General features: G+C 40.8%; 4 protein-coding genes and 1 pseudogene across 4 annotated transcripts; all 5 read right to left on the bottom strand.

The window, feature by feature from the left end:
• Positions 1-19,743: 19,743 nt before the first annotated feature.
• Positions 19,744-21,146, bottom strand: LOC131026007 (3-oxoacyl-[acyl-carrier-protein] synthase I, chloroplastic-like; annotated as a pseudogene).
• Positions 21,147-21,560: 414 nt separating this feature from the next.
• LOC131026006 (uncharacterized) lies at positions 21,561-24,329 on the bottom strand. Its single transcript, XM_057955786.1, has 10 exons — positions 24,276-24,329; positions 23,629-24,042; positions 23,315-23,548; positions 22,995-23,233; positions 22,714-22,914; positions 22,513-22,620; positions 22,360-22,429; positions 22,189-22,296; positions 22,011-22,103; positions 21,561-21,765 (listed from the first exon to the last, which is right to left on the bottom strand). The coding sequence occupies exons 1-9, from the start codon at positions 24,327-24,329 to the stop codon at positions 22,014-22,016; spliced, it is 1,518 nt and encodes a 505-aa protein (XP_057811769.1). The 3' UTR covers positions 21,561-21,765; positions 22,011-22,013.
• LOC131024559 (uncharacterized) lies at positions 24,274-28,375 on the bottom strand. The gene is made up of 6 exons (XM_057954074.1): positions 28,267-28,375; positions 27,532-28,176; positions 27,025-27,418; positions 26,728-26,940; positions 24,415-24,507; positions 24,274-24,323 (listed from the first exon to the last, which is right to left on the bottom strand). Exons 2-4 carry the CDS (start codon positions 27,663-27,665, stop codon positions 26,746-26,748), a joined length of 723 nt encoding a protein of 240 aa, XP_057810057.1. The 5' UTR covers positions 27,666-28,176; positions 28,267-28,375; the 3' UTR covers positions 24,274-24,323; positions 24,415-24,507; positions 26,728-26,745.
• An 18,354-nt stretch (positions 28,376-46,729) lies between these two features.
• On the bottom strand, positions 46,730-47,432 carry LOC131026004 (3-oxoacyl-[acyl-carrier-protein] synthase I, chloroplastic-like). Its single transcript, XM_057955785.1, has 2 exons — positions 47,083-47,432; positions 46,730-46,999 (listed from the first exon to the last, which is right to left on the bottom strand). Exons 1-2 carry the CDS (start codon positions 47,410-47,412, stop codon positions 46,730-46,732), a joined length of 600 nt encoding a protein of 199 aa, XP_057811768.1. The 5' UTR covers positions 47,413-47,432.
• A 20,336-nt stretch (positions 47,433-67,768) lies between these two features.
• LOC131024551 (3-oxoacyl-[acyl-carrier-protein] synthase I, chloroplastic-like) lies at positions 67,769-70,229 on the bottom strand. Its single transcript, XM_057954067.1, has 8 exons — positions 69,993-70,229; positions 69,538-69,887; positions 69,020-69,451; positions 68,771-68,944; positions 68,386-68,499; positions 68,207-68,308; positions 68,056-68,122; positions 67,769-67,971 (listed from the first exon to the last, which is right to left on the bottom strand). Exons 1-8 carry the CDS (start codon positions 70,111-70,113, stop codon positions 67,904-67,906), a joined length of 1,428 nt encoding a protein of 475 aa, XP_057810050.1. The 5' UTR covers positions 70,114-70,229; the 3' UTR covers positions 67,769-67,903.
• Positions 70,230-71,896: the final 1,667 nt, after the last annotated feature.

Below are 71,896 nucleotides of genomic sequence, written 5' to 3'. Positions count from 1 at the left end.
TCTTTTGATTTTGGGTTATTAGCTCTTCAATATATCATAAAGAGTGCAAAATACCCCCATGCTCTAAACGGATATTTAACACCGTTAAGTATTTTTCATTTTTTAAAAAAATTTCTTACTAATATTTCTTACTATAATCATATAAATTACTTTTGAATTTAAATTTAAATGTTTGTAATATTTTTTAAGTAAAATCATTTTTGAATACGCACACACACTTTCACTGCGTTCTTAATTAATACTCGTCCGTCCACCAAATATATGCCACAATTTCTTTTTTTGTCCATCCACAAAAAATATGTCACATCCATTTTTAGTAGTAGAGTTCACACTATTCCACTCACATTTAAAGTGGGACCCTTACTCCACTACCAACTTTACTCACGTACATTTTATTAAAATCCGTGTCGAAAGTAACGTGGCATATTTTTGGTGGACGGAGGGAGTACAAGGTTATCTTTGTCTATCGAATTATTTCTACTTCCATATATCGTGTATGCTTTTGTGTTTTTAATTAATACAAGGTTATCTTTGTTATGTTTTATTTTTTATATACTATATATTAATTGGTACGATTTTTTTTTTTTGTTGATAATATATATGTATATTAAATCTCATCTAACTTTAATTGTTACAAGAACGCAGTGAGAGTGTGTGTGTGTATTCCAAAATGATTTTATTTAAAAATATATTACAAACATTTAAATTTAAATTCAAAAAAATTATATGCTTAAAGTATGAAATATTAGTAAGAAATTTTAAAAAATTGAAAAATACTTAACGGTGTTAAGTGTCCGTTAATAGCAGGGAGCATTTTGCACTCTTTATGATATGTTGAGGGGCTAAGAGCGCAAAATCAAAAGATAGAGAAGTAAACATGTTAGGGGGTTGTATGATAAGAGGCTATTTGCTACTTCTCCTTTTACTAAATACTTTTAATTATATAAATTTATCTAAACATAAAGGTGCTAATCCGTGCGAAGCACGGGGACAACACTAGTAATACTCCTAAAGGAATTTGTGCCCAAGTGAATGAGTAGTTATGGTAAAAACTTTTTCCTGGTAGAACTATGAACCATGCGTTTATATATACTTCATCCGTTCATAAAAAAATAATTTATTTTTGTCATTTTTGGACGTTCACAAAAATTAATCCTATTAATTCTTAATTTTTTTTATCACATGATAGGCCTCTTTCTTCACTCACTATACAATTAAATATCATTATTAATACTACTTTTTAAGTGAAACTCATTTTTCACTCATAATATATTCGACTATTTTTATTAAAACTCGTGTTATTCCTTTCTAAGGCTATTTTTATGATTATGTTTTTATATTATATTTGTAGATCATGTTAATTTTAATAGTCTAAAGAGTTTACGCGGAAGAAAACTTTTTATTATTAATTTGATCCCCGAATATTTTATGAAAATATGAATAATCATGCACATAAGTTATAACTAAATTTGATTAAATAAGTCAGAGATTCGAGTCACCGCATGAAAAATTAGAATCCATTGATTATCTTTAAAAAAAAATTATAACCAAATTTGAGTGAAATAATATGATTTTCCATGTGAGTTGAGCTTATCTAGATAGTACGATTGCATCATGCTTGGCTCAGAAGGTTTCAACTGCATGAATCGCACTAATCGCAGCGCAAACATGGCTTGCAAGATTGATATCAAGAAAGCGTTTGACACCATGAGCTGGGATTTCATTCTCTAAGTTTTTCGAGTTTTGGGGTTCCATGAGAGATTTATCCAGTGGATCTCCATCATTTTCAGCTCTGCTAGAATTTCCATCTTATACAATGGGCATCTCAGTGGCTATTTTGCTTGCACTAGAGGGGTCAGACAAGGAGATCCTCTTTCACCTATTATTTTTGGCATCGCCGAAGATCTGCTTAGCCATTTGATCTTGAACTGTGTAGCTGCGCGTCGCCTCACTCTGATGAGTTTCAGTAGATCGATGTTGTTCCCAACTCATTTACTCTATGCAGATGATATTCTCATTTTTTGCAGAGCTTCCATTCGTAATGCTAAAACGATAAAACACATTCTTGAGTACTATGGGGAGTTGTCTGGGCAAGTCTGCAGCTTGGAGAAATCACGCATATATTTTGCGAAAGGGGTCTCTTCTTCCATGAAGCGTGGAGTAAACCAAGTTTTGAGTTTCACTCAGGGGAGCGATCGTATTACTTACCTGGGAGCGCCGTTGTTTGTGGGGAAGCCGAGGGCTTCTCATCTCATGAGCATCAAAGATAGAATTGTTCAAAAGTTTTCCAGATGGGCTGGCTTGCATCTTTCTATGGCTGGACGTATTTGCCTAGTGAACTCGGTCATTCAGAGTTCTTTAACTCACATCATGATGGTTTACAGCTGGCCAAAGTCTCTTCTCTACGAGCTGGATCGAAAATGCAGAAACTTTATCTGGACGGGGAATACTGAGCAAAAACCTTCTTGTTCGGTCAAATGGAGCAGATGTTGTGCTATTAAAGAGGAGGGTGGACTGGGGATACGTTCGTTTACTTTAATGAACAAGAGTTATCTCATGAAGCTGGCGTGGAACATGATCAAAAGTAATTCCTTTGCTCACAAAATTCTTCGTTCTCGCTATCTTAATCCTCATGGCTATGCCAAAGAGAATGTGGCGAACTCCTCGATTTGGATCGGTGTGAAACATGAGATTAATGTGCTGGTGGATGATTCTTATGCCATGGTGGGGAATGGGCGGTCCACTCTCTTTTGGCTTGATGATTGGTTGGGGTACATGATTCGTGATAAACATGGCATCCCGACTTTTTTATGGGGTTTTTTGCAGCAGCCAATATCAGATTACTTCTTTGATGGCAGTTGGCATTTCTCTGAAAACTTTGTTGAAAATTTTCCAGAAATTGTGTGCGATATTTTACTTATTCCTTTGGGTAATGCGCCTGACGAGCATTTCTGGAAACCTTCGTTGCACGGGGATGTTACTTCTTCTTTGGCTTTCGCTAATATCTCACATAGATACCCCAAAGTTGTTTGGGGGAAGTGGCTCTGGGATTCGGCGGTGCCTATACGCCGATCCCTTGTCTGCTGGCGTCTCATTCATGGAAGGCTTCCAACGACCGATTGCTTGATTAGGCAGGGACTTATTGCCCCCAATGCTTGCTTTATTTGCCTCCTTGCTGAGGAGTCTATCAATCATACTTTTTGGGGATGCACTAGGGTGATTCCGATTTGGGAAACTTTTCTTGGTTGGTTCCGGCAGCTTCATCTGTTAGATTGCCCTGACGTTCATAGTTTCTTGGTCATGGCGTAGAATACGGCCTTTAGCTCTTTTCTGGGAAGATTGTGGAAGATTGGAATTCTCAGCGCTATTTGGATGATATGGACCAGCAGGAATGCATGCATCTTTGAAAACCAGGTTTTTAATGTCACAAAGGTTCTTAGCTTTATCAAGACTGCTTTCAAGGAAGCCGAGGCGTCGCCTTTGAAGCTTGGGTACATGGCCAATGAGTGGAATGATTACCTCACCTTAAGATCCCTTGGGGTCTCTTCTCGGCCAGCACCTCCACCGGAATACCTCTCTGTGCATTGGTGGCCGCCGGATATTGGTTGGATTAAAGTGAATACGGACGGTTCTGCGTCCGGTTCCCCGGGCTTAATTGCCGGTGGTGGAGTGTTCAGAGATCACGCTACCATGGTCCAAGGGTGCTTTCATACGAAGGGAGGATCGGGCTTCGCTTTTGAAGCCGAGTTGCTTGCGGCGATTACTGCCATTGTTATTGCATATAACCGTGGATGGCGCAAGCTCTGGCTTGAGGCAGATTCGTTATATGTGGTTGGTCTTCTTCAGCAGCGATCGATGGAGGTCCCTTGGCGTTTCATCAATTATTGGAAGGAGACGTTAGCTCGTCTACAGGAGATCACCTTTCGGGTTTCGCATATTTATCGGGAAGGGAACGTCGTGGCGGACATTATGGCAAACCTTGCTAGACAAGAGGGCTGTTGGAGCAATGGAATTGAGGTCATTGAGGAAGTGGTCATCCGTGACATCGCTAGTCCTAGTCATCTTCGCCGCACCTAATTCCCGTCAGGGGTGCCGATGTTCTTTGCTGGTTTCGTGCCTTTATTGGCCAGCACCGTGGCTGCCTTGGCGGTTCTCTGGGTTGTTTTCTCTTTTCTTGTTTGAGCCGGAATTACTTGGGAACGATGGTCAGGCCGGAGTTCCTGAAGCAATTCCTCCTGCTCGTTTGCTTCTTCTGTACTGCTTCTGTCGAGTACTCTTTTTCCTTTTTACGACTGCTTTCTCGTAGAAAAGTTTTAACGAGGTTTGGCCCATAGTTGGCGTCTCTGTGCCTTCATGGGTTTGTTCTTCCTTTTTCTTCTTTATAAAATGCCACCTTTTAATTAATCTAGATAGTACATTTTTATTGTCATTATTTTTATATCCAAGTACCAAGTGCCAATGGTGCACAAGCTATATCTCTCACTGTACATATTTTTGACATATATGTACCATCCTCCTAGTAGCACACAAACCATGTCTATGCATAAATCTCACGTTGCTAGTAATTAGCATGCAATTGCCTAACCACTTTGCACAACTTCTTCCAATTGCTAACTAAATAAAGGAAGATGTTTTTATCAATATATACTAATTAATTAATTATTTTTGAAGTACCTTTTCATAATATTTTATCCTATTTATATGTTTTAGGTGATTTGATTGGATTTGGAATTACAGGCAAGGATGGTCAGTTTCCAAATATGTAGTAGCAGGTTTATTACATAAAAATATAAATTTATGCAATACATATACAGTAAAAATAGTGGCCGTGAATTTCTAAAAAAACACCTAAAAAGGAGGACGACTAGTAATAAAACTGCTAGAAGGAAGTTATGACAGTGGCCAATGGTCATAAATAAGGTTTACCTATTAGAATAGTGGCTAGCGTGGCCTCTCATGTTTTACTAGTATTATTGCTGCTGTGATGTACGGAAAATATTATAGTTACATAAATTATAAAAATAATTAAAATTAAATTAAATATTATATATAATTAATTAATTATAAACAGTTCATTTCCATTTTTTTAGTAGTTAAACCTTTCATTTATAATATATGAAAAATGAAGACAAATAATAAAAATACGAAAAGAAGAAGAGAAAAAATAATAAGTTAGAGAGAAATTAACTTGCGTCCCAGAAGATGAAAAATAAAAATACGAAAAGAATGACAGAGAGAGAAAAGAATAAGATAAAAGACAAACTAATTTGCATCGATGAAAAAAAAAATTAGAGAGAAACTAATTTCCACTTTGTAGTTTGCACAGGTAACACCCTTTAATTTTTTATTTTTATAGAATAATTGCAAATTAGTTTGTGTAGGCTAATATATAGTAAGATAAATAGGTATCAAGATGAAATTAACAAAAGAAAATTGTCAAATACGTCAACTACAGTACTAAAGAAAATTAACTAAAGAACAAAAAACACATAAAATTATATACTAGTAAACACGAATCAAACTTGCATACAAATTTTTTATATTGGCTCTTAAATACATCAATTTTAGGGGTAGTTTAATTTTGTACATGAACTTTGAAAGGTGTAAAAAAATACATAAACTTTTAATGTTGTTGCAATTTTATCACAAATTCAAATATTAGATATTCAAACTCTATAAAAATCTTACAATTACGGATTTACAGGTGTCTTATACGATATCTTTTAGAGATGTCTTATACGATGTCATTTTTTAAAACGTCCGATGAAAACACGTCGATATTTGAGAAAAAAATTGAATTTGTGACATCGTATAAGACATTTCTAAAAGATATCATATAAGACATCTCTAAACTCGTAAATCGTAAGATTTTTATAGAGTTCAAATATCTAATATTTGAATTTGTGATAAAATTGCTACAACATTAAAGTTCATTATTTTTTTACACATTTTAAAGTTCATGTGCAAAACCAATCTAGCCCCAAAGTTGGTGTATTTAGGCACTAATAACCCTTTGTAATATATGTTGACAAAATTATATTTGTAATTATGTTTATGTTTGGCTAAGTTCTTTATCTGATTCTAGGGTTTATAAATAGTTAATTGAATTCATGTGATTAATTTATTAATACTTTTTTGCCTTCCAGTTTATGATTCATAATTCCTGGTGCTTGAATTCTTATGAATTATCTGATCAATAGTTTGCATGTGCAGCTATTCGATTTGAGACCTGACGGAGATAATTGTTTAGTGGATTCAGAAATGTATGATATAATTTTAACCTTGAGACCTGACGGAGATAGGTGAATCATAGAGAACTATTCTTAGGAGCCATTGGGAGTTAGTAGATTGTCTTGAGACCTGACGGTGATAGATAATTTATTAATCTACGATCTTTGCTGCTCTGACGAGAGTAATTGATTAAATTTGTGATCTCTCATCATAACTGGATTAAATTAGTAAATATGATTAATAGATTGATTGTGTGAATTTGGTTAATGACTTTACTTCCCTAGGATCAGTCGTTTTATCATTAGATTTTATATCTGAATTTTATTTGCTGTTATTTGAGTTTAGTTTTATTTAAATCTCTTATCTATATGCTTTGCCTGAATATTGCTAGAGTTTTCTTTAGGATTATTTAGAGTAATTCGTTATTTCAGTCCATGTGGATACGATACTTTGGTTACTATTTTTGTGCTACAATTACACTGTTTAGTTGCAGTTATTGTCGCTAATAAAATAGTGATGTACGAATTACTCGTCATCATTAAGTTAAAATTGCAAATATATTAATATATAATTATATTGATGTGGAGACTATAAGTTTCAGTGTTTTTCAAAAAGAGAATTATATGTTACACAATTTGAAAATAAGGATTATATGTTACTAAATTTGAAAATGAGGACTGACTTCCATTTTTTTACATTTACACTCCTATTTTGGACTGTGATGGAAGCTATAGTACCTCATTTTGATGTGTTAAATAGAAGTGTAAATGTCTAAAATGAAAGCTATAGTTCTCATTTTCAAATTCTATAATATATAGTTCTCTTTTTGAAAAAATACTGAAAGTTACAGTCCTATTTTAACAGTTAGCTCTGTTTATGCGTAACGTTTATATATTTATCCAAACAAAAATTTTATATGATTTGTTGTAATATGGTGTAGTATTTCCACGTGTGCATGAAGGACTTATGAGCAAAACACATTTTGTTTGGGGAGCAGTTTGCAAAGTGAAGATAGAGCCGTTATAACAGACTCAAATTCGTTCACCATTACTGCAGCTCATTTTTCCCTTTCCTTTACTTACTCTGTATAAATATGTTTAGGGAGTTTTGTATAAGGTTTTGATGTAATTTTCGATTTAGGATAATACACTGGAGAGAAGAGTTCATTTTGTGAGAGGAAAGATCTGGAGAGGATTGTTTTCACTTTTGTTCATCTTCGCTGAGTATTCTTGTAAACTTTTTCGAGTGATTCAATCTAATAGAAAGTGACTCTGCCGTGGACGTAGACAATTGTCGAACCACGTAAACTCTTGGGTTCATAGATTGATAGGTATTGAATTTCTTGTTTGTGCATCATTGCTGAAGCCAAGATTGACATCTGTTCTTAACAGATTGGCGCCGTCTGTGGGAATCGAACTCACGACGACGATGAGTTCACTGAAATTCGATGCGGAGAAATTTAATGGGAAAAACGACTTCGCCCTATGGAAAATCAAAATGCGGGCGATGCTAGTTCAACAGGGATTAGCTGGAGCGCTCGAAGGAGAAGAAGGTTTTCCGGAAGATATCAAGAAAGCTGAGAGGGATGACAAGATGCAGAAAGCGCATAGCGCTATAATCCTCTGCCTTGCTGACAAAGTTCTTCGAGAAATCGCGAGGGAGCAGACTGCCGCTGCGGTTTGGAAGAAGTTGGATTCGTTGTATATTGTAAAATCTTTGGCCAATCGCTTATATATGAAGCAAAGATTATATTCATATAAGTTTCTTGAAGATAAATGAATTGAAGATCAGTTAGATGAATTCAATAAATCGATTGATGATTTGGAGAACATTGATGTTAAAATCGATGATGAAGATAAAGCGATCCTGTTGCTAAATGCATTGCCTAAAAGTTTTGAACACCTCAAGGATGCTATGTTATTTGGGAGAGAAAACTCTATCACTTTGGAGGAGGTTCAAAATGCTCTGAGGGCTAAAGAATTGCAGAAGGCAAATGAGGGAAAGCACGAATCTGGAAGTGAAGCTCTAAACATCAAGAAGTTCAAGAAAGGCAAGGAAAAGAAGGATCTGCAGATTGGAAGAAAAAGGGAAAAGAGAAGGATAAAGAGACTGAGAAGGAGACTCGCAAATGCCATTTCTGCAAGAAGGTCGGGCATTTGAAGAAGGATTGCTATTCATTCAAGAAGAAACAACAGAATGAAAAGAATCCCAGCACTAATGCCACTAGCTCAGCTGAAGAATATGATACAGCAGAAGCCCTCAATATTGTTGAAAAGAAGATTGATCAACATTGGATATTGGATTCGGGTTGCAGTTTCCATATGTGCCCAATTAAGGAATGGTTTTCAGAATTGAAGCTCCAAAATGCAGGTTCAGTTATGCTTGGAAACAATGAAGTATGTCCTGTGAAGGGAGTTGGAGTTATAAAGCTCAGATTGCACGATGGTTCTGTGAAGCTGCTATCAAATGTGAGGTATATTCCTAAGCTTAAAAGGAATTTAATATCTCTGGGAACTTTAGAATCGAAGGGTTTTAGCTGGAAATTAGAAAATGGAGAGCTATATGTTATGAAGGATATGGCGGTCATATTGAAAGGCATTAGAAAATCCAGCCTCTACTACCTTGAAGCAGAAACACTCATTGGTGAATGTGAAGCTGTGGTGAAAGAAGAATATATCACATGGCACAAGAGATTAGGCCATGCTGGAGAAAGGGCCTTAAATGAGTTAGCTAAGCAACAAATTATAGGATGCACTGGCAGATTGAAAAAGGGTGCCTGTGAGCATTGCATTCTGGGAAAAAGCAAAAGGCAACCGTTTGGAACAGGGCAACATCTGTCAAAGGCACCATTGGACTATGCTTATGCTGATTTATGGGGACCAGCCAGAGTTGATAGCTTAGGAGGGGGCAGGTACTTCCTATCTATAATATATGGATGATAGATCAAGAAAGGTGTGGGTATACATCATCAAAAACAAAAGTGATGCACTATCAAACTTCAAAGAATGGTGTAAGATGGTGGAAGTTCAAAAGGGTACCACACTTAAGTGTTTGCGCACTGACAATGGACTAGAATTCCTTTCAAAGGAATTCAATGACTTTTGCAAAGAGAGGGGCATTGAGAGGCATAAAACAGTGCCAGGGACACCTCAGCAAAATGGTGTAATAGAGCGCATGAATAGAACTCTATTGGAACGAGTCAGATGCATGTTATTGAGTTCAGGAGCCCCTAAGAAGTTTTGGGGTGAGGCTGTTACAACAGCAGCAAAACTGATAAACAGATGTCCCAGCTCAGCTATTGATTTTAAAATTCCAGAGCAGGTGTGGAGTGGACACTGCCCTAGTTACTCAAAGTTAAAGGTTTTTGGGTGCTTAGCCTATATGCACTACAAACAAGACAAACTGGAGGCTAGAGCATTAAAATGCATCTTAATGGGCTATGAGGAAGGAACAAAGGGATATAGGCTGTGGTGTAATGAAGAAGGCATGCGAAAGATCCTAATAAGTAGAGATGTAACTTTTAAAGAGGATGTTATGCCATTCATAGCAGCTGGTAAAGAAACTCAGAGGAAGAATCAAATGCAAAGCCATGAGAATATTGAATTTGAGGTGGAGCATACCAACATGAGGAAGCCAGATAATCAGGAAGATCTTCAGTATTTTAATGAAAGTGGAGCATCATCTGAAGAAGATGATCAGAGAGATGATCTAAGGCACTACATGTTGGCAAGAGACAGGACTAGAAGGGAGATACACCCTCCTGCAAGGTATAGTCAAGCTGATCTCTTGGCATATGCTCTGTCAGTTGCAGAAGATACTGAATATCATGAGCCAAATAGCTATAAAGAAGCTATTGAAAGTGATGATAGGGAACATTGGATACAGGCCATGATTGAGGAATTGGAATCATTACAGAGAAATGAAACATGGATTCTGGTGGACAAACCCAAGAATCAAAAACTTGTTAGTTGTAAATGGATCTTTAAGAGGAAGGTGGAAATGGTTGGAGAACAGGAACAAGTTAGGTTTAAAGCAAGATTGGTTGCAAGGGGCTTTACTCAAAAGGAGGGAGTGGATTTCAATGAAATTTTTTCACCTGTTGTAAAGCATTGCTCCATAAGAATCTTGCTGTCACTGGTGGTTCAAAATGATATGATTCTGGAGCAGTTGGATGTTAAAACGGCTTTTCTACATGGAAACCTAGATGAGACCATTTACATGTCACAGCCGGAGGGTTTCATAGCTCATGGAGATTCTGACAAAGTCTGTCTTTTAAAGAAATCTCTATATAGATTAAGACAGAGTTCCAGACAATGGTATAAAAGGTTCGATGCAGAGATGTTGGAGATAGGATATGAAAAATCTCTACATGATAACTGTGTGTATATTAAAAGGAATAAGGATGCTGTTATCTCATACTTACTTTTATATGTGGATGACATGTTGATTGCTAGCAATTCACAGGAGGAAATCAATCTGATAAAGAAGGAACTTCAATCTAGATTTGAGATGAAAATGATGGGGAATGCTAGAAGAATACTTGGTATGGACATAATTAGAAACAGGAAGAAGGGAGAATTGTGGTTATTGCAAAGGGATTACTTGATGAAAGTTCTCAAGAAGTTCAGAATGTATGAATCAAAGGCAGTCTCCATACCAATTGGTCAACATTTGAAGTTGAAAAAGGATCAGATGCCACAAAGTGAACAGGAAATGAGAGAAATGCATAAAGTTCCTTATGCTAATGCTGTGGGTAGTATGATGTATGCTATGGTTTGCACAAGACCAGATTTGTCTCATGGCATGAGTGTCATAAGCAGATATATGGCAAATCCGGGCAAATATCACTGGGAGGCTGTGAAGTGGATGTTTAGATATCTCAAGGGAGCAGCAGATTGTGGTATTTTGTTCAAGAAAAAGGATCAGTGTGAAGAGAAGCCATTGAAGGGATATGTGAACTCTGATTTTGCAGCTAATTTGGATACAAGGAAGTCTCAAACCGGATACATATTTCCTCTCTATGGATCTGCTATTTGTTGGAGATCATTGTTGCAACCAGTGGTAGCTTTATCTACCACTGAAGCTGAATACATGGCCTTGACAGAAGCTGTCAAGGAAGCTCTGTGGTTGAAGGGAATGTTGTCTGAATTGGGAGTTGAGCAAGCTGTTGTAGAAGTTAACTGTGATAGTCAGAGCGCTATTCACCTTGTGAAGCACCAGGTTTTTCACGAAAGATCAAAGCACATAGATGTTAGATATCATTTCGTGAAGGATATTGTAAACAAAGGTGAAGTTAAAGTTGTCAAGGTTTCCACAGCTGAGAATGCAGCAGATATGTTAACCAAATCACTGCCTAGCTCTAAGTTTGAGTATTGCTTAGAGTTAGTAAGTGTGAGGTTTTTCAACTGAAGTCTGTTATGAAGCCCTGTAATGGGGCAAGTTTGCAGAGGAACTTGAACTGTTAGATTGATTCTGATGTTGGAAATTTACACCAAGGTGGAGATTGTTGTAATAATGGTGTAGTATTTCCACGTGTGCATGAAGGACTTATGAGCAAAACACATTTTGTTTGGGGAGCAGTTTGCAAAGTGAAGATAGAGCCGTTATAACATACTCAAATTCGTTCACCATTACTGCAGCTCATTTTTCCCTTTCCTTTACTTACTCTGTATAAATATGTTTAGGGAGTTTTGTGTAATAGATAAGCCAAGAATTGTAATTGTTATGAGATTTTGATAGTAAACTTTCTGTAAAAAAGAGATCTTGATGAGTAGAGAGAGATAAGAAGAAGAAGAAGAATTAAGAAGAGAGGGAGGCGAGATCAGATGAGAGATAATTCATAATGCTTAGGGTTTCAACTTCATGCAGGTACAATATATACCATGGCCAAACAAAGTGGGGACCAAGGTAAAATCAACATAATTACATAACAAAAACAAATACTAAAATTAAATAAAGATAGATAGGCCACGTTGGATCTCCCACCACTTTCACGTGTCCTGTAGGTTTCAACTTCTTCAGTTGACTTAGCCACTAGCTTGGTTCTCATCCTCCTCCAAACTCACAATACTCGCTGCGAGCTCCTCTGTTCCAGCCAAACCATCCCCAAAACCTTCGGTCATGACCAGAATCTCCATTTCATCTTCCTTGTTCGTGACATTACCCCCCTGATTTCCAGATCCTTGACCGCAAGGATCAGGAATTGCGAATTTCCGACGCAAAAGTTTAAGATCTACCCACTCAGCCGCGTCGGCGCTCGTTTCAGTCCATTGGACAAGGGCTTGCTGAACAGACTTCCCGTTCCTAGAGACGGTGCGGTACTCCAGAACAGAAAAAGGAACCACCTTGAAATGCCCATCTACGTCGACATCAGGGAGTTCCCTCGAAGGTACAACGTCCTTCCCCACACACTTTTTGAGCAGGGAGACATGGAATACAGGATGTATTTTAGAAAATTTAGGAAGATGTAATTTATAAGCGACCTCACCAATTTTTTCTTCAATTTGATAGGGGCCATAATACTTCGCAGCCAGTTTCAAATTCCTCCGCAGAATGACAGAATTTTGCCGGTAGGGTTGCAATTTGAGGTACACAAAATCCCCTTTTTCAAAGCTTCTTTCAGTCCGTTTCTTGTTAGCATAAAAACCCATGCGTTCCTGACCCAAGACCAGATTTTTCTTTAATACACTGACCATGGCCTGTCTCTGAGAGAGCCACTCCTTTACCTCCTGATTAGGAGAACTCAAGTAGGCGCCTAGTCCGGTATGGGGTGGTGGTAACCCATAGAGAGCCTGATAAGGAGAACATTTTAAGCTGCTATGGTAATTGGTATTGTACCAATATTCTGCAAGAGATAGCCACTTTACCCAGTGTTTAGGGGTAGCACCAGCCATACACCTTAGATATCCCTCTAAACATTGGTTTACCCTTTCAGTCTGTCCATCGGATTGAGGGTGATATGCCGTTGTCATCTCCAGTTTAGTACCCATGGCTTTAAACAACTCCCTCCAGAATTGGCTAGTGAAAACCTTATCCCGATCAGAAACAATGCTAATTGGGGGCCCGTGCAGTTTGTAGACATTATCCATAAACAACTTAGCTACACCTTGAGCTGTAAAGGGGTGAGATAAGGCCATGAAATGAGCATACTTGCTTAACCTGTCCACCACCACCATAATTACATCCTTTCCAAAAGATTTAGGCAACCCCTCTATGAAATCCATGGTGATATGGGTCCAAAACTTATCCAGAATAGGTAAAGGTTGGAGTAAACCAGGGTATTGCACATGTTCAGCCTTGTTCCTTTGGCATATGTCACATTGTTGTACCATTGCCTCCACATCTCTTTTCATATTGGGCCAATAGAAAAAAGATTTGAGCCTTGAGTAAGTACCCCCAGAGTGCCCTCCAAAAGGTGTGCTGTGCACCTCATTTAAGATAATCTGCCGAAGGTCAGTGGCAGATCCTACCACCACTCTTCCCTTATACTGAATAATTCCAGCAACCACAGTATAATCAGCATAAGTGGATGGGTCAACAGGCTTAGAAACTAGAACCTGAGAGTAATATGTATCCCCCTCATAGCTTAGCTTAACCTTTTGCATCCATATAGGAGTGACAGTAGTGATTGAGCAGCAACTTTCTTCATCTCTAGGATATCTAGAAAGGGTATCAGCTGCTTTGTTTTCAACTCCTTTCCTATACTGGATCTCATAGTTCAACCCCAAAAGTTTGGTGATCCACTTCTGTTGTATAGGGTTCATTATCTTTTGATCCAACAAGTGCCTCAATGCCTGTTGATCAGTTCTAATGTAGAACTTATGGCCCTGAAGATATGACTTCCATCTCTGAACAGCCATGATGACAGCTAGGAATTCCCTTTCATAAACTGATAGCAATTGATTTTTAGGACTTAGGGCTTTACTCATAAAAGCAATTGGCTTCTGATTTTGCATTAAAACAGCTCCCACTCCAACCCCACTAGCATCAGTTTCCAATGTGAAGGGTTGAGTAAAATCAGGTAGTGCTAATACTGGCGCTGAAACCATAGCTTGTTTTATGTCTTCAAAGGCCTTAGTAGCTTCAGGAGACCACTTAAAATTGTCCTTCTTCAGAAGTTCAGTAAGGGGCCTGCTCATCACCCCATAATGCCTAATGAATTTCCTGTAATACCCAGTCAGCCCTAGAAAACCTCTGAGTTGTTTTAATGTCTTAGGCATAGGCCAGTTAAGCATACTATCTACCTTTTGTGGATCAGTAGCTACCCCATCCTGTGAAATAATATGGCCCAAGTATTCAATACTTTGCACACCAAACTGACACTTACTCATTTTAGCATATAAAATATTTGACCTGAGTACCTCCAACACAGCCTTGAGGTGTAATAGATGCTCATCATAATTTCGACTGTAAACCAAGATGTCATCAAAGAAAACCAATACATACTTCCTCAAATACGGTTGAAACACTTGATTCATTAGAGACTGAAATGTTGCAGGAGCATTACAAAGGCCAAAAGGCATGACCAAAAATTCAAAATGCCCATGGTGAGTGCTGAAAGCTGTCAAATATCTGTCTTCTTCCTTCATTAAAATCTGGAAGTACCCTGATCTCAAGTCTAGCTTAGAGAAGTAGCTAGCCCCGCACAACTCATCGAGTAGTTCATCAATGATAGGAATAGGGTAATCATGCTTAACAGTGAGTGAGTTTAGATATCTATAATCAATACACATTCTCCAAGAACCATCCTTCTTCTTAACCAATATTGCTGGAGAAGCAAAAGGGCTCCTGCTGTTTTGAACTATACCAGTCTCCAATAACTCCTTCACTATCCTCTCAATCTCATCCTTATTACTGTGTGTTGTTCTGTAAGGAAACTGGTGTTTAGGTACACTACCAGGTTTGAGTACAATCTGGTGTTCAACCCCCCTTTTTGGTGGTAGTCCTTGTGGTTCATCAAAGACATCCTTGTAATCCTCCAAAAGGGTAGAAATAGATGTAGAAACTGGATACTGAGCAACACTTTCCTGATGTAGAAGCAGGTACATTTCTTCAATTTCATCACTGTGGTAATGTACTAACTGATATAACCTATTTGTGGTCACCATCTGAAATTGAGCAGTGTCAGTAACAGCCCGCAGTTTAACCTTTTTACCTCCAGTAAACACTGTGAAGGTCATGTTGTCATAATCTAGACCAATAGGGGTCGAAAACTTCAACCAATCACTGCCAAGAATTAAATCATACCCTTCATTACCTAAGATTCTAGGTGAGAAGGTGAACTGATGGCCTTGGATAGTCCACGTAAAATCTTGAGCCCTCTGTCTACTTATCAACTTATGCCCAGTAGCTGACTTAACAACGATAGGCATATCCTTTTCAAGGAACAATTTCAATTCCTTAGCCATGCCTTCTCTTAGAAAACTAAGAGTACTCCCTGTATCCACAAGTATCTTTAACTGCTTAGTACCAACTTCACCTACAACTCTCATAGTAGTAGAGTTTGGACTGTTCATTAGAGATTCCATGGTCATATAAACCTCATCAACTGGCTGGTCATCCCCAAACACTACTTCTATTTCCTCATCTTCATGTTGCAAGTGAGCTAACTCTTGCTCTTCATCCATTGTCATGTAAAACATCTTGTGCTTACATTTATGTCCAAATATGTATTTCTCATCACAATTATAGCATAACCCCTTCTCCCTTCGTGCAGCCATCTCTGCACTAGTGAGCAGCTTGATTGATGATTTGGTGTTGTTAGGGGTGTTTGGTTTATGTACAACTGTCGCCTCAGGCCTCTTATAGTTACTTCCCTGCATCTGAAACGGTTTCTGAGATGGCTTGACTCTTCTTGATAAGGCTTCCAAGGTAAACAACTGTTGCTTACCAATCTCAATAGCTTCCATTAGAGTTTTTGGTTTGAATAGAAGCAGGAAGCCTTGCATTTCATCAGATAAACCACTGATAAAATTAGCTACAAAGTATTCTTCGGCATAACTCATGCTGTTGCTCAATAACAAACATGCCCTGAGTTCCTCAAACTTCTCCACATAACTGTCATAGCTCCCTGTTTGTTTAAGATTTTTGAACTCCATTACTATCTTCCCCTCATTCAAGTCATCAAACTTAATAGCTACCACCTCCAGAAACTGCTCCCAATTAATAGCAAACAATTGATCACACCCGAAATTCTGTAACCATTGGAGGGCTTTACCCTCAAAATTGTGAACAGCCAGTTGGACCATGTTTTCATCGGACATAGCCGCCGATAGCTTAAAATATGTGTTACACTTGATTATCCAGGCTCTAGGATTAGTACCATCAAACTTAGGAAAATCAACTCTATGAAAAGAATTTCCTGAACTCGAACCAGATTGAGTAGAGTAATCTGACTTAAATCCCGAAGAGAAATTACTGGATTTAGAAGGATTACCTCCATTCTTTGCTGTAAATGGCGTTGGACCCAGAATAGATGGACTCTCAGTTTCTTTCCCTTTGTTCAAACTCATGAGATGTTGTTTGATTTCTTCCAAGGATTTAGCCATCTGATCATACTTGCTGTCTATCTTCAGATCAAGGCCTTTGATCTGCTCCTTCAACTGATGTTCACTAACATTTCTTTTTAATGTTTCTGCTTGCAGCTGCTGATCCAATTTTTTATGCGCATCTTGCAGCTCTTTAACACGCGTACCGTCTGCCATGCCCAGCTCCGATCTTTGCTAAAGAGAAGCAAAAACCAAGCTCTGATATACCAATGTAATAGATAAGCCAAGAATTGTAATTGTTATGAGATTTTGATAGTAAACTTTCTGTAAAAAAGAGATCTTGATGAGTAGAGAGAGATAAGAAGAAGAAGAAGAATTAAGAAGAGAGGGAGGCGAGATCAGATGAGAGATAATTCATAATGCTTAGGGTTTCAACTTCATGCAGGTACAATATATACCATGGCCAAACAAAGTGGGGACCAAGGTAAAATCAACATAATTACATAACAAAAACAAATACTAAAATTAAATAAAGATAGATAGGCCACGTTGGATCTCCCACCACTTTCACGTGTCCTGTAGGTTTCAACTTCTTCAGTTGACTTAGCCACTAGCTTGGTTCTCATCCTCCTCCAAACTCACAATACTCGCTGCGAGCTCCTCTGTTCCAGCCAAACCATCCCCAAAACCTTCGGTCATGACCAGAATCTCCATTCCATCTTCCTTGTTCGTGACATTTTGTATAAGGTTTTGATGTAATTTTCGATTTAGGAGAATACACTGGAGAGAAGAGTTCATTTTGTGAGAGGAAAGATCTGGAGAGGATTGTTTTCACTTTTGTTCATCATCGCTGAGTATTCTTGTAAACTTTTTCGAGTGATTCAATCTAATAGAAAGTGACTCTGCCGTGGACGTAGACAATTGTCGAACCACGTAAACTCTTGGGTTCATAGATTGATAGGTATTAATTTCTTGTTCGTGCATCATTGCTGAAGCCAAGATTGGCATCTGTTCTTAACATGATTTAACCACTACAAAAAAAACGCTAATAGACAACGGTCAAAAGACGTTGTCTATTAAGAAATCAAATGTTGTAAATGAGAGTATTGTCTATTGAAGGGCGGTCATAGACAACGAATGGAAATTCGTTGTCTATTCTCTGATAGACAACGGTCGGAACAGCGTTGTCTATTCTCAAATAGACAACAGTGTCCTGACCGTTGTCTATCAGAGAATAGACAACAGTTGGGCGTCCGTTGTCTATTCTCTTACTGACAATCATTATCTATATTACAGTTTTTATTTTATATTTATATTTAAAATTTTCTGTTTTTTCAATATATATTTCAATAAATCTAAAAACATAATATTAAAAGCCAAAATTACATAAATTAATAATAGAATTCATACATTAAAATCAAACATCATCCTATTGAAACATTGCTCATCATCCTATATTACATTGAAACATTGCTCATCATCCTATATTACATTGAAACATAACTGACAAGCAAACTTAATTGAGGCAGTAACTAGATCAGTTTCTATTGGATGCCCAGTCGCGACTGTGAGTTGGCTAAAGTAAGCACAACATGCTCACGTTGATTCCTTATATTGTCTTTCTGCAAAAGGTAAGTCAAACAAGCCAAGGACGAATGTTAAAACAAAAATAGAAGCCATAAAAGCAATAAATATAAGTCAATGAGCAAGCACTGGACATTGGTTTAAAAGATGAACATGCTTCACTCATTTAGCAAATCTCTACATGCTTAAAAGTTAAAACAACTACCAACAGATGATGATTTTCTATAACATTTTGGCTATCAAAACAATTGCTATTGGTTATAACAGCCCGTTTAGAAGCATGTTGTCTATATTATGTTGTCTATGAGCTGAATTCTTGTAGTGAACTTTACTAATTTTATTTTTGTAAAAGGATAACATTAATACTATTATTTGATATTATAAATCTTACTAGCTAACATTATTATTATTATTATTATTATTATTATTATTATTATTATTATTATTATTATAGATTCTTAGATTTTTTTTTTTGAAAAGTTACATACCATTCTTCTTTGGGAATTAAAAAACAATGTGTCTAGCTAGTAGTTTCTTTTTTTTTTTGTTTCTTTTTTCGAGAGAAGTCTAACAACATTTTTAAATTTGAGGTTTCTTTCAAATGGGAAACAGTTTGATTTATTGAAGTAAGTGTTTTAAGATACACTTGTATTGTACGGAAATATAACACAAATTATTTTACTGAAAAATAATATTTTAACATTTATTGAATTTATATAATAAATTTGTGTTTAAAAATTAATAAGTCTTGGATTCAAATAATAAATTTATATGTGATAAATAGATAAAATCTTAACAAATTTGTTTAAAATTATGATTGGGGTGAAATTCTTGTATGTTCATGATTATGATAATAATCAACTAAACAAAAAAAATTAAAATAATAATAATATGATACTTATATTATTGCATGCCCTTAAAATAGATTAAAAGCAGGGATATACTGAGGCAAATCAAATTTATAAAATGAGGCTCTTTTATAGTAGGCATACATTGTGGATAGTAGTTGATAATAGTGGTGGGTATTGGTGTGAGTGGAGTTTAATTGGATCTCACTATATATGTGTGGAGAAAAATAAAGTGTTATCTGAACCCTACTGTTATAAATGGAAGTGAAAATGATATTGTAGATAGACTGAAATGGTAAAAGTGGAAATAATATCGCGGACGGAGGAGGAAGTATGATTTTTCCGATGGATGATAAATCACCAACTATTCCAATTAACAATTTAACACATTAACTTGAATCTGTTAATTAACCAAGAATCTCAATAAATATATATTCAATATACAAGTCAGTTTTTGTTATTTCATATACATAATTCTTAGTTTATATAGGATCGGATAACCTACTAATTTCGTAAAAAAGTTCAATTTCATCATATAACAATTAATTGCAAAATCAAATCATTTTTGTTGGAATGCGCAACATCAAATTTTTATACATTATTAGAAAGTTTCATACACCAAAAACGTAATATATAGAAAAATGTGAGGCCGGCCGTTTTATGGGCTGAAGGGCGCAAAGACAACAACTGAATTCTGGCCTCCAATGCCAAATGAGTTGGATATGGCTGCAATAATCATAAGAATCATGTTGTAATACTATATATCTAGCTAATTATATTTTGATTCAAAATTAATAGTAGAGGATTTCATACCGACGTTTATCTGATGCTGCTTTTTTACATTTGGGACAGTGTCAATGGTGACTTCAGCCTCCAACTCCTACACATAAGTTTAATTAGTTAACATGACTTTGAATTAGGAAACAATTTCTAAGAAGACTTGATTAATTTCTATACTTGCATAAATTCAAGCTTACATCTTGGTTGAGTGTAGGATGTAACCAACCAGAGTTGATTGCTTTAATCGTCGCTATTGCTTCCACCCCACCGGCCGCTCCTAGTGCGTGCCCGATAATTGACTGATGAAACAAATTCTTCAAATCATAAAAAGAAAATTGATATATTAATTATTAGCTAGCCCTCTAAAATTATAAGAAATATAATATTTGGACCTTGGTGGCATTCATCTTCATGTGAGAGGTGTTTCTGAATACTTTCTTGATGGCTCTAACCTCAGCCAAATCGCCGGCTTGGGTTGACGTTGCATGAGCATTCACATAGTTGACCTTGAAAATCACAAATATTTATCTTAGTTGACTAGTTTTTGATGTTGAATCACACAAAAATGAATCGGATTACCTCTTCAGCAGCCACTCCAGCATCTTCCAAGGCCTTGATTATGGTTTACGCAACGACAAGGCCGTCGGGGTGTGGATCTGTAATGTTATGAGCATCAACGGTAGTTGCACCTCCCAAATACTCTGCATAAACCTTGGCTCCTCTTTTCATGGCATGCTCCATGCTCTCCATTATCTGATCAATTCATATAACTTGTATTTATTTAAGCTATATATATATTATACTACAAATGTTGTGAGTTAGTACAAATATAGGTGTACATACCAACACAGCAGCACCCTCTCCCATCACAAAACCATTGCGGTTTTTGTCCCATGGCCTCGATGCCTTGTGAGGTTCGTTGTTTCTGTTAGACAAAGCTCTGCAGGCTATGAAACCTCCTAGTCCGAATGGAATGATTGCAGCATCCGTGGCACCGGCCACCATCACATCTGCCTCGCCTCGTCTAATGTGGTTTGCAGCAGCGATGAAGCAGTAATTTGAAGTTGCACAAGCTGCTGCAATGGAGTAAGTGGGACTACTACAGAAAAGCTAATAGACATTTGGCATTGCCTATTGTCTATTAGAGAAAATGTCTGTTGTTATAAGTGGTAGTGTCGTTGGTGCTTGAAAAAAGGTGCTGAAATACCACAGGCATTGCCTGTTGTCATAGATATTTATGACAACAGACGTTGTCTGTGGTCTTTGAGAGCATAGGGTCCGTTGTTGTATCTTCAATATTACTATGGTTTTCGAGTAGTGTCGTAGGTGCCGAGTTCTATAGTGTTTTTTGTATATCACACTAGCTTTTGTCTGTTGTCGTAGTAGAAAAACACCCATTTTATTTCTTATATACCACCTCAGTTTTTGAGCAGTGTCGTAGGTCCCAAAAAAATCATGCTCTTTTATAATGTTAAAATCGATTAAATCATATATTTATAAGAATTTTTTTTTTCTGGAAATTCAATATTATTTAAAAGCATAAGAAAATCATTTTAATTTTATAATATAATCATTAGAAAATTTCAATATTCATTACAATTAAAATTCGTCCAAATCAATTCGACCATATTCCATTACAAAATACTAATATTTAAGCTAAATTCTAACAAAAACTATAACTAAAATGAGTAAACATGATTTGTGGGTCCACTACCAAATAAATTGAATCTTAGCCTTCAAATGAGTTAACACTTGTTGCTCCTTCGTTCCTTCAAAATGTGATGCATCAACCAATACATCCAATATTGTCTTCTTTGCCATCACCACTACATATCCTTCACACAATCACAATCAAAATGATCATAAACAAATTAGCCACATGTTGTCATTCTGTCAATACACAATAATTACATTAAAATAATACATGTGTTCCATACTCCTCAACAACAATTAACAATTATATATATAGTACGCAAACTCATTTTCTAAAGAATATTCAAAAAGATCCATACAAAATATAACCTAATTAATTCTTCCCAACTATCACAGACAATTAAATCTAGAAAAATATATGTATTACCTTTTACTCCTTTATATATTCTTGAACACAATCTGCCCACTCTGATCGCACTACATCTATCTCTTCATTTGAATACTTTTCATGAGCATTGAACTGTTAAGTACATATTATAATTTAGAAAATAAAACGAAGGCAAATAATTATTAAGATTGTACAATTTAACATACACAATTATTACCAAAGATTGTAGAGAACCAATCGTCCAAGGATGACTATTTATCACTATCTCTCTCATGTACTTCATCACATAGAAACCACATTGAGTCAAGTCCGGTTGTTTCGGAACCTACATTAATTTTTCATTAATAATGAATAGTTATAATTCCACAAGTTATGTTTGAATAAATACCTTCAGTACTGTCCAATCAGGCTTCTTCTTTCCATTCTTTCTCTTCTCCATATTGAACAACCTTAAGGCCCTTCATATATAAAAATAACGTAATGCATGCATTGGCAAAATATGCTAGAAATAAGATATAAACAGATACAAAACAAAACTTACAATTCCACGACTTCTTTCCAAATTTTATCATGAATTCCTTTGTAGAGGGAATCCAAGATAGCAATCTCTCCCTTATTAGGGTCAATCACCGTAAGAATCCAATGATATCTACATTTAAGCCACAAAAGATTAGAGAAATGTTATTAATAATATAATTTAAATAGCTTATTAATAAAATTTAAATAGCGCGAGAATTCTTACTCCACATTACACGGAGCTAAGAAAATTTGATTGATTTTTGTATCAATCAACCTTTTTGACAATTCTCGTGCTCTAAATTCCATATTCTCATTCGCAGTTTCTGCATCCGTTTTCGTAGTTGGAATATAGCCTATATTCAATGGGTCAACAAATCTAACCATATCGGCCCAAGGTAACATGTTCAACTTGCTTTGTAGGAAGCTGCAAACGGAGAAATAAGATCACAAGCTAATTCATACCCTAGCCTATATTTGATAAGTAAACTTAAAATTTGTAATTACCATACGTAGGTAGCAATACACATATAAGATATTGGCTTCAACTGGCAGAAAGGCACGATGTCTTCCATATCTACATATAAGTTGTGCTTAACTCCGAAGACATTCTCATCAAGTTCAATAGTTATATGGTTGTTGCCCGAACGCTTGCCATAAATATACAACATGCGCAAAGGCTTTGGAAGAGCTGTAATATCTATCGTTTCCTTGTTGTTTTCTTGTGCTTTTTCTTTTTTCGGTTTCTATCACAATAAAAGCAAACTTATATTATATAATATAATATTTAAAAATTTCACCAAAAAATTAAGTTATGACACTCTTACCTCATATCTCAACTTGAAAAGACGTATAGGCCATTCAACATGTGATCCCACTGCATCGCCAATGCTTTCGTAGTCTTCTGTTGGATAAGGCAAAAGAGCATCTTCATGGATTGCTTCATCAATGACTACACGCATGCATCGTTTATATAATTTATCATTAGGTCCGTAGACTTTCACAACTGTGCCAGTGCCAACATTTTTGCTCGATTCGACACTTAGTTCTACAAATTTACCCTAAAAAACAAAAAAAAATATCACATTTATAGCTAAGTATTTACAAATTACATATAATACATAAAAATAATAAATATTACCAAGTATATGTTATCATCGTCGAGCAATTGCAGATCCATGTCATTGTCATCGACTACGTCATCAAACACAGGCTTTGGTGTTTGATTTTCATTATGTACCGACCAACTGCCTTTCTCGTCGATATCAATATCATGCACGCCTGTCTTGTAAACATATGCTTCTAATTTGGCTATGCGAGCGTCTCGTTCAGCATTTTTCTTTTTTTCTTCGTTCAACTCTTGTTGACTACAAACATTGATGTTGCATCTCTTTCCTCTAGGAATCTTGAAGTACATCGTTTTACTAACCTGTCCTCCAATCCCCCTCAAACGCCCTCTGTGCTCTTCTTTTTCAAGTGCACTTTCAAGTAATGTAGTGCCTTTCGGTCCCTGTGATTTCAACTTCCCTTCTACTTTCTTTTCAATATACTCATCCTATGTAAAGTATTTCAATATAATATAATATATAATTTAAATAATAAACAGTACATTGATAAGTTATTACATCTTAATTTTTGTGTGGTTTGATATCAAATATAAATAGGATTACAAACTCTAAATCTATTTCGTAACCAAACTCAGCTACATCATCCAAACATTACCAAAAATATAAAAAAAATGAGCTTACAATTTTTGAAACTGTTTTGCTCAGTTCATCTCCATCATACCCAAAGCTTTGCTTGATTAATCTCCTTGTCATTGGTCAAAATCTCGGGCTGCATGTATACAATTTTAGAATGGGTAGCATACTTAAGACTTTCATTTTCATAGACAAACACAAAAAAAAAAAAACATTAAATGACTTACATGTTCATTGGCAAAATTTGCATACCCTTTTCGAGATAAACGATAAGGATTAACGCACTTGCCTCTTCTCGCTATTAATTCGGCCCTCGTGTTCTAGAAAACACATGTCATAAAATAAAAATTGAAAATGAACTTTTAATTTCGCCTGCACTCATCTGGAACAAGTGAAAAAACACACACACAACGAGGGAGAGGAACAAACTACACCAGACATCCAACTCAATTCAAGATGAAGATTTATTTTATGGATTACAGGAAAAGCTAATACTATCTCTTATCAATGCACCAGATCATACACAAATAAACATCAATATGTCATAACCAAAACCACAAAAGAATAAAGTTGTAGCGTAAACAATTCAATAGGTCTAAAAGAAAGCCCAAAAGAAACCTCTTTGAATTATATGTGCAACTATATGAAATATGTCCCTGATCATTCATGATTATCAATTTTTTGAATTCCTGCTCTAATTTAAAATGGAAGCCTTGTTACCATCTTGTTACCTATCGGATCCTGAGCAACAGACAGATGGTAACAACAAACAAAATAATAAGGCATTTGGGAAGAGGGACAAATTTCATAACAAGTTTGATAAGAAAGCGCATATTCCAGCATAGTGACCGCTTATCTAAGAAACAAAGATATGAAAATGGTCATTCTGCAAATTTGCAAAACCAAACGACCAACCTGCATAGAGAGAATAAAAATGAGCCATCTCTGTTGAAGAAACTACTAAGTTCTGAGATCAAGAAAGATAAGAACTATTTGAGATCAAGAAAGATAAGAAAAGCATTGTCCTAAAATTCTTGGAGTAATAAGGCTTCAAGAAAAGAATCAGTATCTTCTTACACATGTGGTATTTGAATCACATATATATTGACCAACAAATACTTTTGTTTGTGTTAAGAAATAAACTCTAATAAAGATATTAATATTATTTAATAGTGCAGTGAAGGAATATTAAATTGAATTAATACTCGATTGCCCGATGATCGTTTCTTGGATTATTATTAATTCATCATACAACGATTAATTCCTAACATGCTCCTATGAATTTAACAGCTGCACACAGGTGTTAGGAAAAACTTACTTGAGAAACGGATGCACAGATGGTTGATGATCGCGTCGAATGATTCAGACTCCAGCTCTGATCTTCTCGACTGTATCCCGCTCAATTCCCAACGTTGGATGGACAACGAACTATGAGAACTCCCAAGACAGAAAAGCCAATCACGTTCTGCGCCCCCTCTCTGCTCTCAAAACCCTAATTTTTTTATCAGTGTATTTTTCCTGAGAGCTGACAGCTGTATTTAAAATACAGAAAAGAGGGAGGAGGCGCCACATTAGTGAGAGGGCCGAAAATTACTGTCTTCTAGGGCTTGGAGACATTGGGCCAGCCCAGGGACCAGATACAAGGAATAAAGATGGGCCTCAAATAAATTAATTTATCCATGGTCAGCCCAGACCATAATTAATTTATAAATATCAGTTCATTCCACTAGAGAACCGATACTGACTTACCCCTTTATTGCCGGTGATGAGTCGGGGCTTGTATTTAGACTTATTAAATCTCCGTATTTAAAATATCCGACATCCATTAATTAATTAGAGCTCTGACAGCTTAAATTAATTAATCTCTTAATAATTCCTTAAGCAGTACCACTCAAACTTTATTATTACGCCTGAAACTTAATCAACCTGCAGGGTTTAGCGCAATAAACCTTATTGAGCTCCTTAAGGGGATGTCATTATCCTATACCGGATACGGGTACTAATACAGATAATCAAATATCATATATTAACCGCTATCACCCAAGATACAGAGTACTCGAGTTAGTATATAACTTTCACCCATAGTAAGTCAAAGTGATATACGAGTTAACATATATATCTGAATACTTATTAGTATTAAGATTTATGAGTCACCGAGATCTTGATTCTTCACTTAAGTCAGATAGAAGAATACATCTCAAACTGTGGTCCTATCAATACGTAATGACGTACCAGTATAGACAAGTAGCCAAGACAAACTACTTCCATCAATACTGCAGCCTAAACCAATAACTTGTCCTAGAGTTATTTCGGCTGTGAATATATTATATCTCTTAAGGTTATTCCAATTATATGACCTTCTGTGATCTACAACACACCATATAATCTACTTATACAGAGAGAAAGAACATACATATGCAATCATGAAAACCAAACAGATAGGAGATAAGAATAGTGAATAACAGGAATCATTGTATACAAGCATAAAGTTCTTGCTTTCAGTATACAAATCCAACATGCAGTACTTGATGAAGAATTACCTTGAATTTATCATTAAATCAAGAAATGATAAATGTAGTCCACTCAGTCTGTGAAATGCTAGGATATTTTTCAGGTGGTGTCTGCATCTCTTCAGGTGAATCAGCTCTTCCATAAACATACTCATTAGTGAGTTTTGTTTTGAATTGACGCCACTTGTCATTTGCAGAGCTGATACATGAATCCCTCCAACTACTATCAACATTGAAAGACAGCTGCCAAAAGAAACACATTAGTATTAAGATATGATCTATTTGTATATATATTAATAAATAATTCATTCGTAAATTTATACTTACATTTACAGACTCCCAAATGTCTTCCTTCACATCTTCAGGAACATTGTGCCATGTCTCAAAAGTGATCTTTACCTTTTCTCTAGCAAGAACCCCAATATAACTTTGTAGTTGAGTACCGGCTTTTCCAATGGGCTGCCCTAGCTCATTCAACTCAACATCTTGCTTTACACCTTGAACTCTTTGCATTGCCAGACAATGCATTTGTGTACGCCCTCTTTTAGACCTAGAACATTGGCTACTCTTGGAATTTGATTTAGTAGATTGAGAATCTGCTACTGCATTGTTATCAAACAGTTCAACATCTGCATCTTTGCTGTTGTCCTCTAATCGTCTTTTTTTATTAAACTCAGACAAGCCTTGCTGTTTTCTTCGTGTACGCATGGTTGTCATGAATCTGCAAAGACATTATAAGAAAATTTAGTTAGCATTATTCCCAATATACATATATAATTTAAGAAATAAATAAAGTTGATCTTACACAAAGAAAAGGAATTAAAATACAAGAACCTCATTGATTTATTTGTCATGTTCAATCCAAATCCCATCACAATCTGAACGGATATATAGTGGTTCATTGTCGTCCGTACTATCATCATCTTTATTAGGAAACTCTTTACTAAGACAAGGGTGGTGCAGGACATTCCCTTCAAATTCACTAGTATTTATGCATTCAAAGTACTCTCTAGTAGGGGTTGCAAGTACAATAGACCATTGGCTATCTGAAGGGTCTTCAATGTAGAAAACTTGTCTCGCTTGACTTGCCAAGATAAACGGTTCTTGTTTAAACCCAACTCTATTGAAGTTAACCAATGTAAACCCAAGGTCATCTATTTTGATACCTCTACTGTCTACCCATTGACATTTGAACATTGGAATTCGGAACTCGTTGTAGTCAACTTCCCATATCTCATCAATAATTCCGTAGAAGACCATGTCAGACACAACAGGATTTTTATCCTTTGCACTAGCACGTTGCATGGTTTTTGCAACTAAGCTTACTCCAGAATTTTGGACTGCACGTACTGCATCAAGCTTTTTTGTATAGTATGTTACTCCATTAATCAAGTAACTTTGATACTTGAAAACAGAGTTTCTAGGTCCCTTCGCAATCCACTTGATTTTACCAAATATTTGGGCATTCTCCTTTGTTACCTAGTAACAAGATAAATAAAAAATAAAAAATAAGTTGTTTATTTTCATGTCTTACTATAGTTTGAACCAAAAACTAGTAACTTAACTTACTCGTTCACGCAACCAAGTAATGAATGATCGATGGTGCTCGTCTTGTAACCATGTTAAATTCTTAGACTGTCTAGCATATGTTGTCCTCAAATAGGACATGTGCTGCCTGGAGAAAAATTTCAATTATTAGCAGGTACCCAAATAATAATATATTATTTATTTGAAAGAAGTGTATGAGTTTGGATATATTACTCGATATAAGGATCAATCTCAGCATTATTTTCAAGTACATAACGATGTGCTTGCTCTAGTTTGGAGTCCATAGTTGCACTCGATAAAGGCTTTGTGAGTTGAACGTCCTTTTGTGCTGTTGGGATGCCACAAGTTTCCACATTCGATAGGTACTCTGAGCAAAATTCGACAGCCTCTTCAGCAATATAACATTCTGCCATGCATCCTTCTGGTCTATTTCGATTTCTCACATAACTCTTTAATACCCGCATGTATCTCTCGAATGGGTACATCCATCTATACCATACTGGTCCACACAATTTAACCTCACGTACCAGATGGACAGTTAAATGAACCATGATATCAAAGAACGACGGAAGGAAGTATTTCTCTAGCATACACAAAGTCGTGACAATCTTTTTTTGAATATCATCTAACTTCGAGACGTCTATAACTTTGCCACACAACACATTGAAAAAAAAACATACTCTAGTGATAGCATATCTTACATTATCCGGTAAAACTCCACGGATTGCTATTGGTAGTAATTGCTGCATTAATGTGTGACAATCATGAGACTTGAGGCCAATAAGTTTTAGGTCCTTCATTGAAACCAACTTTTTGACATTCGATGAATAACCTGTTGGAACCTTCATTTCCAACAAAGATCTACAAACTTTCTTCTTCTCATCCCGGGATAACGTAAAACACGTAGGTGGCAAGTACGTTCTCTTCTCACCAACAATCGGTGCCAACTCGGTCCTCATCTTCAAATCAACAAGGTCTTTTCTCGCTTCTTCACCATCCTTTGTTTTTCCTTGGATGTTAAGCAAAGTACCAATAAGACTTTCTGATGAGGAGTGATATGTGCAGAGTAGAGAAAGGACAAATCAGAGGAATCATCCTCATCAGAGGAGTCATACTGGTCAGAAGAACCATTCTCACCAGAGGGATTTCATCCACCAGAGACAACTCATTCGCTAGAGGAATGGTTATCGCCAGAGAAATCATCCCTTGCCAGAGAAGTCATCATCGCCAGAGGAATCACATTCGTCAGAGAAGTCATCTTCGACAGAGAGATCATCATCGTCAGAGAAGTCATCTTCGACAGAGAGATCATCATCGTCAGAGAAGTCATCATCGCCAGAGAGATCACCTCCATCAGTGGGATCGTCAGAGACGCGGGAGACTTCCCGCATAAAGGCAAAATTACTGTTCTACCCTTCGACCACGCAAGGAGCATGCGTGGGCATTGATTTTACCTTTTTACCCTCAATTGTAATCTATAAATAGATCTCAACTCGTGTATTACATTTACGCTATCATAGACTTTTGAATATAACAGCTATTTCTCTCTAGTGCAAAGTTTCCGATCATTCACTTCGTCTTCTTCAGTCAATCGCACTAGGTATAGTTTATGATTTCACTTTGTAGTTTTAGGTGTTGGTTTCATAAAACATCAACTGGCGCCGTCTGTGGGAAGGCTACTGAGCTAGGATGTGAGATCACGGTCGCCGGCGTACGCAGATCTGAAATTCCAATCGGATTTGCGGGCGTTGGCACCAATCAAGCCGATAATTCGGACACCCAGCTGTTTTTAATCAGTTAATTGCGTCTTCCGGGTTAATATGCTTTTAATCTGCTATGATTTGCGTTGATTTATGTTTTTGGTGCATGGGGAAAGGTGGCGACGGGCATAAGTCATGAATCGGGGAATTCTACGTTTATTTACCGTTTGTTGGGGTTAATTGTTTACGGACGAAGGGTTTCCTTGTAGAATTGATGTTTTCTTCACTGATCTAATGTTTTATATGGGAAAATTGGGGTGTGAAGCTCTGTTTTGATTATGTTGGGTGCTTTTTTCTTACGGATCTAGTGTTTCACATCAATGAATGGTGGATTGACCTTTTGTCTCTGATATCTTGAGTTTATGCTGTTAGTATACGGATGTTTTACGTATAAACGTGATAGTTGTGGATGATCTTCATGTTTTCTCCGATAATCTTAGAATTATGCTAATGGACTGTTGGGTATTACTCTGTTTTTGGGAGGATGTGGGGTTTTGTTGTTAATTAGGGGCTTCGCACTGATGAAAGATTGTTTAGCACTTTGTCTCTTTTTTTCATCGACCTCTTTACTGTTAATTTACGGGTTTCGCACCGATTAATACATCGATTAATGCTTTGTTGTTGTTGTGGTGGGGTTTGTGTTGCTGATGGGTGGATAGTTTGCGTTTAAGAGGAATAATTATTAATGTCCTTCATGCTTGCTTAGACTAACTCTCGTCTTATGCATTGAATACTGCCTTATGCTGCTAATTTAGTTGATTGCCGCGGTAATCCTGTTGTTTATGGGCTTTGTGGTTATTATAGGACATGATCATGTTAATTTTGGGTTATGATGTTCGTTTCCTTACATAGCTCTTGTTTATCTATCATTTCTAACGAATTGCACTGACAAGCCTTTTGATGGTTGTTTTGGTTTTCTTGGTGCTCTGTTTTTTCCGTCGGTTCTTAATGCGGTTTCACCGGGGAAAAACTCCGTTACGCGGGTTCTGTTCTTTAGATTTATGCCCTGGGTTTATTTCCCAGTGCATAAGCGTTACTTTGAGGGGAATTTCTTAACGATCTCTGTACCGGTATCGGGGATTTCTTATTGGATTTCTTATATCGGGACTTCAATCCGTAAATGGGGGATTTATGCTTTCATCGCTGGGATTTTTCTCTCACTCTGTTTATATGCAGGTACCATGGGATCCTCTGATGCTCACCGGAACTTGGAGAAGGAGTTTGACTCCGCTGCTGTCACTACTGAGTTGCCTACCTCGTTGTTCACTGGCCTTCAAGGCAATCCTACTTTCACAGTGCCACCGGGATTCCAGGCTATCTCAGCCACGCCGACAACAGGGCTGAATGTCAGCGCACAGAGGTTTGCTTTGGTCACACCGGGTTCTGATCTGCCGAATCTGGCTCCCGCGTCTGGAGGAGGATCGATCAACTTTGGGCTGGCAGAGCAAATGATGGCCTTGCTCAGCTACGCCAACATGTGGCAGGCACTGGGAACTCCCATGATGTCCGTCATCCCTACTGCGGCTACCCCAGTGGGAGCAGCCAACCTGCAGGGCACTGAGGCCCCACCTCCCGCTGCTCAGGAGGCGAATATACTGGCAATCAACAAACAGGCCGTGATGCCTGGAGAAGGACAATGGGACGCTGTTGACAGAGAGTTAGCTATACCAGAGGGGAGCCGTGTTAGGCTTAATAGTGTGGTCAGGAGAGAGCGGGTTGACGAGTCTGACAGTCAATCTGTCTCCCTGGTGTTTGAGGAGGAGAGACCAAAGGAGAAAGCACGGCTGAAAAAGCAAGTATCACAATTGAAACATCAGCTTGAAAATCTGGAGGAATCGCTGAGGGAGAAATCCCGGAGGGAAGACAAGGAACAGAGATTTGAACGGTCCTACAGAGTAGAGAAGTCTCATCGCCTGGAAAAATCACGGTATACCGAAAGAGGAGAAGAAAGGGAGCTGGAGTTTTCCTCTGGCAGGCCAGAGCATCGGGCTCACAAACGTCATGACCGAGATGTGCCAAGAGACAGAAGGGAACAGGGAAGATATAAGGAAGACAAGAGGGCTAAGACGTCAAGGTTTCACCCCATCAACAACCGCAGTCCTTTCTCTGACGATATCTTGGCAGACACCTTACCTAGAAGTTACAAGCCCATTTCACTGGATTATGATGGCACTACCGATCCTGAGGTGCACCTCAATCGATTTGAAGGGTTGGTGACGCTGCACATGTACACTGAGGGCATCAAGTGCCGAATTTTCTCTACTACTTTGACTGGACCAGCTCAGTTGTGGTTTGGAACGCTTCCGCCGAATTCTATTTACTCTTTTGAAGATTTACAGACTCGCTTCCTACGACAATTTGCGAGTTCGCGGAGGGTAGGAAAGTCAGCCCTTTCGCTGATGGATATCAAGCAGGATCAAGGTGAGACGTTGCGGGAGTATACAACAAGATTTAACCTCGCTGCTCTGGAAGTGCCGGAGGCAGAATCATAAATAAAAAATTGCGCCTATGTCAGAGGACTTAGGCCGGGGATCTTCTTTGATGAATTGCAAATCCGACCAGCAAGGGATTTTGATGACATTATGGCAAGGTTGCCAGGTTACCTGCAGTTGGAGGATGCCAAGATGGCGAGAAAGGTGGAGAATGATAAGCATAGGGTCAAGAAAGCTGAGGAAGCACCTGAGAGACAGAGACACCAGGATAGGGCCCCATTCAGAGGGTTGCCTCCGAGGGTATTGCCACCCCAGGGAGGAATGCCACCTCAACAACGCACTGTAAATGAGGTTACGCGATTTACTGAGTACACGCCCTTGAATAAGCCGCAAGATGAAATTTTCCATTTGATAAAAGACCAACCGTTCTTTCGGGCACCGGGAACCTACCGGAATGGGCCACCACAGGAAGGGTCCAATAACAAGTTATGTGAGTACCATAATGCCTTCGGTCACCTTACAAAATATTGCGGACATCTCAAGCACCAACTGGAGTTGTTGGTGCGCCAGGGATATCTTAACCAGTTCATTGATAGAGGAAATGAGGGTCAGAGGCGGACTGATCAGAGGGATCAGCGAGATCAGAGGGATCAGAGGGATCAGCGAGATCAGAGGGATCAAAGAAATAACCGGGATCAGCGACAAGAGCAAGGGAACAACAGAGATCGCAGGCCTGATGACAACCGGGATAATCGCAGAGAAGGGGCAAAGAGGCAAGCCCCTCCCCCACCGTATAGAAGAGAAGTGCACATGATTTGCGGAGAGAGCGGGACGCCCACATCAAATCGGGCTAAAAAGCAAGTCATCAGAGCAGTAAAAATAGGGTATTATCATAAAAGGGTCATGGAAATCACGGGTGCGGCAGAGGAGCCGGCGATTACTTTTGGAGCAGAGGATATACGTACATTAATGTACCCGCATGATGATGCGTTGGTCATCACGGCGACATAGCAGGCTGCATGGTACACCGTGTCTTCGTCGATTCAGGGAGCGCAGTGAATATTTTATATAAGGAATGCCTCCAAAACATGGGAATAGAAGTGCACATTGAGCCCACAAATGCTCCTTTGTTTGGGTTCGGGGGAGAGATGGTTATGCCATTAGGGTATGTGGAGCTGCCGTTGATCCTCGGCAGTCAGCCAATATCAGCAGAGCAAGGATGGTACGGTTTTTAGTTGTGGACATGCCCAAACCTGCGTACAATGTCATATTCGGACGACCTGCCTTGACGGCATTCAGGGCAGTAATCTCTATGTTCCATTTGAAAATGAAATTCTTAGTCGAGGGGGGAAGAGTAGGAGAAGTTTGTGGGGATCAAACAGCGTCAAAAGCATGTCACGTCCAAATGCTTGCACACTCATCGGGCCAGAAGAGGGAAAGAATGACAGAGGGATCAGATACACGGAAGAAGGGAAAGGTGGGCGAGGTGCATGCCTTGGCAGAGGAACGCCAAGAGTTGGCGGATTTATTAAAAGACATAGATAGCACAGAAAAAACCGCGCTGGTGTCCACCAGTGATGTCTGCAACATGATAGAATTGTTTCCGGGAAGAGAGGGTTTCCAGACAAAGATTGGGTCTGCCATGAGTGATCAGGTCAGAGAGGAACTCATTGGTTGTCTTCGAAGAAATGCAGACGTGTTTGCATTCAGTACCACCGACTTGAAGGGGATTGATAGAAAATTGGCAGAGCACTGCCTCAACGTGGACCCTAAGGTGAAGCCGGTAAAGCAGAGAACAAGAAATTTTGGGGCAGAGAAGGACGCGGCAATAAGGGAACAGGTCCACGGATTGTTGGAAGCAGGGCATATTGTGGAAGTGCCCGGAGTGGATTTCAAACGCAGTGATGGTACCCAAGAAAACAAATACCTGGAGGATGTGTGTGGATTTCAGAGATCTAAATGCTGCCTGCCCAAAGGACCATTATCCTCTGCCGAGGATCGATCAGCTGGTGGATACCACTTCAAGGTGTGCTTTATTGTCCATGATGGATGCATACCAGGGATATCATCAGGTCAGGATGAATAAGGGAGACATTGCCAAAACAACATTTGCCGTCTGTTGCGGAGTGTATGGATGGAGAAGTATGCCTTTTGGCCTAAAAAATGCGGGAGCTACATATCAGCGGATGATGGAGAAAATCTTCAAAGAGCAATTGGCAAAGAACATTTCGGTATACGTGGATGATATGCTTGTGCGGAGTGTCAGGGCAGAGGATCATGTTTCTGATCTGGAAGAAATCTTCACGGTGGTCAGAGATCATCGGCTTATGCTGAACCCAGCGAAATGCACCTTTGGGGTCACAACAGGGAAGTTTTTGGGATATAAGGTCACGCCTGCAGGAATTGAGGTTAATGCAGAAAAGGTCAAAGCTATTATGGACATGACGCCGCCCAGAGGAATCAAAGAAGTGCAGACTCTGAATGGGCGCATCACTGCTCTGAGCAGATTTATATCACGCTCGGCAGAGCGCAGCATGCCGTTTTTCAAAGTATTGAGGAAGGGAACTAAGTTTCTGTGGACAGAGGAATGCAGAGCGGCGTTTGAGGATCTTAAAGTCTATCTAGCCAAGTTATCGACTCTGACCAAGCCGGTGCCGGGTGAGACCTTGTATCTGTATATAGCGGTGGGAGAAGATGCGATCAGCTCTGTGCTTATCAGAGAAGAGGGAAGCCACCAGAAGCCCATCTATTTTGTCAGCAGAATCATACAAGGGCCTGAGCAGAATTATACAGAGATTGAGAAGGCTGCTCTGGCAGTCATGGTTACGGCCAAAAAGTTGAGACCCTATTTCCTCTCACACCGAGTGATAGTACGCACATCTCTTCCCTTCAAACAAGTTTTGGGGCGCCCGGATTTGTCGGGAAGAATGGTTAAATGGGCTGTGGAATTAGGGGAGTATGACGTAGAGTATGAACCAAGAACAGCGATCAAAGCGCAAGCATTGGCAGACTTCATACAAGAAACAACTCGTCGTCCTGTACCAGAGTTTTGGGTGGCCTTTGTGGACGGATCCGTGACGAAAGAGGGATGTGGGATCGGGGTTTATATCACTTCACCGGGTTATGGGACATACCAGTTCGCCATCAAATTCACTTGTCGGTTGTCCAACAATGAAACGGAATATGAGGCCGTGGTCAGAGGGGCTCACATCTTGTCCGAGCTCAAAGCCGAGTGTGTCATCATAAAGACAGATTCCTAGTTGGTTGCCCAACAGTTTTCAGGGACTTACTGTATCAAGGATCAGAGGATGAGGGCATACCATTCCAAAATTAGTGAAATGAAAGAAAGGTTCATGGAATTCAGGATCGAGCAAATTGCCAGAGAGGAAAATACGAAAGCGGACTTATTGGCGCGCATGGCTAGTGCGGTGGAGCAAACTTGGAATGATGAAATTATTTTACTCTGTGATACCAGAGAGATGGAGACTTCGCAGGTTTTCTCGGTAGAGATCAGGGACGATTGGCAGGCTCCGATTATACACTTTCTGAAGACAGGGGAACGGCTAAGCAGAGAATCCAATCAGAGGGCTCGCTATGAGAATTACTGCTTAATCAACGATCAACTCTTCAAGCGATCTTTTACTCAGCCCTTACTTAAATGCTTATCTCCAGAGGAGGCTAACTTTGCTTTGAAAGAAATTCATGCAGGTTGCTGTGGTGGGCATACGGGATTTCGGGATCTCGTACGAAAAATTATTTGGGCCGGGTTCTATTGGCCTCACATCAACAAGGAAGCCAGAGAGTTCGTCCGCAAGTGCGAAGCTTGCCAGAGACATGCAGGGCGAATCAATGTACCAGGGGAGCCTATGGGTGTCATGTACGCGGCATGTCCGTTTGACAAATGGGGCATTGATATAGTCGGGAAGTTGCCTACAGCACCGGGAGGGAAATGCTTTCTCATCGTGGCAGTAGATTATTTTTCTAAATGGGTCGAGGCCGAGGCTGTGGGCAAGATTGATGAAGTTACAGTGGAACGCTTCATTTGGAGGAACATCTGTTGCAGATTCGGAGTACCGAGAATCATTGTGTCTGACAATGGGACTCAGTTCACAGGGCAGAGGATAGCAGATTTTTGTGACCGAATGGACATCACCCAGCGTTTCGTCTCAGTGGCTCACCCACAAGCAAATGGCCAAGTAGAGTTAGCCAACAGAACAATCTGTGAAGGGATTAAAAAGAGGCTGAACCAGAGTCGAGGGAAATGGGTGGAGGAGTTGGACACCGTTCTCTGGGCCTACCGAACTAGCCCAAAGACGGCCACAGGCGAGGCACCTTTCACGCTGGTCTATGGATCCAATGCAGTGATACCAGCGGAGGCCAGACTGGAATCATACCGCATCATCACCTATGATACAGAGCATAACGCCGACCTTCGAAGAACTGAGCTCGACCTGGCGGAAGCACAGCGGGAAGAAGCGCAAATCAGAGCAGCAAAATATAAAAGTGTCATCAAAGCAGGGTACGACAAAAGGGTCAGAGCAAGAAAGATGGTCAAGGGCGATCTAGTATTGAAAAGAGCAGACGCATTAAAGGCAGTGGGCAAGTTTGAAGCAAATTGGGAAGGACCATTTATCGTTACAGAGGTCTTGGGTGGCGGAGCGTACACATTGTCGGATTCAGACGGCAGAGCTCTCCCCAGGCCATGGAATATAAACACACTCAAAAGTTCTATGTATAACTGCTACTTAGCAGGAGTAATCACTTGTAGACCGGATACTCTTTTTCCCCACAGGGGTTTTAACGAGGTCCGGGGCCATGATATCAATAAAACAGATATGTGGTTCTAGGGAATTCCCTGGTGTTGTGTTTGTTTATTTTAATTATTGCTTTCTTACATTACATATGCTATTTAACATGTTCATGCAGAGCATTGCACATGTCACCAGAGGGGGGAGTAGGGTGGATACCCGTAATCCCCAATTTTCAAATTCCAAATACAAACTGCTTCTTAGCAGGATAAAGGAGAAACAAATACAAAAATTGCTTCTTAGCAGGTCAAAGGGAAAGCAAAACATCAAGAGCTGACGACTTCGCCTCTATATGTCAACACTTCAAGCTTTTCTCCTCCATCGGGGGATACTCACGCCAGATCTACCTTAGATCCACCCCGGATCTACCCCACACCTGCAGGATATCAAGAAAAACAACAAGTCAAAATGCCAAAAAGAAAGAATACAGAGGAAAAGACCAACCAACGGCCAGATCTCGGGAAACCGGTAATAATGCTCTCAAGTAGGGGAAGTCCACTCTTTACAACCACAAAGCTAGAGGCCTGCGTCGGAAGCACAGAGGGAAAAGCAAAACCTTCAAGGATGCGAATGTTCTGAGGGGAACTTCCCTTACTTAAGTGCCTTACAACCAAGCTAAGAACGGTTCAGGGGGGAAACTTTCTTCAGGAACCTTGGAGATAAAACTCTCAAGCGGGGGAGAGTCCTGTCTTTTCAGTGTACAACCTCTTAACAGGACTCGCTCCCCCGATTGAGTGCTTCACAACCAAAATGGGAAAAGATATGGGAAATGAGAGACAAGGGACGGTAGATCTAGGGTCTGAGTCGGAAAAGGGCAACGAGGGAGCTTCCTGTAAGAATCTTGGAGATAAAACCCTCAGGCGGGGGGGAGTCCTGTTTTTTCAGTCACCGACGGGCGCCGGCGTACTTTCGCAAAAGGACTCACTCCCCCGACTGAGGGCGTTACAACCAAGATAAGAAGGCATTTTGAGCCAAAAAGACGGGAGATCTAGGGTTTGAGAGGAGAGCAATTGGGGGCGGCGGAAAGAAAATAAGGGATTCTGAGCTAGGTCATGAAGGATGAAGGGGTATATATAGAGACGGTATTGGGCCTAAGAAAGGGGCAAAGGAGTAATGGGCTCACGCGAGTCTATGGGCCGGTAGTGGAACAAGAAGTAATTGGGCCAACATGTTCATAACAGAGTATTGCACATGTCACCAGAGGGGGGAGTAGGGTGTATACCCGTAGGTCCCAATTTTTAAATTCTAAAATTTCTTCTCAAGGAAAGCAGAGGAATCACGCTCCCGCAGCGCAGAGGAATCACGCTCCCGCAGAGCAGAGGAATCACGCTCCAGCAGCGCAGAGGAATCACGCTCCAGCAGCGCAGAGGGAGGGTTACTACTTAATCGTAAGCCGCGAAAGTTGGTCGTGCCATCCGGGCCTTCCATGCTCCGCGCAGAGGTTGCACATAATCGTAAGCCACGAAAGTTGGTTGTACCCTCCCTGGGTCCTCCATGCTCCGTGCAGAGGTTGCACTTAACCGTAAGCTACGGAAGCTGGTCACACCCCCCGAGTTTTCCATGCTCCGTGCAGGGGGTTACTACTTAATCGTAAGCCGCGAAAGTTGGTCGTGCCATCCGGGCCTTCCATGCTCCGCGCAGAGATTGCACATAATCGTAAGCCACGAAAGTTGGTTGTACCCCCCCTGGGTCCTCCATGCTCCGTGCAGAGGTTGCATTTAACCGTAAGCCACGGAAGTTGGTCGCACCTCCCGGGTTTTCCATGCTCCGTACAGGGGGTTACTATTTAATCGTAAGCCGCGAAAGTTGGTCGTGCCATCCGGGCCTTCCATGCTCCGCGCAGAGGGTTACTATTTAATCGTAAGCCGCAAAAGTTGGTCGTGCCATCCGGGCCTTCCATGCTCCGCGCAGAGGGTTACTATTTAATCGTAAGCCGCGAAAGTTGGTCGTGCCATCCGGGCCTTCCATGCTCCGCGCAGAGGGTTACTATTTAATCGTAAGCCGCGAAAGTTGGTCGTGCCATCCGGGCCTTCCATGCTCCGCGCAGAGGGTTACTATTTAATCGTAAGCCGCGAAAGTTGGTCGTGCCATCCGGGCCTTCCATGCTCCGCGCAGAGGGTTACTATTTAATCGTAAGCCGCGAAAGTTGGTCGTGCCATCCGGGCCTTCCATGCTCCGCGCAGAGGGTTACTATTTAATCGTAAGCCGCGAAAGTTGGTTGCACCCCCCGGGTCCTCCATGCTCCGCGCAGAGGGTTACTATTTAATCGTAAGCCGCGAAAGTTGGTTGCACCCCCCGGGTCCTCCATGCTCCGCGCAGAGTGCTCAAGCTGGGATGGGAAGCAGCTCGGATAGGAAGCAGCTTAGGTGGGAAGCAGCAAAGGAGCACTTGGATGAAAAGCAATCACGAAATCTCTGGCAGAGAAGTTAACCAAATCCTCGTAAGAGGAGGCGGCAAAATCTCTGGTACAGAAGCCAACCAAATCCTCACCAGATGAGTCATCAAAATCCTCGCTAGAGGAGTCATCAAAATCCTCGCCAGAGGAGTCATCAAAATCCTCGCCAGAGGAGTCATCAAAATCCTCCCCAGAGGAGTCATCAAAATCCTCGTCAGAGGAGTCATCAGAGCCCTCGACAGAGGAGTCATCAGAGCCCTCGTTAAGAAGGGTCATCAAAATCAAATCAAACCAGCAGAGGAGATGCGAGAATATAAACTCAGCATGAACAAGCAACAAAAAACAACACAAAGAACAAAGGGAAAAAAGCGACATAAGCGGAAAAGAAGTTTCATAAAAACGTGCCAAGGAGGCACAGCTGTACACCAAAAATCGGAGGTAAGTATTCAGTCTGTACAAAATAAAGAGTTACAGAAATTGTTATCAAATTAGGCAGGAGGAATGGAGGCATCTTCAGGGGAAGTAGAGGAAGTAGGAGCAGAAGCAGAGGAATCTAATAGAGGGACATCACTCGTGGGGATCCGACTAGCAGACGCCCCCCTGTAAACACAGGCAGCATGCCGATCTCTTTCACCTTGGGAAGCCGAGCTCCCAAATCCAACAGCTTCATAGCTTCCTGCACATATAAATTCTCATCTCTATACAGATCAAACAGCTGGTCCACCGCAGCAGAGGAGGAGGCAGAGTCAGAGAAAGCTGAAGGCGCTAAATCAGAGGGCAGGGGAGGCTCCATGCTGAACTGAGAAAATGTCCGGGTGCCCTTGCCAGTGGAATCCCGCAGCCGGTTTACAAAGCGTACCAGGGAAGCAGAGAAAGCAGGCATATACATGGGAGCAGAGGGCAATGAGTCAAATCCAATCCCAAGAGTAAAATAGGGAATGGCCTTCTCCAGCACTGGATACCACCACTCTGGTTTCCCTGGAGAATTTGCAGGGATCCCCATCAGTTCATTTATTTTCTCATCCTTGAGGTTATCCATCAGGGCTCGAAAATTCAAGGAAGCGAGTTGCTCCGGGGTGGCTCCCGCCATCTCCAGTGCCTTTGTAGCAGTACGCTCTATCACGTAAGCAAAAAGGGGCCCAAAATCCTCCAGGTATTCGGGAGTCTTTTTAAAAGCCACCAGAGTGCCCTCTAGCATCACTCCCAGGAAGTGTTGACCCTGCGGAGACAAGAAATACTCCAGGCGTTGATCTCGCGCCCCCAAGACATAGGCACGATTTTGAGCCTCTACAAGTGTCTTCTTCCAGCCACGCCTGGTTTCCTTGTAGGCTTTTTCGTACCCCGCCTTGAACCTGGCAAGGTTCTCATGGCCTTCCTTGGTCGTCCGGGTCAATTCAGAAACCAGGGAGGACTTCTCCACATCTGCTTGGGCCAGCTGAGCCTTCAACTCAGCAATCTCTGCTTCAGCCTTACTCACACGTTCCACCACCCCAGTGACATCATCATCACGTTTGGCGATGTCCGCTTGCTCCTTCTCTCTCTCTTTCTCTGACATGTCATAGTCGTGGATACACTTAACAGCTCCCCACATCCGAGCCTCCACCTGCAAGAAAACAAAATGGGTTCCGACAGAACAACAAAAAGGTTAGTAACTTCGTTTTTCTTTCTATGATAAAGGTATAAGAGACAAGGTACCTGAAGAGCCAACTGGCACAGCTGAGTAGCTAAAACCCCCCGGGGCAATTTCTCCACTTTCTCCTGGTCCTTTGAGTGGACACGAGCTAGCAAGGCATCAATTAGCCCTTGACCCGACAAACTCGAAATCAGCCCAGGAACAACATCCTCTGGTTCATCAGCAGGGGGCACCACAGCTTTCCCCTTGCCCTTTCCCCCGGCAGAAGCGGGAACCTTAGAACCACCAGCAGACTTCTTTGCTGGCCCCTTGCCCTTTTCCCCAGCAGAAGGGAGGACCTTCGAACCACCAGCCGACTTCTTTACTGGCTCCTGGGACTTTCCGGCCTTCTTCAGGCCCTCCTGCTTCTCCCTCTCACCCACAGAGATCAGAGAACCCCTTTTTCTTTTCTTCGAAAGCTCAGCAAGGGTGACACCGGGGGCCGAGTCGGGTGAAGGAATTTCATCAGTAATATCTACAATCTGGATATCTTCTTCACAAGTGCCAGATGCATCACCAGTACTGGGACGTTTGCTCCTACGAACAAGAGCGCCTGCATCAATCTCCTCTGCATCAAATGGGCGTGAGGCTTCCACATTTCCTTCTGAGATCTCTACTACAGAGGGAATGGCGATCAGCTCGGCCCCGGTCGGTTGTTCGGATAGGGACGTCCTGGAAACAGAACCCCCCGAGCCATGCTCCCCACTGGGAGCAGGAGCAGTAATGTCAGGCAATTTGTCCCCGCACTTGCTTCTCCAAGACATGTCTGCAAATCAAAATGTTATACCATTAGCATCAGGGTAACAGAAGTTAATGTATTTTTCTAACTCATATTCTTTACCTATTGATTTCTGTGGATATAGGGGAAACAGGCCATTGTAAGCCAGAGCCGAATTGTTCTCAGCCAGGTATTTACAGTCTAAAGGCTGAGCTTTGTTCATAGCATTAAGGTGGGCTATAACCCCCAAATCAAAGGTGGAAGGGGCATCGGGAGAGGCCGGCTTATAGGTGGTGCGAGGGTTATGCCATTGCAGCTCCGAGACGAAATACTCGCGCCAAGAACCCGAAAGAGTACGCACATAACAGTATTGGAACAAGAAGTTTTTGTCGTGAGAGTTTAGGGAGGAAAGAAAGGTGGTGGGATACTTCTTAAGGCTAGCAAAACTGTACAGAGGGCTGTTCTGCATACGAAGCGACTGGGTCTGGAAGAATAACTGGGCAGTATCTCCAACACCATGGAAGCGGCATAGAATGTGAAAAGCGTACAATCTCCGGATGGCAGAGGGAGTGAGCTGGTAAAAGGGGATACGGTAGTAATTGCAAACTTCGGCCAAGAAAGGAGGAGGAGGAAGTCTTAGACCAGCATCTATCTGGGCTTTCCAGATAGCCACTGTCTTATGATCATAGAGTTTTTCCGGAGGGGTCGAGTCTTTGGAAAAGGCGATAAATTGTAAACCTAGAGGGCAGCGACACTTGCGTCGCATTTTGTCCATCTCCGCGACACTGAGGCGGGATTCAGGAATACACTTGGGGGGTTGGGGTGTCTTCTTACCCCTTCTTTTAGGCGAAGAAGAACTGGGAATAATTGGAGAATCATAAGAGGCAGAGGGGGAAGGGAGGTTCTCGAGATCCTGGAGTTGGGGGGATGAAGATGAAGAAGCTTGGGGGGAAGGGGAAGGCGAATGCGAGAACTGAGGAGCGGAAGTGGAGGCCATGGTCGGAAATGTCAATCCTAGGGTTTCTAGCACGCTCAATCAGAGCACCAATAATTATACCATTACACTACAACTAATCACAAAAATTAGGAGAGGAAGGTACGCGAATTACCTAGGTCAAATAAAGATTGACTGTAAATACCGGAACGGAAGGGTCGCGGAAAAACACGCCGGAACAGGAGGGAAGATCGCCGGAAATTGCAAATAAAGGAGTTCGGAAACTTGGAGAAGAAGAATAGTGAAAAATGGAAGTTCGAATCGACTAAGTAAAATGTACGCGGGCAACTACCAATATGCGGGATGCTCGACACGTGGCATACGGAAATAAATCAACGGCCAAAAATCCCTACGGAAAGGCGAAAAGACGCAAAGGTTAAAAAGTAACCTCGGGGTACGGGAAAAAGCACTGTAGATCGGGCAGGCATTTAATGCAGGTGACGTCATCCATGCGGGCGAATCCTCTGACTAGTTACACTATTCCAGAAGTGAACTAGCCAGACCAGGGGGTGGGAGTAACAAAAACACCAGAGAGCAACTTACAGGACTTACCTTTATTCTCGTGTAATATTAGAATGTTTATATCTTCATGATTTGCAGGGATCAGGGAAAACCAGCATAGTGCTGATCTTCACAAAACTCTACTGGTTGAACGCGGAGACTACCCGGTTCAACCAGACTAGAGGGGGGAGTGGTTGATGAGGAGTGATATGTGCAGAGTAGAGAAATGATACAAATCAGAGGAATCATCCTCATCAGAGGAGTCATACTGGTTAGAAGAACCATTCTCACCAGAGGGATTTCATCCACCAGAGACAACTCATTCGCTAGAGGAATGGTTATCGCCAGAGAAATCATCCCTTGCCAGAGAAGTCATCATCGCCAGAGGAATCACATTCGTCAGAGAAGTCATCTTCGACAGAGAGATCATCATCGTCAGAGAAGTCATCTTCGACAGAGAGATCATCATCGTCAGAGAAGTCATCATCGCCAGAGAGATCACCTCCATCAGTGGGATCGTCAGAGACGCGGGAGACTTCCCGCATAAAGGCAAAATTACTGTTCTACCCTTCGACCACGCAAGGAGCATGCGTGGGCATTGATTTTACCTTTTTACCCTCAATTGTAATCTATAAATAGACCTCAACTCGTGTATTACATTTACGCTATCTTATACTTTTGAATATAACAGCTATTTCTCTCTAGTGCAAAGTTTCCGATCATTCACTTCGTCTTCTTCAGTCAATCGCACTAGGTATAGTTTATGATTTCACTTTGTAGTTTTAGGTGTTGGTTTCATAAAACACCAATTATTATTATTATTATTATTATTATTATTATTATTATTATTATTATTATTATTATTATTATTATTATTACTTTCGTACCTTGACAAATCATCATATAATAGAAAATTAGTTTTTACATGTCTCAATGAACATATGGAGGACTGATTACAAAGAAACCGAAGGTGATATTCCCTGATTTGTAATCTGAAAGTAACATTTGAATGTGCATACTTCCAAAGTAGTTCAAGCAAGAAATTGATGGGTGTCAACAAGATACTGTCCCTTGAATAACAGAAAACAACCTGTTAATACCCCTAGATTACTATTACTTGATAAGACACAGGATAATATCAGGAAATCCACTCATAACCCTCAACGATTTGACAAACCATACGAGTTTTTCACCAGCTGTCAAATTTATCAGCTATGTTTTATTGATTCATGTCCCCAGGAAGGTCAAAAAGTATATCATATCCGCAGAAATTTACATTGCTTTGGCCAAAAACTGTGCTAAATCAAAAGGATGAGGGTAATCTAGTTTGACAACTAAGAGAAACTTAACTAAACTTTCACCACCAATTAATAAAACCTACAAACTATACTTAAGAGAAGCTGTAATGTTCCAGAAAGTATAGAAGCTGAAATAAAGCTTTTACTAGAAACGAAATAAAAAAACACATAACACCCCAGCCATGAGACACTTTGGTGGACAAGGACTCGTTTTTGTTCTCTGTTATAGCAAAAGAAAACTTATGCAACTAAGCTTGATGAAAAAAGATAAACAATTTAAGTGATGCTGCTAAGGCTTAAAAAACCAACATAATTCTATCAAATCTCACTAACTCTCAGTTACTTTGTAGTTTCTTTTAGTTCTACAAATCTCACCAACTCTAAATCAACATAATTTATCTACACCTAAATCAACATAATTCTATTAAATCTCACCAACTTTGATTCCCCCAAATCCCACACTACAACTTAGTAGAAGCTACTGAAGCAACTAAGGAATGTCTTCAGATAGTATCATCTGATCACAGGGAAAAGCAAGGAGATTTACAAACCTCCCTGTGTGGCGTGCTTCAGGTTATTATTCAAAAACTAAGCAGTGCTGAGGAAACTAAGCCTATAATTATGCAGGTGGACTATAATGATGAGGAGATGATAGACTATGGCAACCATCTTAGGATCTACATTTTTTAGGCTTATTCTGGAATTCTTCAAGGATTTAAAGTATATTCCAAAGATGACCTCATGTTACCTCATGCCCCTCATCTCCTGCAGTTTGGAATTGGTTGCAAAAGATGAACAGAGTGATGCTAATGTGACTAAGGCAGCAGTGGCAGATCAGAACGACCTAGCAGATGCACTTGGCTCGAATGTAAAAATGTTGTTCAAAGATACTAAATTTTGCTCAAATTTGTTATCTGAGTGCCTTCAGACAGATGACAAACAACTGAAATCAACAGCTACATGGGCCCAAGAGATGATAAGGCGAGCATTTTCTGATCGTAGCTAAGGATTTTCCTACATTGCTACTGTTGCTTATGCAATTGTGCTCTCTCTTTTATCTTTTTGATTTGGTAAGGCCATATTCTTGTCTATGGGGGAATGAAAGAGACTGAAGCAATTAAGGGGGTTTTAGGCAAATACTATAAGAGCCGAACAAATCAGGCCCTCTGCCTCAATTAGAACATTAACCATATCGAATTGTTAGAACCATAAGAACAAAATTACACCCCATAAACTTTGTCACACAAAACCAAGAACCCTAAACGAGGAAGGGGAATATTCAAACTGACCTTCAAAGAATATCGACGGCGGCGGTAGAAGGGCACGGTGGCGGCAGAGACGGCGACTTCGTAAGGAAGGCACGTTGACGTCGCGGCGAGGAAAATGATGGCAGATATTGAGGGAAAGGCAACGATTCTCGACGCCCGAGCGACTAGCGTCGAGGGAGAAGGGCGGGCAAACGAGACGCGGCGGTGGGAACAAGATTAACCGGCAGCCGTGCGGCGTGACAACTACTCCAGCGGCGGAAGTTAAGAGATGTTCACAATTGAATTACGAAAAGGATAATTTACCTTAGGGAAAACTATTTTACTAATGTTTGACTAATTTACTTTGATTTCAGTGTGAGTTTTTTTAATAATTATTTTTAATATTTTTTTCTTGAAATTAGTTGTTTACTTGGGGTAAAATACATATCTATTTCTTTGCTAAAGACTCGGTCAAAAGTTATTGATTTTTTCTTCTTTTTTTGATAAAACATTTGTTTTTTTTAAATAACATCATACATATGAATATGGACAATTATGATCAGTGTTAAAAATTGTTTTTAACATCTCATCTATAACAACACACACGTAACTCTGGTGTCTATTAGCATATTTTTATGCTAAAAGACTACCGAACAAACTTAAGACAACAAACAATATATATAAGATAACAGACTTTTACAAAATCCAGTGTAGTATATGCAATGTCGTATCCAATTTCTGTAGTAGTGCCCCATGAAGCCCGTGTCCATTGCCAGCAACGCAGGCCCCATGTTCGATATTGAATATGGAATGAAAAATGGACTCATTTTTTTATTTCCCTTTTCATTTAAGGTTTCGACTCCACTAGTGAGAGCCTCGTAGTTCCCCATGCATGTTCCCACCAACACTCCCATTCTCGTCTTGTCCATCTAACGCTCAATCAAATTAAATTTTATGAATTATAATTTCAAAGTTTAGAAACAAAGATGCATGAAAATTAATAAATTCTTACAGCAGTATCAGCAAGTAATTGTTTGCCAAGGGTAGCATCATCAAGAGCCTTTTTCCCTGCAACCAAACAATATCTCCAGCAATCATCGAGACGACGATCATCCTTGGCGTTGATGTATCCCTCGGAAGAGAAGTCGCGAATCTGACCCGCAATCTTAACAGAGAAATCTGATGTATCAAATCTGTCGATGGGAGTGATACCGCTCACTCCATCAAGCAGTTTGTTGTAGTAAGTGTGGATGTCATTTCCGAAAACGGAAACAATGCCCATTCCAGTTATCACTATCCTTTTCTTGGGATCACTTTCTCTCTTTAGAGACGAAGAAGCCATTGATTTGATCTTCCCACGTCTTGCTGCTCAAAACAGTCGAGAACACGAGAATTAAATAAACTACATATTAGGAATTAATTAAAAAGATAGATGATGAAATTGGTTTGCACCTGAATTAGTGTGCGATGGGTGGGTTCGGAGTGATTTGAGGGCATTGCAGTGACTGTGAGGATTTGTTGATTGAGTAAGCAGAGTAGAAGAAGATGCGCACACAATGCTCCACATTTTTTAACCCCATGCACAGCTCATAAATTCTTTCTTTTATAAGAAACTAAAGGGGGGTGAATGTAAATCTTTGTTTGTATTGGCTGCCAGGCTCATTGACTTTCTCATGTCAACACCTATAATAACACCGAGAGAGAGAGAGAGAGAATATGCAGTGAGAATGGCTAAATGTAAGTGAGAAATAATATGATATATAGTATGAACCTTGTCTACGCTATAATACTCACATTGCTACTTAGGAATTGCCTAACCACTTTGCCCAACTTAATCGCCTAATTGATCATTAAATTAAGGAAATATAATTTTGTCAATACTAGTTAATTAATTGTTTGTTGAACTATGTTTTTTATTATTCTTTGCCCTCTTTCTATTTGATTAGACTTGAACGATTAATGAGGATGATAAGTTCCCATTTGTAATTTACATATTGTATGTGATTTATAAACTATCATACAATTACACATAAATTTACTTGGTGCACATCGAATAATCACTACTAGAAAATAAAGCATTAATGACCGAATAACGATCAATTTCTTTTAGACCATAAATTCGATCGTTAATATTTCTTTTAATATATATATATTAATGACCAAAATTGGATCGTTATTATTACTTTTCATTTTTTCTGTTTTTTTAATTATTTTTTTAACAATTGAAAATTAAATCGTTAATATTTTTAGTTTGTAATTATTATTATTTTTAAACGAACGAAGAAATCGGTCCTGAGTATTATTTTTTAAAATTGATCGTTAATATTAATTTCTTTTATATAGTTTTTTCTTATTTTAAAATTTATCGTTATTTCTGTCGCCATTCTTCGGTCGGCACCACAAATCTTAGATATTCTTCTCGACATATTAATAATGAATGAGACTGTGTTAGGAGAGTTTAAATAAATTTATAGGTGCTAGTTATATCAATAATATGTATCTCATATATTGGTAACTACTCGAAATAATTTTATAGGTGCTAGATGATGATGATGATGATGATGATGATAATAGAGTATCACATTTTTGAGACATGACCTACCACTTTTTCTTTTTAATCACAACCTTTCATTTTCATTCAACACGTTATCTACCAACCTTTTCTTAAAATACGTGTCATTCCATATGTGATACTCTCTTACGGACGGAGAGAGGGATGACAATGGGCTGGATATGGACTGGATCCTACTTGGTTCAGATCCAGATTTTCTGACTTAGGTCTGGATCCGATCCAGATCCATTGGATCCAAAAAAATGAGATTAATTAGGTCCAGATCCATAAGATCCACAGGGTCTCGGGTCTAGACCCGCATCCATACTATTTTTTTGTCTTTTAAAATAAATTAATAAATCTTAAATTAACCAAAAATAAAATTATAATTATTGTCTAGAGTTTCAACAATTATTCAAAAATAAATAAATTAACCATATTCTATAAAAAAATATTTCTAAAGTTCAAAATCAATAAGAATATAATAATCAAGTACTAAATAACATATTAGTTGTAGAATAATGAGATACACACTTATTTTAATGGTATATGTACAAAATGGTTGAAAATTGATTATCATGTCATTCAAATCAATTTTATCTTTAACTTTATCACAATATTAAGTAACAGTTTGATGAGGAGTGATAGGTGCAGAGTAGGGAAATGATGCAAATCAAAGGAATCGACTCCACCAGCGGAATAAGTATGGCAGGGGAAGTGCACTCATCAGAGGGATCTTATTCACTAAAAGCATCTTATACACCAGAGAAGTCACCATCGCCAGAGAAGTCACCCTCGCCAGAGAAGTCAGCATCGCCAGAGAAGTCAGCATCGCCAGAGAAGTCACCCACGCCAGAGAAGCAGCCTTCGCCAGAGGAACTACCTTCATCAGCGGAATCGCCAGAGACGAGGAAGATTTCCCGCGAGAAGACAAATTTACCGACATGCCCCTCTATCACGCTAAGCGCATGCACCACAGATGATTTTACCATTTTGCCCCCCTTTTGTAATCTATAAATAGGCCATACGTGCTCCCCTGTACTCTACGTTATCTCTTACTTTTGAATACAACAGCTAGTTTTCTCTTGAGCTCCGATTTTCCAACTGTTTACTTTGCTTTCTTCGATCATCTACACTAGGTATAATCATGCTTATTACTCTTTAGATTAGGTGTTGGTTTATAGTTTCACCAACTGGCGCCGTCTGTGGGAAGGCTACTGAGTTAGGATGTGAGTTTACGGACGCCGGCGCGGGCAGATCTGAAATTCCAATCGGGTTTGCACGCGTCGGTACCGCTGGAGCCGATAATTCGGACATCCAGATGATTGCGAGCTGTTAATTACGTTTTCTCGGGTTGATATGCTTTCAATTCTTTTCGATCTGTGTTTAATTATGCTTTTGGTGCATGGGGAAAGGTGGCGAAAGTCGTAAATCATGAACTGGGGGGATATGTGTTTATCTACCGATCGATCGGTTCAATTATGGGTGAATACAAAGTTTCTTCGTAGAATCGGGATTTTATTTATAGATCTGATGTTTATACCGGTGAATTGTGGAGTATCGCTCTGTTTTTGCTTGAATCGGGTTTTGGTTGACGATTTATGGGGTTTCGCTTCGGTAGAATGTTGTTGATTGGGCTTGTGTTGATGATTTGTGGATGTTTTTCGTTTAAGGGCAATAATTGTCGATATTTTTCATGTTTTGTGGCTAATCTTCGTTTTCTATCGGTGGATTATGGGGTAATGATCTGTTTCTGTGATGATTGGGTTTGCACCGTTAATTTGTGGCTATGTTTCAACTGAGGGTGATAATTACTGGTGTGCTCCATATTTTCTTCGACTAATCCTCGTTTTATGCCCTGTTTAGCGCGTTATATTATTAATCCGGCTGATTGCCCTGGTAATTCTGTTGTTTTTGGGTTTCTGTGGTTAAAATAGCACATGATCGTGGTAATTTCGGGTTAGGATGTACGTTTTCGTGCAAATTCTTTATTATATATCATGCTTAACGTTTTGCGCTAACAAGCTTTTTGGTGGTTGCTCTGTTTATGCCCATCTCTGGATATCTTACTTTGGTTTTCTGGACATTCTGTTTCCTCTGCCGGATCTTGATAAGAGTATACAGGGGATATTTCTGTTATTCGGGTTCTGTTATTATAATCTATACCCTGGGTTTATTTCCCAGTGTATAGGGTTACCTTGAGGGAATTTTTTTAACGGCCTCTGCGCCGGTGCTTGGAGTTTCTCATATCGGGTTTTCAATCAGTAGGGGAGGCTCTATCCATTTATTATCTAGATTTCTTCTCACTTTGTTTCTATATAGGTACTATGGGATCCTCTGATGCTCACCGGAACTTGGAGAAGGAGTTTGATTCTGCTGCTGTCACTACCGAGGTGCCTACCTCACTGTTCACTGGCCTTCAGGGTAACCCCACTTTCACTGTGCCATCGGGCTTTCAGGCCATCTCCGCCACTCCGACAACAGGGTTGAACGTCAACACCCAGAGGTTTGCTCTGGTAACACCGGGCTCTGATCTGCCAAACTTGGCTCCCACGTCTGGAGGGGGTCGCTTAACTTCGGGCTTGCGGAGCAGATGATGGCATTACTCAGCTATGCTAACATGCGTCAGGCACTGGGAACTCCGATGCTGTCTGTTATCCCCACTGTAGCTCCCTCGACTGGAGCGGCCAACCCGCAGGGCACTGAGGCCCCGCCTCCCGCTGCTCAGGAGGCGAACATTTTGGCAATCAACAAACAGGCTGTGATGCCTGGGGAAATGCAAGGAAACGCTGCTGACAGAGAACTAGCCAGACCAGAGGGGAGCCGTGTTAGGCTCAACAGTGTCGTCAGGAGGGAGAGGGTTGACGAGTCGGATAGTCAATCCGTCTCCCTTGTGTTTGAGGAAGAGAGACCGAAGGAGAAGGCACGGTTGAAAAACTAAGTGTCACAGCTGAAACACCAACTCGAGAATCTGGAAGAATCGTTGAGGGAGAAATCCCGGAGGGATGACAGGGGACAGAGGTCAGAACGGTCGTACAGGGCAGAGAAGTCCCACCGCCCAGAGAAATCACGGTACACCGAAAGATCAGAGGAAAGAGAGCTGGAGTATTCTTCCGGCAGGCCAGGGCACCGGGCTCACAAGCGTCACGATCGCGACGCGCCAAGGGATAGAAGGGAGCAGGGAAGGTACAAGGAGGACAAGAGGGCCAAGACTTCAAGGTTTCATCCTATCAGCAACCGCAGTCCTTTCTCTGATGATATTTTGGCAGACACTTTACCCAGGAGCTATAAACCCATCTCGCTAGATTACGATGGCACTACCGACCCAGAGGTCCACCTCAATCATTTTGAGGGGTTGTTCACACTGCATATGTATACGGAGGGCATCAAGTGCCGCATCTTCTCCACTACTCTCACTGGACCAGCCCAGCTATGGTTCGAAACGCTCGCACCCAACTCTATTCACTCCTTTGAGGATTTACAAATCCGCTTCTTACGTCAGTTCGCAAGCTCGCGAAGGGTGGGGAAGTCAGCTCTGTCGCTGATGGATATCAAACAAGATCAAACTGAAACATTGAGAGAATACACTGCCAGATTCAACTTAGCCGCTCTGGAGGTGCCAGAGGCGGAATCTCAGATTAAGAATTGTGCCTACGTCAGAGGGCTCAAGCCGAGGCTCTTCTTTGACGAGCTACAGATCCGACCAGCAAGGGATTTCGACGATATTATGGCAAGGTTGCCAGGCTATCTACAGTTGGAAGACGCCAAGATGGCGAGAAAAGCAGAAAACGATAAACATAAAGCTAAAAGAGCTGAGGAAGCCCCAGAGAGACAGAGACACCAGGATAGAGCACCATTCAGAGGATTACCTCCGAGGGTACTGCCACCCCAGGGAGGAATGTCACCCCAGCAGCAACGTACCATGAATGAAGTCACGCGGTTTACTGAATACACGCCTTTAAATAAACCTCAGGAGGAAATCTTTCATTTGGTAAAGGATCAACCATTCTTTCGAGCACCGGGAACCTACCGGGATGGGCCGCCACAGGAGGGGCCTAATAATAAGCTGTGTGAGTATCACAACTCTTTCGGACACTACACAAAATTCTGCGGGCATCTCAAGCATCAGTTAGAGCTACTGGTGCGCCAGGGAAACCTCGACCAGTTCATTGACAGGGGAAATGAGGGCCAGAGGAGGAATGATCAGAGGGATCATAGGGACCAGAGGGATCATAGAGACCAGAGGGATCAGAGAAACAACCGTGATCAGCGACAAGAACAGGGGAATCATAGGGATCAGAGAAATGACAATCGGGATAATCGTAGGGAAGGGCCGGAAAGACAAGCACCTCCTCCCTCGTATCGGAGGGAAGTTCATATGATTTGCGGAGAGAATGGGACGCCCACATCAAATAGGGCTAAGAAACAAGTGGTCAGAGCAGTGAAGTCAGGGTACTACCACAAGCAGGTTATGGAGGTTACAACCGCGGCAGAAGAGCCGATGATCACCTTTGGGGCAGAGGATCTACGTACATTAATGTACCCGCACGATGGTTATTATGACAGACATTGCCGGCTGTATTGTTCACCGTGTCTTCGTAGACTCGGGCAGCGCGGTGAATATCTTATATTGGGAGTGCCTTCAAAACATGGGAATCGACGTTCACATTGAGCCAACGAATGCCCCTTTGTTTGGGTTCGGAGGAGAAATGGTCATGCCTCTGGGTTATGTGGAGTTACCATTAAATCTCGGTACTACGGCTGCTAATAGCAAAACTAGGATGGTGCGGTTCTTGGTGGTTGACATGCCAAAGCCCTCCTACAATGTGATACTTGGCCGGCCTGCATTGATGGCGTTTAGGGCAGTGATCTCCATGTTTCACTTGAAAATGAAATTCCCCATCGAGGGGGGGAGAGTGGGAGAAGTTTGTGGTGATCAAACAGCGTCAAAAGCTTGCCATGTGCAAATGCTTACACATTCAGCGGGATAAAAAAGGGAAAGAGTGACAGAGGGATTGGACAAACGGAAGAGGGGGAAGGTGGGCGAGGTGAATGCCTCGGCAGAAGAGCGCCAGGAATTGGCAGATGTATTAAAAGACAGGGACAGTACGGAAAAAACCGCGCTGGTATCTACCAGCGATGTCTGCAACATGATCGAATTGTTCCCAGGAAAAGAAGGGTTTCAGACCAAAATTGGGTCTTCTATGAGTGATCAAGTCAGAGACGAGCTCATTATTTGCTTGCGCAGAAATGCGGATGTGTTCGCGTTCAGCACCGCCGATTTAAAGGGCATTGACAGAGGGTTGGCAGAGCACTGCCTTAATGTGGATCCTAAAGTTAAGCCAGTAAAGCAACGAACAAGGAATTTTGGGGCCGAGAAGGACGCTGCGATAAGGGAGCAGGTCTATGGGTTGTTGGAAGCAGGGCACATTGTGGAAGTGCAATATCCAGAGTGGATTTCAAACGCGGTGATGGTACCAAAGAAAATAAATACTTGGAGGATGTGCGTAGATTTCAGAGATCTGAACGCCGCTTGCCCAAAAGACCACTACCCTCTGCCGAGGATTGACCAGCTGGTGGATGCCACTTCGGGATGCGCTTTACTTTCTATGATGGACGCGTATCAGGGATACCATCAGGTTAAAATGAACAGAGGAGACATTGCCAAAACGGCCTTTGCCGTCTGTTGCGGGGTTTACGGCTGGAAGAGTATGCCGTTTGGCTTGAAAAATGCGGGAGCCACATATCAGCGGATGATGGAAAAGGTCTTCAAGGAACAGCTCTCCAAGAATATCTCGGTGTATGTGGATGACATGCTTGTACGGAGTATAAGGGCAGAGGACCATGTTGCTGATCTCGAGAAGATCTTCACTGTGGTAAGAAAGCATCGGCTCATGTTGAATCCAGCAAAATGTACTTTTGGGGTCACAACAGGCAAATTCTTGGGCTACAAGGTTACCCCTGCAGGGATCGAGGTTAACGCAGAGAAGGTCAAGGCCATCATGGAAATGACACCACCCAGAGGGATCAAGGAAGTGCAGACTCTAAATGGGCGCATCACTGCTCTGAGCAGGTTTATATCACGGTCGGCGGAACGTAGCATGCCGTTTTTCAAAATCCTGAGGAAGGGAACCAAATTCTTGTGGACAGAGGAATGCCGGGCGGCATTTGAAGATCTCAAGGTATATCTAGTAAAGCTCCCAACTCTGACCAAGCCGGTCCCGGGAGAGACGTTGTATCTGTACATAGCAGTGGGGGAAGATGCAATCAGCTCTGTGCTTATCAGAGAAGAGGGAAGTCACCAGAAACCTATCTACTTCGTCAGCCGAATCATCCAGGGTCCTGAATTGAACTACACAGAGATAGAGAAGGCTGCTCTGGCGGTCATGGTCACGGCGAGAAAGTTGAGGCCGTACTTTCTATCACATCGGGTAGTGGTGCGCACTGCATTGCCTTTCAAACAAGTGCTGGGGCGCCCGGATTTGTCGGGTAGAATGGTGAAGTGGGCGGTGGAGTTGGGGGAGTATGATGTGGAGTACGAGCCAAGAACAGCGATCAAAGCACAAGCGCTGGCAGATTTCATCCAAGAAATAACTCGCCGTCCCGTACCAGAGTTTTGGGTTGCCTTTGTGGACGGATCAGTGACAAAAGAGGGATGCGGAATTGGAGTATACATCACATCACCGGGATATGGTACATACCAGTTTGCAATCAAATTCACTTGCCGACTGTCCAACAATGAAGCGGAGTATGAAGCTGTGGTCAGAGGGGCGCACATTTTATCGGAACTCAAGGCCGAATGTGTCATCATCAAGACAGACTCCCAGTTAGTGGCCCAACAATATTCAGGGGGTTATAGTGTCAAAGAAGAACGCATGAAGGCGTACCACCGCAAGCTCAGCGAGATGAAGGACAAGTTTATGGAATTCAAAATCGAGCAGATTTCTCGGGAGGATAATACGAAAGCAGACCTACTGGCGCGAATGGCTAGTGCAGTAGAACAAACCTGGAGTGATGAAATTATTTTACTCTGTGATACCAGAGAGATGGGGACTTCACAGGTCTTCTCCGTAGAGATCAGAGATGACTGGCGGGCTCCTATTTTACATTTTCTCAAGACAGGGGAGCGGTTGAACAAAGAGTCTAACCAGAGGGCCCGATACGAAAATTATTGCTTGCTTAATGATCAACTCTACAAACGATCCTTTCCTCAGCCTTTACTAAAGTGTTTATCTCCAGTGGAAGCTAACTTTGCATTAAATGAAGTTCATGCAGGTTGCTGTGGTGGGCACACGGGATTCCGGGATCTTGTACGCAAAATCATTCGGGCAGGGTTCTACTGGCCTAATATCAACAAGGACGCCAGAGAGTTCGTCCGTAAGTGTGAGGCATGCCAGAGACATGCCGGGAGAATCAACACTCCAGGGGAGCCTATGGGTGTTATGTACGCTGCATGTCCATTCGACAAGTGGGGTATCGACATAGTCGGGAAGCTGCCTACGGCACCAGGGGGCAAGTGCTTTCTGCTCGTAGCGGTGGACTACTTCTCTAAGTGGGTCGAGGCTGAAGCTGTGGGGAAAATAGATGAGGTGACTGTGGAGCGCTTCATTTGGCGGAATATATGCTGCAGATTTGGCGTGCCCAGGATCATCGTCTCTGACAACGGAACCCAGTTCACTGGGCAGAGGATCGCGGATTTCTGTGATCGGATGGACATCACTCAAAGATTCGTCTCGGTAGCTCATCCGCAAGCAAATGGCCAAGTGGAGTTGGCCAACAGGACAATATGCGAAGGGATCAAGAAGAGACTGACTCAGAGCAAGGGCAAATGGGTGGAGGAGCTGGATACTGTACTTTGGGCCTACCGCACCAGCCCAAAGACAGCCACGAGTGAAGCACCATTTACCCTGGTATATGGATCCAACGCGGTAATACCAGCGGAGGCAAGATTAGAATCATATCGGATAACAACATACGACACTGAGCACAATGCTGAACTTCGCCGAGCAGAGCTAGATTTGGTGGAAGCACAGAGGGATGAAGCCCGGGTCAGAGCAGCAAAATACAAAGGCATTATCAAAGCAGGGTATGACAAGCGGGTCAGAGCGCGGAAATTATCAAAGGGAGATCTGGTCCTCAAGCGAGCTGATGTATTGAAGGCAGTGGGCAAGTTCGAAGCTAATTGGGAAGGCCAGTTTATCATCACAGAGGTCATAGGGGGTGGAGCTTACACATTGTCAGATCCAGACGGCAGAGCTCTTCCTAGACCATGGAATATTAACAATCTCAAAAAGTTCTATGTATAACTGCTTCTTAGCAGGACTAATGCCAATGTAGACCGGATACTCTTTTTCCCCACAGGGGTTTTAACGAGGTCCGGGGCCATAGTATCAATAAAACAGATATGTGGTTCTAGGGAATTCCCTGGTGTTGTTTTATTTACTTTAAATTATCGCTTTTTTACATCACATATGCTACTTAACATGTTCATGCAGAGCATTGCACATGTCACCAGAGGGGGGAGTGGGGTGTATACCCCTAGCCCACAATTTACAAATTCAAAATACAAACTGCTTCTTAGCAGGACAAGGGAGAAACAAATACAAAAACTGCTTCTTAGCAGGTCAAAGGGAAAGCAAACATCAGGGATTGACGACTTCTCTTCCATGCGCCAACATTTCAAGCTCTTCTTCTCCGCTGGGACACGCCCACTTCTCAGATCTACTCCAGATCTACCCCACGCCTGCAGAACACCAAGAAAAAACAAACAAGTCAAAGTGCTAAAAAGAAAGAGTACAGAAGAGGAACAGACCAACTAACATCCAGATCTCGGGAAGCCGATGATAATGCTCCCCATTGCCGAAAGCCTGCTCCTTGCAACCACAATACCGGAGATCTACCCCTGAAACACAGAGGGAAGGGCAGAACCTTCAAAGATATGGATGCCCTGAACAGGACTTCCCGCAATAGGGTGCTTTATAACCAAGCTGGGGATGAATCAAGGAAGCCATTGGGAAATAGGGTGGACACTAAAGTCAGAAGGGGATAACGAGGAAACTTTCTTCAGAAATCCCGGCGATAAAACCCTCAGGCGGGGGAGAGTCCTGTTTTTTCAGCCTCCAATATTGTGTACTTATTCACAGGACTTCTTCCCCCGACTGAGTGCTTTACAACCAAGATAGGAAAGGATACATGATACGAAAGACGAAGGGTCGGGAGATCTAGGGTTTGAGAGGAGATTAGACTGGGGCGGCGGAAAGAAGATAAGGGATTCTAAGCTAGGTCATGAAGGGTGGGGAGTACATATAGAGATGGTTTTGAGCTTAAGGAAAGGGCTAGAAGGTAACGGGCTCACGTGAGTTCATGGGCCGGAGAAGGAATTTAAGGAGTAATTGGGCCAACATGTTCACAACAGAGTATTGCACATGTCACCAGGGGGGAGTAGGGTGTATACCCGTAGTCTCCAATTTTCAAATTCGAAAATCCAAAAATTGCTCCTCAGCAAGTCAAGGGAAAAGCAGAGGAATCACGCTGCCATCAGAGCAGAGGAAAGCGCTCATAAGCCGCGAAAGTTGGTTGTGCCACCTGGGCCTTCCATGCTCCGCGCAGAGGGTCACTACTTAATCGTAAGCCGCGAAAGTTGGTCGTGCCATCCGGGCCTTCCATGCTCCGCGCAGAGGTTGCACATAATCGTAAGCCACGAAAGTTGGTTGCACCCCCCGGGTCCTCCATGCTCCGTGCAGAGGTTGCATTTAACCGTAAGCCACGAAAGTTGGTTGCACCCCCCGGGTCCTCCATGCTCCGTGCAGGGGGTTCTTTTAATCGTAAGCCGCGAAAGTTGGTCGTGCCATCCGGGCCTTCCATGCTCCGCGCAGAGGTTGCACATAATCGTAAGCCACGAAGGTTGGTTGCACCCCCCGGGTCCTCCATGCTCCGTGCAGAGGTTGCACTTAACCGTAAGCCACGAAAGTTGGTTGCACCCCCCGGGTCTTCCATGCTTCGTGCAAGGGGGTTCTTTTAATCGTAAGCCGCGAAAGTTGGTCGTGCCATCCGGGCCTTCCATGCTCCGCGCAGAGGTTGCACATAATCGTAAGCCACGAAAGTTGGTTGCACCCCCCAGGTCCTCCATGCTCCGTGCAGAGGTTGCACTTAACCATAAGCCACGAAAGTTGGTTGCACCCCCCGGGTCTTCCATGCTCCGTGCAGGGGGTTACTATTTAATCGTAAGCCGCGAAAGTTGGTTGCGCCATCCGGGCCCTCCATGCTCCGCGCAGAGGGTTACTATTTAATCATAAGCCGCGAAAGTTGGTTGCACCATCCGGGCCCTCCATGCTCCGCGCAGAGGTTTACTATTTAATCGTAAGCCGCGAAAGTTGGTTGCACCCCCCGGGTCCTCCATGCTCCGCGCAGAGGGTTACTACTTAATCGTAAGCCGCGAAAGTTGGTTACGCCCCCCCGGGTCTTCCATGCTCCGCGCAGAGTGTTCAAGCTTGGATGGAAAGCAGCAAAGGAGTGCTTAGATGGGAAGGAGCAACAAAATCCTCGCCAGAGGAGTCATCAAAATCTTCGCCAGAGGAGTTACCAAAATCCTCGCCAGAGGAGTCACCAAAATCTTCGCCAGAGGAGTCATCAAAATCCTCGCCAGATGAGTCATCAAAATCCTCGCCAGAGGAATCATCAAAATCCTCGCCAGAGGAGTCATAGAAATCCTCGCCAGAGGAGTCAGTCAAAATCAGTAGAGAGGTCATGCAGATTTCAACAAAGTCAGAAAGCAACATCAACACCAAAAATATATACCATAGTTGGAGATCCGGGAACGCAAACTCAACATCAGCGGATAACAAAAATAACACGAAGTACAAAGGAAGGCAGAAGCAGCACAGAAACTTAAAAGGCAAGACAAATAGCAAAGCAATCTCATTCAAACAAAGAATGCCAAACTGGCAAGCTATACATCGAATATCAGAGGTAAGTATCAAGTTTTTGAAAAATGAAAAGTTACAAAAATATTTGCTAAATCAAAAAGGAGAGCAGGGTTATCAAGCAGGAGGAACAGATGAATCTTCAGCAGGGGCAGGGGAGACTGGAGCAGAGGTGGCAATTTCGGGGACCTGGCTAGCAGAGGCTCCCTCTGTAAACACCGGCAGCATGCCAGTTTCCTTCGTCTTCGGGAGACGGGAATCCACGTCCAGCAGCTTCACAGCTTCTTGTACATATGTTTTCTCATCTCTATACAGGGTAAAAAGCTGTTCCACTGCAGAACAAGAGGAAGCCGAGTCTTCAAAAGCTGAGGCCACCAAGTCAGAGGGCAGGGGAGGCACCATGCTATATTGAGAAAATTTCCGGGTGCTTTTGCCAGTAGGATCCCGTAGCCGGTTCACGAAGCTCACCAGGGAAGCAGAGAAGGCAGGCATATATTTGGGAACGGAGGGCAACGAGTCAGACCCAACTCCAAAGGTAAAATAAGGAAGGGCCTTCTCCAGCACTGGATACCACCACACCGGCCTCTCCGGGGAATTCTCAGGGATCTTCATCAGCTTGTTTATGCCCTCATCCTTGAGGTTCTCCATCAAGGCCCGCAGATCCAGGGTGGCAAGCTGCTCCGGAGACGCCCCCGCCATCTCTAATGCCTTCGTGGCGGATCGCTGTATCACATAAGCAAAGAGGGGCCCGAAATCTTCCAGATACTCGGGAGTTCGCTTGAAGGCCGCCAATGTATCTTCCAGCATCACCTCCAGGAAGTGCTGGCCTTGTGGAGATAAGAAATATTCCAGACGTTGATCCCGCGCCCCTAGGACATAAGCACGATTCTGAGCCTCCACAAGTGTCTTCCTCCAGTCACGTCTGGCTTCCCTATAGTCTTTTTCGTAGCCCGCCTTGAACCTCATAAGGCTCTCATGGCTCTCCCTTGTCACCCTTGTCAGTTCAGAGGCCAGGGACGATTTTTCCACCTCTACTTGGGCCAGCTTGGCCTTCAACTCATCGATCTCTGCCTCAGCTCCACTCAGGCGCTCCACCACCCCGGCGACGTCGTCATCACGTTTGGCGATGTCTGCCTGCTCTTTCTCTCTTTCCTTCTCCAACACATCATAATCGTCGATGCGTTGGATAGCTTCCAAGAGCCGAGATTCCACCTGCAGGGAAATAGAATGGATTAGGTCAGAACAAAGAAACCATCTTCACCAAAGGAATGATTTTCTTCAGAGAAAGGGGCTCAACCAGAACAGTCAAAAGGTTAATAACTTAAATTTTTAGATAAGGATACCAGCTGCAAAATACCTGAAGAGCCGTCTGGGCAAGCAGACTTGCCAAAGCCCCTCATGTCAAGTTCTCCATTTTCTCCTTGTCTTTCGAATGAACACGAGAAGACAAGGCATCAATAAACCCCTGCCCCGACAAGCTTGAAATCGGGCCAGGGACAATATCCTCCGACTCATCTTCAGCAGGGACCACAGCCTTGCCCTTGCCCTTTCCCCCAGCAGAAGGAGGGACTTTCGAACCACCAACAGACTTCTTGGCTGGAGTCGCGGACTTGCTAGCCTTCTTCAGGCTTTCCTGTCTCTCATTCTCACCCACGGAGATCAGAGAGCCCCTCTTCCGCTTCTTCGAGAGATCGGGAGTGGTGGTGTCCTGGGCAGAGTTGGGAGAAGGAACCTCGTCAGTAATGTCCACAATTTGGACACCTTTTCCACCAGTACCAGATGCGTCACCAGTACTGGAGCGTCTGCGCCCGTGAACAAGGCCGCCTGCATCGACCTCCTCTGCATCAAATGTGCGTGAGGCTTCCACATTTCTCTCTGCGACCTCTGCCACAGGGAGAGTGATAACCATCTCGGTCCCAGTAGGTTGAACGGGAAGGTCCGTGCGGGAAGCAGAGCCCCCCGAGCCATGTTCCCCGCTGCGGGTGGGAGAAGCAACGGCAGCCAAATTAGTTCCGCATTGTTTCCTCCAAGACATGTCTGCAAATAAAAATTCTACACCGTTAGAATCAGGGTAACAAAGGTCAATATATTTTCTAACTCATATTTTCTTTTACCTATCGATTTCTTTGGATATAGGGGAAATAGGCCGTTAAAGGCCAAAGCCGAATTGTTCTCGGCAAGATATCTACAAGGGAGGGGCTCGACGGTGTTTAGGGCATTGAGGTGAGTTATAACCCCCAGCCCAGATCGTACGCTAAGGTCCCTAAGCAATCACTTAGTGGAAAAGGAAGTATCCGGATCCGTTCCAGCTGTCCAAGGCCAAGGCTGGGTCGATCAAAAGCAGGCAAGCCCAAGACAAGAAAAGGGTTGATGGAACCACGCAAAGAGTGCTCATTAACTCACTAGCGTCCCAATCAAATCATTCCAAAGTACTTCCCCATTTCGGAACATGGTGAAAAAGACTGGGGGAACCCGGAGAAACAGGTTTATAGGTGGTACGAGGGTTATGCCATTCCAACTCCGCAACGCCGTAATTGCGCCAGGAGCCAACAAGAGTGCGCACGTAACAGTATTGAAACAAAAAATCTTTGTCATAAGAATTTAAGGAGGAAAGGAAGGTGGTGGGATACTTCTGGAGGCCAGCGAAACTGTATAAAGGGCTGCCCTGCATACGGAGCGACCGGGTTTGAAAAAATAATTGGGCGGTGTCTCCAACACCGTGAGCTCGGCACAGAATGTGGAAGGCGTATAATCTACGGATAGCAGAGGGGGTGACTTGATAAAAGGGGATACGGTAATGGTTGCAAACCTCAGCCAAAAGAGCAGGGGGAGGAAGCCTTAGGCCAGCATCAATCTGGGCCTTCCAAATGACCACCATTTTAGGGTTACGCATTCTATCAGGGGGAGTTGAGGCCTTAGAAAAGGGTTCAAACTTCAGGTCTGCGGGGTTACGACATTTGGCCTTCATCATTTCCATCTCCGCAATGCTAAGGCGGGACTCAGGAATAGACTTGGGAGGTTGGGGTGTCTTTCTGGTTTTCTTTTTAGGTCGGGAAGGACTCGGAGTAGCTTGGGAATCGTGAGAGGCAGAGGGGGAAGGAAGGTTTTCGAGACCTTGGAGCTGGGAGGAAGAAGATGAAGAAGCATGGGGAAAAGGAGAAGACGAACGCGAGGGCTGGGGAGCGGAAGTGGAAGCCATTATTAGAAATTTCTATCCTAGGGTTTCTAGCATGCTCAATCAGAGCACCAACAAATATACCACTACACTGCAACTGATCACAAATATCGGGAGAAGAGGATACGCGAGTTACCTAGGTCAGGAAAAGATTGGCAGTAAAAACTGGAGCGGAGGAGTCGCGGGAAAACACGCCGGAACAGGAAGAGAATCGCCGGAAATCGCAGATGAAGGAATTAGGGAAAAAGTGAAGAAGATGAATAGTGGGAAGCAAAATTTCAAAACTGACTAAGTAACGTACGCGGGTAACCACCACCACACGGGATGAATGACGCGTGGCATACGGGAATTAATCAATGGCTAAGAATTTCTACGGAAAGACGAAAGGACGCGAAGGTTAAAAAGTAACCTCGGGGTACGGAAAAAGCACTGTAGAAAGGGCGGGCATTTAATGCTAGTGACGTCATCCACGCGGGCAAACCCTCTGACTAATTGCATCGTCCCAGAGTGAACTAGTCAGACCAGGGGAGGGAGTAACAAAAACGCCAGAGAATAATTTACAGGATTTACCTTTACTTTCTTACAAAATTAGAATTCTCGTGTCTTCATGATTTGCAGGGACTAAGGAAAACAGCATAGCCCTGGCTCTAACAATACTTCGCTGGTTGAACACGAAGAATATCTGGTTCAACCAGACTAGAGGGGGGAGTGGTTGATGAGGAGTGATAGGTGCAGAGTAGGGAAATGATGCAAATCAAAGGAATCGACTCCACCAGCGGAATAAGTATGGCAGGGGAAGTGCACTCATCAGAGGGAATTATCCTCGCCAGAGGGATCTTATTCACTAAAAGTATCTTATACACCAGAGAAGTCATCATCGCCAGAGAAGTCACCATCGCCAGAGAAGTCACCTTTGTCAGAGAAGTCACCCTCGCCAGAGAAGTCAGCATCGCCAGAGAAGTCAGCATCGCCAGAGAAGTCACCCACGCCAGAGAAGCAGCCTTCGCCAGAGGAACTACCTTCATCAGCGGAATCGCCAGAGACGCGGAAGATTTCCCGCGAGAAGACAAATTTACCGACATGCCCCTCTATCACGCTAAGCGCATGCACCACAGATGATTTTACCATTTTGCCCCCCTTTTGTAATCTATAAATAGGCCATGCGTGCTCCCCTGTACTCTACGCTATCTCTTACTTTTGAATACAACAGCTAGTTTTCTCTTGAGCTCCGATTTTCCAACTGTTTACTTTGCTTTCTTCGATCATCTACACTAGGTATAATCATGCTTATTACTCTTTAGATTAGGTGTTGGTTTATAGTTTCACCACAGTTGAACAATGTGTCTTTTATTTTACATTGATAAAAGAAAAACAACAACAACAACAACAACAACAACAACAACAACAACAACAACAACTGAAATTTAAATTAAAATAAAAGTAAAATATTATCTTTAATTGAATTATATACTTATTTATGAAAAGAAATGTATAGATTAGTCATATATCTTTAGGGTAGAGTTAGATAAAAATAAAATAATATTATATATATTTTTATATATAAATAGATCCGTGGACTGGATCTGGATCTCAGAATTTTTGCTCCAAATCCAGATCTGGAAATTATAGGAATAGCCCAGATCCAGTCCACATCCATCAGATCCATTTTTAACAAGGTCCAGATCCTAGAAAAAGGATCTGGATCCGCGGATTTGGACCGGGTCCAGGATCCATTGCCATGCCTAGACGGAGGGAGTATTAGTTTGTTAAATTTGTGTTATTTTTGTTTTCAATTCATTTCTTAGTTAATTTTCAATGCAGAGTTTGAGTCAATTCTTTAATTAAAGTAAGATTATGAACTATTAATAATAAAAATTAGTTCATTTTTGTAGAATATGAAACAAGTTTTCAAAAATGCATAGATCTTTTTATGTGCTTTCAATGCACTTGTTCTTGGATCAATTGAATTAGAACAATTATTTATTATAGTAAGTGGTTGAGTCCAAGTCTTAAGCCCATTAAGATTCTACTTAGATACAAAAATGAATTATACGGACTGTCCAATTTTTTTTGGCTCGGAGACTACCGCTCCCAAACCTTGTATAAATACTTTCAGGCTCTATACTTAATAAATTTAATCCCCTAATAAAATTTTTGGATCCACCTCTATCTATGTTATATGTCACATTACTAATTAGCAATTTCTTGAGGGTGGAGAATAGACTAAAGCTTGGGATATATATCTACAACAATAGTTGCATGTCCTATTTACATTCTCATAAGTAAATCGAAGAAGTCAATACTAATTAATTTTTTTTTTTAGCTAAGTTTTTATAATATTACCCTATTTTGCTTTCGTTTATTTCATCATGTATAGGTAAAGTTTTTTTTTTTTTGAAGTTACAAGTGACAAGAGGTATCTGAATACAATTATTAATGCAACCCGTACGCAGACGGGACCTCAACACCACACAACGGTGGGAAGACATCACCGCATGCACGCCTTGCGTGTGGGACCAACAAACAATCAAACAAACAAACAATAATACATCATCACCTTAAAGTGGGAAAACACACGTGCGCCTTGCGTGTGAGACCAACAAACAATCAAACAAACAAACAATAATACATCACCACCTTAAAGTGGGAAAACACACGAAGGCGAGAACGCCTTGCGTGTGGGACCAACAAACAATCAAACAAACAAACAATAATACATCACCACCTTAAAGTGGGAAAACATCGCCGTCAAACGGGATCGAACCCAAGACCTCTCACAAAGGAGAGTCTTTGGGTGCCTCAACTTTGCCACTAGAGCAAGGTCTCATCGGTTGTATAGGTAACGTTTAATTACTAGTATAGGCTAAAATCAAGTTATCTAGGTATGAGAATGTAAAATTATGAGGTTTAGTCTGGGCAAAGTCGTTGTGTGCGTGTGCCCGAAACACTAAATCATAATTGCTATAAAATTTGGGCAAACTTGAAGTACTAATTGACTGATAATATTTTGGGCAAAGTTGGGTTAAAACTAATAGCTGAGTCAAAGTGTATAGATCTCTCATTTCGAGTAATACGACTTGTGCAGGAAAGTGGTGAAATGCCTTTGGGTATATATGTTTTTGGCTATTTGAGTTTGTTGTTTGTAATGCGGTTTGGGCAGAGCGACATAACTCAAGTTTCTCGTGGGAACTCTGGCCGGATCAAATAGCTTGAATTAAGAATTCATTTTGGCTCAATAATTAGGGGTCTGATAACTAAGGGTTGAGTGAATTTGTGTTCGTAACACCGTGAAATATGGATAACACATATCTCATTATTCTAGGACCTATAATCGTAATCGATAACAAACAAGCACAACAGTTACACTTGCACCTATGAACGACGGAGTTTCGATTGTTAATATTATTATTTTTTGTTTAATTTTTGAATTGTTTATTTGTAAGAATTAAAAAGTCATTCGTCAATAGTAATTTTTAAATTCGACGTTAATATTATTTTCATTTTTAAAATTGGAAAGAATTTAATATTATTATTTTTATTTTTTGAAATCGATGAGAATTTTTTGACGATAATATTAACTTTCTTTAAACAAACAACGATAATATTAAATTTTTTATTTTTTTTTATTATTTTAAAATCAGTCGATATTTCTATCTTCACTTTCCACCGGCACCACAAGTCTATATACCTTTCTCGGCATATTCTAAGAGTATATATGAATGAGACTACATAATGAAGAAGAACTTAAATGAATTGATAACTGTAAACTATAACAATAATATGCATCTCCCACACTAGCAACTATTTAAAAGAAACATTCAAAGTTAATCGTGCTCGACTCAGAGTAGTTCCATGTAGGGATGTTAATCTAGCCCGAAACCCGTGGGCTGACCCGATTAACCCGCCACCCGAGAGGGTTAGGGTTGCATATTTTCAACTCGATTAGCCCGTAACCGAATAGCCCGGCACCCGATAGGGCCGGCCCGACTAACCCGATGGGCTAGCCCAAAACCCGAATACTTAATATTAAATATTTAGATATAAAAATAAAAAAATAACAAAATATTATAAAGTCTCATCATTTCACTTTTCTATATTTTTTAGATGCATTACTTCTATGAATTCAAACTATTATTGGATATTTTATTGTTTTTTCGTTAACAAAGTTGAACATTTTATTGTTATCAACTTATTTTATATGTTATGCAATCTTGATGTTTTTTTCAACATCTTATATTTTTGCATTTCATGCTTGCTATATAATTAATTTATATCTTTGATTTCTATGTATATTTTATACATTATACATTAGATCATTAAAAATAACAAAATACAAATGATTATTTTATTTTACGCATTTAAGCCGATTAGCCCGATGGGCTAGCCCGAAACCCGAACATTTAGGGTTAGGGTTGAAAATTTATAACCCGACAAAATCTCCAACCCGATTAGCCCGCACCCGATTAACCCGAAACCCGATAGGGCTGGCCCGAAACCCGGTGGGCTGGCCTGATTGACATCTCTAGTTCCATGAGTGGTGACCCACTAGGAAGTTTATCAAGGTGTACTCTACTGTTTACAAAATACATTAGAAAGACTCGTGGGGCAAAGTTGGATTGGTAAAATCGAAAATGAGTTTTTTTTTTTTTTTAGAGACCTGATTTTCAATCGTTAAAAGAAAATTTTGGTTGTTAAAAATTTAAATAATAAAAATTTACGACCAAAATCAATATTTGTAACGATCGAATTTTAGGTCGTTAAAAAACAAACGACCATCCTAATAACAACCACTCAAATCGGTCGTTAATCGCTGTAACTACTGAATTTTCATTTTTAACTACTGAATTTTTGGTCGTTAGCGCAGCATTTTCTGTTAGTGTATTTTAGTTGTTTCATCTAGTCAAAGTCTTTCAATTTCAGTCAAATACGAGTTTCTTGCACTTAGACCAAAGTGCACCCCCCTTATAATTGTAATCGATCGTGACTTCAAAAAGCAAGATACACAGGGTGGGTTCGATCATATACTTGCCATTAACAAAATTTAATATAGTGACTATAAGACAAATACAAATTTCATTTGCTCAAAGTCTCAACGACGAGTTTCGGCGCAACATCAAATAATTATACATTATTAGAAAGTTCATACACCAAAAATAAGAATATATAAAAACAATGTGACGCCCTTTTATGGGCTGAAGGGCGCAAATACAACAACTGAGTTCTGGCCTCCAAGGCCAAATGAGTTGGATATGGCTGCAATAATCATAAGCATCATATTATGATACTTTTTAGTTAATTAATTATATTTTGGTTCAAAAATAGTAGAGGATTTTATACCAACATTCACTTGATGCTGTTTCTTTACATTTGGGACAGTGTCAATGGTGACTTCAGCCTCCAACTCCTACACATAAGTTTAATTAGTTAACACTTTGAATTAGGAAACAATTAATGACATGACTTTGACAAGACTCGCAGAAAAGCTTACATCTTGGTTGAGTGTAGGGTGCAACCAGCCAGTGTTGATTGCTTTAATCGTCGCTATTGCATCCAACGCACCGGTCGCTCCGAGTGCGTGCCCGATAATTGACTGATGAAAACAAATTCTTCAAATAAAAAAAAAGTTGATATATATTATAATTATTGGAAATTAAATAATTTTTAAACCTTTGTGGAATTCATCTTCATGTGAGAGGTGTTTCTGAATACGTTCTTGATGGCTCTAACCTCAGCCAAATCGTAGGCATAGGTTGATGTTCCATGAGCATTCACATAGTTAATCTTTCAAGTCACAAAAACATGAATATTTTGTCATTTTTGGGCGTTTCACAAAAATATGAACATTTTATTTTGGTACAGTAAACCACCACAATTGCTCCCTTACTTTTTATCTCTACTTTTTATAAAGTCGGACCCATTTTTCACTCACAATAAACTTTTATCTAATATTTCTTAAAACTCGTGTCACTTATAATGTTCATGTTTTTATGAGACGAGTGGGTATAAGTTTAGTTTCATTATGTACGAATCACACAAAAATGAATCGGATTACCTCTTGAGCAGCGACTCCAGCATCTTCCAAAGCCTTGATTATGGTTGATGCGGCGACAAGGCCATCAGGGCGTGGCTCTGTAATGTGATGAGCATCAACGGTAGTTGCACCTCCCAAATACTCTGCATAAACCTTGGCTCCTCTTTTCATGGCATGCTCCATGCTCTCCATTATCTTATCAATTTATATTAATTAAGCTATATAGATACTACAAATGTTGTGAGTTAGTACAAATATAGGTGTACATACCAACACACCAGCACCTTCTCCCACGACCAAACCATCGCGGTTTCTGTCCCATGGCCTCGATGCCTTGTGTGGTTCGTTGTTTCTCTTAGACACGGCTATGCAGGCTATCAAACCTCCTAGTCCGAGTGGAGTGATTGTAGCATTCGTTGCACCGGCCACCATCACATCTGCCTCACCTTGTCTAATGTGGTTGGCAGCGGCGATGAAGCAGTGGTTTGAAGTTGCACAAGCTGCTGCAATGGAGTAAGTGGGCCCCATGAAGCCGGTGTCTATGGCCAGCAGCGCAGACCCCATGTTTGCTATTGCATACGGAATGAAAAATGGAGTTATCTTCTTATGCCCCTTTAGAACTAAGGCTTCGACTCCATTATTGAAAGACGTGAAGCCCCCCATTGCTGATCCCACCAACACTCCCATTCTCGTCTTGTCCATCTGCGCCAACGCTCAATCAAATTAAATTTCATGAATTATAATTTCAAACTTTAAAAACAATGGCGTGCAAAGTAATAAATTCTCACAGCTGTATCAGCAAGTAGTTGTTTGCCAAGGGTGGCATCCTCAAGAGCCTTTTTGCCTGCAACCAAACAATATCTCCAGCAATCATCGAGACGACGATCATCCTTGGCGTTGATGTATCCCTCAGAAGAGAAGTCGCGAATCTGACCCGCGATCTTAACAGAGAAATCTGATGTATCAAATCTGTCAATGGGAGTGATACCGCTCACTCCATCAAGCAGTTTGTTGTAGTAAGTGTCGATGTCACTTCCGAAAACAGAAACAAGGCCCATTCCAGTTATCACTATCCTTTTCTTGGGATCAGTTTCTCTCTTTGGAGAAATCTGCATTGATTTGATCTTCCCACGTCTTGCTGCTCAAAATAGTCAACCATCATAACTTGAGCAAAACAAAAAAATTAATAAACGAGTACATATTAGGAATATAATTGAAAAGATGGTGTGAAATTTGTTTGCACCTGAAGTTGTAAGGAACAGCTTAGAGTGCGATGGCTGGGTTGGGAGGGCATTGCTGTGACTGTAAGGGTTTGTTGATTGAGTAAGCAAAGTAGAAGAAGATGCGCACACAATGCTCCACATTTTTTAACCCCATGCACAGCTCATAAATTCTTTCTTTTATAAGAAATTAAAGGGGAGTGAATGTTCATCTTTGTTTGTATTGGCTGCAAGGCTCATTGACTTTCTCATGTCAACACACCTGTAATTAACAATGAGAATGGCTAAATGTACGAGAGGAATAATATGATACATACTCTATATATGACATAGAGCTTAATATCATGTAGATCCATTTTTAATGTCATTATTTTTACGTCCCAGTACTAATACCAACTGTCCATGCTATATCTCTCAGATCAATACATATTTTTCACTTGCATGTACCAGCTAGTTAGGAATTGCCTAACCACTCTGCGGAACTTAATCGCCTAATTCATTAAATTAAGTAAATACAATTTTGTCAATACTAGTTCATTAATTGTTTGTTGAACTATGTTTTTATTATTTTACTAGAACGATCTCCCGTGCGATGCACGGCGAGTATCGAAATTAAACGACATCAATTACTCAATAAAATTTTAGATTTGAAAACGTAAATTTTCAACTTTGTATAAAGTGTAATGACAATTATAGTTATTAAATAATTAATAATCATTTGATAATGAAAATTAGCATTATATTTTATTATAATTATAAAGTTTGATGCATCATAATAAATAAATAATTCACAAATATAAAAATAATAATTTGAAATTATATTTTTTAATATATATACTAATTTCATCTACAAAGTTAAATTAACATTAATACAAAAAAATTATTTAAAAAAAAGAGTTATAAAATGAACCAATATATATTCCTTCACCTCTATTACATTTAAACTATTATAATTAAAAATATATATGTAAACACAAACACATGATATTTACTTTATTTTTATCTAAAAATACAAAAAAAAATTAATTAATATAATACGAAAAAAAGTAAACATGTCATTAAAGAGAAAATTAACACTCATTAAAGTAGAGAGGAAAGAACAAAATACTGATATTTTAAAACTTTAAATTATCATAACTTATTCATTCTAAATTAATTTTTTTTATCAAAAGATGAAAGATAAGAGATAAATTTTGTAGTAAAGAGAGAGAGAGAAAATATATATATAATAACAACAATTATTAAATTACAATAAAACAATTTCGATATAATATTAATAACAACAATAATAATAGTGCAAAAAAAGGAAGAGATAAAAATATAAAAGAATAGAGAAAAAGAAATAGGAGAGAGAAAAATAATTACCATAATTTTTTTAATTACAATAACTTATTTGTTTCAAATTCATATTTTATGATTTTTATACCAAATTAAAGATCTTGTCATTATCTTTAATTTAAGATATATATATATATATATATATATATATATATATAGAATATCTTTCCATATATCAATTTTAATTTTTTTTAAGAAAATCACTAAAGTATGTAAGAGAGAGTAGAAGAGAGAGAAATTGTATGAAAAAAATAGTGAAAAAAACGTGTGATAGAGAGAGGAGAGAGAAAATATGAAAAAATACATAGTGGAAGGAAAGAGAAAAATTGACTCGAACAAAAAACTGGTGTTTCATATATATATATATATATATATATATATATATATATAGTGGCGGTTCTGAGGGTGTGCGGGGTGGGCGACCGCACAGGGCTCCGAAAAATTGAGGGCCCCCGATTATATATAGGTCTATATATTTATATATACTTAAATAATTAAAAATAAATAACCTCTATTAACTAGTTCAGTGGAAAGATGCTCTGTTCAAGTTATGTGGAATCTTGTTGATGTAGGTTCGATTCTTGAGAGT

This window comes from Salvia miltiorrhiza, chromosome 5, assembly GCF_028751815.1.
Source record: "Salvia miltiorrhiza cultivar Shanhuang (shh) chromosome 5, IMPLAD_Smil_shh, whole genome shotgun sequence".
Taxonomy (NCBI): Eukaryota; Viridiplantae; Streptophyta; class Magnoliopsida; order Lamiales; family Lamiaceae; genus Salvia; species Salvia miltiorrhiza.
Note: the sequence above shows the minus strand (reverse complement) of the source record. Positions and strands in the feature narration are given on the sequence as shown.

Excerpts from the sequence above, each read along its gene's own strand:
- LOC131024559 (XM_057954074.1), bottom strand. The coding sequence starts at position 27,665 with ATGTCCTGCACCACCCTTGTCTTAGTAAAGAGTTTCCTAATAAAGATG. Across the intron at positions 27,419-27,531 it reads ATGACAAATAAATCAATGAG|ATTCATGACAACCATGCGTA; the intron begins GTTCTTGTATTT and ends ATGTCTTTGCAG. Across the intron at positions 26,941-27,024 it reads ACATTTGGGAGTCTGTAAAT|CTGTCTTTCAATGTTGATAG; the intron begins GTAAGTATAAAT and ends TTCTTTTGGCAG.
- LOC131026004 (XM_057955785.1), bottom strand. The coding sequence starts at position 47,412 with ATGGCTTCTTCGTCTCTAAAGAGAGAAAGTGATCCCAAGAAAAGGATA. Across the intron at positions 47,000-47,082 it reads AATTACTTGCTGATACTGCT|ATGGACAAGACGAGAATGGG; the intron begins GTAAGAATTTAT and ends ATTGAGCGTTAG.
- LOC131026006 (XM_057955786.1), bottom strand. The coding sequence starts at position 24,329 with ATGCAGCCCGAGATTTTGACCAATGACAAGGAGATTAATCAAGCAAAG. Across the intron at positions 23,549-23,628 it reads ACGATGATAACATATACTTG|GGTAAATTTGTAGAACTAAG; the intron begins GTAATATTTATT and ends TTTGTTTTTTAG. Across the intron at positions 22,430-22,512 it reads TGGAAAGAAGTCGTGGAATT|GGCCTTAAGGTTGTTCAATA; the intron begins GTAAGTTTTGTT and ends TTATATATGAAG.
- LOC131024551 (XM_057954067.1), bottom strand. The coding sequence starts at position 70,113 with ATGTGGAGCATTGTGTGCGCATCTTCTTCTACTTTGCTTACTCAATCA. Across the intron at positions 69,452-69,537 it reads AACTACTTGCTGATACAGCT|ATGGACAAGACGAGAATGGG; the intron begins GTGAGAATTTAT and ends GCGTTGGCGCAG. Across the intron at positions 68,309-68,385 it reads TGAAGATGAATTCCACAAAG|TCAATTATCGGGCACGCACT; the intron begins GTTTAAAAATTA and ends TGTTTTCATCAG.